The following is a 67,261-nucleotide window of genomic DNA, read 5'->3' as shown; positions in this document are numbered from 1 at the left end:
CGGTACATTACCGCCACTAAATTGGTTTTCGTCTAATGGAACAACCTCATTTTAAAAGTTTTAAATGGTTTTTCCCAACCGGTAATACATTGTGTGGGCGTTACGCAATCTGCATGACGCAGAACAAAATTGATATCATCTCGAATAATTCATGCAACAAAACCGCAATGAGCCTGCAACGTGTAGCAATACGCCAATTTTCCGCCATTTATTTGTCCTTAGAGACATTATACAACCATCTTTCATGAGAACAATGTTTAATTCTTGATAATTTAGGTGGAGGCTGTGGATACTCAATGCGGCTCTGTTCTAAAATTCACAACATAGGGCTTGGGGGAATATTCTGGTTCGATAGTAGCAATTATACAATTTAGGGGGCTTTGAGTGAACAATAAGAGGTGATTAATCAGAGACGTTTTTGGTCATTGAAACAGCAAGATTGGAGGTTGGTGAACCGCGTTTTTAATGAACTTTTCAAAATTTCAATATCAGATCATCAAGTTGACGATATGACCATTTGTGGAGCTTTTTATAGCAATGTAAACAAGCAAACGGTCGTTACGTATTTTGTTTCATTTGAGGGTAAATTGTTTGTTTATGCCGAACCACGGCAGCAAACTAGCCGTCAAAATAGATTGTGTTATAACTAATTCCGCATTTCATTTTTATTTACTGAGTTTCGTGCCCCATGTGTTCTTTTATTAAAAAAGTGTCAGTCTCCAGATGATGTAATCCAATTATGAAGAAGAAGATCTGTTACTTTTTGTCCGATTGCCTGCTCAACAACCCTTTAATGATCTCGAAAACTTGAGTTTTTTTCACGACAGAAGGGGATGCGTCGAGAAGCGCGGCATCATTGTCGTCACGCCACTGATTTCACGCAATATATCCAGCGGTAAAAGAAATGTATGAAATGAAATTGTAGCTCATCGGGGGTGAGAATCCATAAGTGCGGTGCGTGCTGGATCCACTTATTACATTTGTGTAATATAACAGGGGTTGAAATTTCGCTGTGGATTGGTATAATAAACATCACGCGACAACTGAACTTAGTGTTATTGAAAGTGAATTTAAGGTTGGTTCAATTTACGTGATTAGCAATTAAATTAAACATACCAAGTTTGAAACTGTGAAGCGAGTAGACCAAACGAATATAAAGTAGCTCGGATGTATCGTGCATATTTCAGGAAAACCTAGCGCTATTTGTCTAGCTGTTTGAACTCACGCTGTGTTGCTCTAAATGCCTTCGGATCTGTTCCTTCTAACCGCATATGAATTCTTTATTATTCCTCTCTGGCAATGCCATGAAAGCTGCTTATACACACAAAAGTGGAAAAATGCGATTCTCTCTTGACTCTTATCAACAAGTCATTTACATCTCGAAAGGAGGTGTTGAAAAAGGACAAAGTTAATAAGCTTGTATTGTACAACAACTATGTTAAAACTAAATGTTAATTAAACTCTTCTCGTTATAATGAAGCAGTTTGGTAAATGTTAAAACTTTAAACATGGCTACCCCGAAGCCAAGCTACCATCACCAACGAATTTAAACGACGTAATTATAAAGTTAAAATAAGCCAAACTATCATGTGTACAAAATCTCTCCGATTTAAAATTCCTGTAAAAACAATCGAATCTGTTTCAAGTACCCAGCAGGAAAAACCAATCAAGTAAAATGTTATTGGATGCTGATTATTACGTATTCAGAAATATTCAGGAATCCGGGAATATTTGTCCTTAAAATTATTATTAACGGTGCGCATTCAACTTTCGATGAAGAGAAATTTTAATTAGAAAATTTCAAAATTTAATTTACGCTTTGTAATTAATTTCTAAAACAATTGTTATGTCGAAAAAAGAACATAATCAGCGCGTGTGCTAAAACTGAAAATATAAATATCGATGTGAAATTGTTTACACACAAATAAAAACTTAATTATGCAAATGAGACCTTTCATAAAATCAATAATTGAGTGCGTATACATTAATGATTTATTTAATTCACTGTCACATCAATTTGCTCTCAATTTTAATGGTGATAAAGTGGTTAAAAAACAACTGTAATTTTAATTTAGCATAAAAATCCTCTCCCTGACCGCAGCTCTAATTAAGTAGTGCTTGCTTAACTCCTTAAATACACATTTCTAATCCTATTTGGTAAATTAGCAAAACGGCTCATGTGCGACCATCCGAACTTAATACCCGACGATATAGTAAAACCTTTTTGGCGCCGAGACACTAAAAGGTGTTTTACTTTTTTGAAATTACGTATAATCGAATAAATCAGGATATTCAGTCGCTTTCGTATGCAGGAATTCCATATTTTGCTCCCATAAATATACATAGAAGAGCCAATATAATCTTTCCATTGTTATATTGGCCACTTTATGGCTGCGGTTCCGAAATTGCCCGACTTTCATGTAATATTATCGTTAAACACAATCTAACGTTCCTACATTTATTGACAATAGCTTGAGAATCGCCCAGTTTGTCAATTAAAATTTCATTACTTCTGCCCGATGCTAAAATCGTAGTTTGCACGCACAGTCAGAATTTAAATCGATTAGGGCTTTGTTGGATGTGGTTTTATTAAACTGGAATAATAGCGATGTAAAAACAGCAAACCTAATTAACGCATTATGAAATAAGACCAGGCAGCATGTGAAGGGAGTTAATTAAAATGAACAAAACGAGGAACGGTTTCATCAAGCATAACTGCGCACAGCTCGAATTTCAGGCTTTTTCTTTCACAGATCATTTATTGTTGTGATTGATTGATCCAGTTATATTGCAAAGAACTGAAATCTAAATCAATTGAGTTTAAAATTGAACTTAAAGTTGAGAGTCTTCACGAAAATATGAAAGAAACTCCGGCTGAGTCACGCACTAGAGCTAATCAAATTTTAAATAGTATTCCCCTTTGCGTGTAAGTGAGTTTTTGGAACTTAAACAGTCGGAAAGCACGAGTAAAAGGTGGATAATACATTTTAAAGAGCTCACTCAAGATATCAGGACATGAAGTGAAACTTCACAAACTTGCGTACCTTGCAAGCATGTCTTTATAAAATTAAAATTGCTTTTAAAGCAACTCCCAGGAAGACAAACATACTTAAACAAACGGATTAGCTCGGAAATCTTTTGCAATCGCTCTTAAGTTTGTGGAATATTAAATTTAAGTCGGTTTAATTTGACTTGCAGGTATTAAATGACTGGCGGTGTCACAGTGATATATTAAGCTGAGTTACACGAACTGCATCGTAAATCCATACTTATGCATTCTACACTCTAATTGCACTAAAACTCAATATATCGGGTGCAATCTCATAAGTACACTCAACCGTATGAAAACACATTAACTCTGTTGATACCGAGTTGAATTTAACGTTAATTTGACAAAAAACGGTGTTCTTGCAAGTTTTAATTTCTCGCAATTTTGGTATTAAAACGTCAGGACTTTTAATGAAATAAATCCTAACCGCAAAGCTGAAAGAAAAATTATCCCTGATTGTCCACAATGCAAGTTGAGAAATTTCTTAAAACCTCAGCAAAGTTTGCCAGAACTCAAGCGTTCAAAGCTCGGTTAATTAATCACGTGTTAACAACTTGCAGCTTCTGGGATAAAGTTAATATCTGATGTAATTGATAAAAGACATTACAGAAATGAAAGATTATTAGAAAAGTTTTGTAGCAAGACACAGCATGATTCCAAAAAATCAATTAAGTCGATTGTTTGATCAGAATTCGTCTAACAGACATAAATCCGCATGTCGTGGTATTTTGTAGAGATTAGAAGGGAAGCACTAAACTTCGATTACTTACACGAAATCAGATCAGTGAAGACGTCGAGTAAAATTGGAAAGAGGATATTATTAATACAGGACGGGTTCACACTGAATTTAATATGTAGAGCCAAGAAATTGACTGAACAAATTTATAATAAGTTGAAGCCTGCTGTTATTACGGCCCGCCAACAGCTCTTTGAATATTATTTAATATTAAACTGATTTTAGGGAGAGGCTCGCCAATCAATAGTACCTCCCGAAGATCGTTGACATTGTATTAAAACAGATGGGAGTAGAGGCCGAATATGGCCGTCATTAAGACTTTAATGTGCGCACTTCGTAGATGAGTTTGGCAGAATAGGGCTCGAAGAACGTGAATGGACTTGAGTACAGCTCCCTTGACTTGGGATAGCTACAACTGAATCCGATCAGATTTATTGCATTTTTGGAGATTTTAACTAAATAAAAATGTCCAACTGTGAACATCCGATACTGAAAACTACTTTTGCTTCTTTGTTGCGCATGACAAAGTCCGACTGAACGTCGCAAAATCGTGGAATTAAATGCGCTCTTCCGATTTCTTTACAAGAAACTCCGGATTTTCAAGTTAGTAACAAGAGAAGGTAAAGAAAAATTGCTTCTGATGGGTTTTCTATAACTTTTAATGGCATCCGATGTAATCACAATAGATTGAGATCCAATTTATTTGTGTTGCTTGTAACAACGTTATTTCATATTTGTTTGAGTCGAACTGCTTTAAAAATAAATTGCCATTAATAAAATGCGCACGTAGCAAATAATCAAGCAGCCCACATTTTAAGTTTTCGAACGAATCAAAATGCTGTCAGTGACGAACATAGAAAAGGTTTCATCCCGACATATCTGACGTGGAAAAACGTTACTAAAGAAGACATAAACCTTACATATACTGCAGACCTTCGATTGTTGGTTTTTGATCAAGCGGGAACAGCTGTCAGTTAGAAAATTGGGAAAAATTTATGAATGTTTCTAAAATTTTATTTAGAATAATTTCGTTGCAGGTATATCACAAGTGGAAATAAAATTTTATATCCCATTTCTCGAAACGAAATTTTAAGCTCGAGTTTAAATTTGGCACTAGAATCACCTGTTTTCAATGAAAGGACAGAAAAAATTCAGTTTATCGCGCATTGTAAAGTTCACTGATGTAAAAACGAATACATTTAGAAGAGTAACAAACACAAAGCTGATGCTGATAATACTCTGCAAGTAACTTTTATACGGCGGACAGTAAAAACTCGAATTTTGTAACGGTACATTTAGCTTATAAACCGGGCTCTCCGAATAATCTGCGATCACAATAAACTAACAGTTATTTATTTTTGCAAATCAGCCTGACGTGAAGTTTTATTTTTCGTAGCCTAGGAAATTACAAGTCATGACAATTCTGTCTGTAAACGAAAAATGAAAATTTTTCTATTACTTGCAACTGTTCAAGATGTGCTCGCGGATATACACGATCCGTCATTTCCTCCTTACGTCGATCTAACTTTTCTTGCCTCCGTATTATTTGTCGCCACAATTGTTCGAGTGATCATAGCGGTAAGTGTTGATCCTGTCGTCCAGTCGTTCAATCTCTTTTAGAAACTGAACTTTCCGATTCCTTGTGAAGCGATAGTGATTTTTCTTAGCATGGCTTTTGGTGCTCTAACGTATTATGATCCATATTATATTGGTACAATATCTAAAATAGTTCACTTAAATCCTTACAAAATTTTCTATTTATACGTGCCTGGCGTCGTCTTTTGCATGACATTTTGTTTGGACAAGGTATTATTCATGAAGACTCTTCCATTGATTATGCCCATCGTGATTCCAGGTATTAATGTGGTAATGTAATTTTTTGTAACAAAGTATTTTAGTAACGATTCTGAGTGGAATAATTTTTGGCAGCATAATGTCCACAACATTTTCGACATGGACCATGCGAGAAGGCATAATATTTGGCTTAATTTTTACTCCTGTTTGTCCTCCAAGAATCATTTATTTATTGAACGACCAATCACCTAAAATCAAGCAAATTTGCATTCTTTTAGAAGGCGAAGCACTTTTCAGTATCATTTGTCTTTATGTGTCTCAATCTTTAATTCTGAGCAATGTGCAAGAATATGTCGTATATTGGTACCAATTTCTGGCTATTGTTATTCGGATTTTATTGCTCGGTAAGTGAAACGTTTGCATCCACCATTTTCAATTCAAAAATAATTATAACATTGTTTGTAGGTACATTGATAGGCTACCTCTTTGGCCTTTTAAGCCGATACCTAATCCTGAAAATGTACACAAACCAACTCAGCGTCTCAATTTTATTATTCAGTCTCCCATTCTTGACATACCTGGTTTGCGATATGTACTTTTCCGGTTGTGGTATTCTTTCAGTGGCCGTATTAGGCGTAATGATGAGTACTGAGCGTGCAACACTATCAAAAGAACTTGATAAATTCATACAGATCTCGTCGCATGCCGCCATCTTCATTTTCGAAATTTTATTTATTTGCACTTGTGCAATTTTCATTGAGCTTGAAGTTGCAGTAGAAGTCAGATGGAAAAAATATGTTTTTCTCGTAATTACTTATCTCATGTATTATATCGTCCGTTTTGCTTGTTATGTGATATCTACAATCATAGTACGAAATTTTGGGTACCGTTTTGATGCCAAAAGCGTCTTCGTTTGCGTTTTAAGTGGTATAAAATGCCCCTTTAGTGTGGTTTTAGCTAGAACGGTCACAGCTGATACTTATATTAAAGACGATATAGCTGTAAGATTCTTGTTTTACACCGGGGGATGCTACCTTCTTTCGATTCTCATCAATGGTTCACTGATAAGTCTCATCATAAAATTTCTGGGTATGAATCAGATCTCCATCGCAAAGAAAATAAATATGAACATTTGCATGCGAGACATTCTGACAAGAAGAGAGAAAATTATTGCCATCCTCAAAACGGATCGGTTTCTGGTAGACACGAATTGGCCGATGGTTATTGAAGCCACCACCCTTCAACATCCTTACAAAGCCGATATGGAAACTGAAGAAGAAGTCAATTTCTTAACGTACCACTCCACGAACTGTCCAGAGTGTAACAAAGAAATTCAACCGGAACCAACACCGAATCAAATGATAGAACTCAAAAGGTTACCACGAGTTTAACACTGCCATCTTTAACATTCGTTTTAGAGACGCGACGCTGAGAGTGTTGAAGGCAAAGAAGATGTCTTATGCGAGACAGTATACAAACGGAATGATCTCTAGAGAAGGAATTCAGAGTATAACTTTTGCTGTTGATTTAGCCATCGATTCGAACAAGGGAGATATCCAACTTGAAGATCTGGAAAGAAAATTCGCCACGGAAGTAAAAATATTATTGAACTCTGACGTTTTTGCTGTCATTTTCGCGGCCCCAATAACACTGTTTGCGTCTCTGACATAAAAGAAAAACAAATTTACGAGCAAACCCTTTTCTTTTAAGCAAAAGTTGCATCGGTGTCAGCGAAATAAATTAATTATGATAAAAATCACAACCATTTCTAGGACTGGATTCACCGATGTATCCGCAAACGCCTCCAACTTCCTAAGAAAGGCAGAGGTACTTCTGTGAGACCTCCTCGCAGTTTTATCAGACGCTGGTGTTACACATTCGTGTTAGGACAAGCTTGGGAAATGCATATGTTGTGGCCGATTTTGTGCTACACAATTTTGTGTGTGGTCGATCAGATATACTTTGATTCCGAATATAAGAAAAAAAGACCAAACTATTTCCACAACAACGCGCAGTATTCAATTTTGTTCGGGAAAATGTGTTTCATTCTATTATTTTTCACCGAATGTGTGATGAAAATTCTAGCGTATTCTTGGTACTACATTTGGAAGCATGGCGTCCACACGTACTTCAAGTAAAGATAGAAAATTTAAACAACAGTTATCAATGAAAGAATTTTAGATCTTTGTGGAACATCGCTGACTTTGTGGTACTACTTTTTCTTATAAACGACTTCACGTTTGAGATGGTTTTCACAATGAACGGAGATACGGAAAACTTTTTTTATTACCGCCCCAAGATAGCATTTTTAAAATGGTTGCGCGTTCTGCGGCTTTTCCGGATGATCGAAATCAGTTACCCAAAATTCCTCCAGTATCTGGATAAGAAATTCGATGAGAAACTGGCGTTTAGTTACGAACTCGGTAAAAGCTACGTCACGGGAGAGCGCGAAATTCTGGAACTCCTTCCTTACATGATTGACAACAACGAGATAAGAACCGAAATTAGAAGTAAAATCGAAGATAACAGAATTTATATCACAAAACTGTTAGGTACCGTCCAGAAAGAAAAACCGTGGGTTGCCATCACTGTCAAGACAAAACAAGCAATTCGAACGATTCTCAAAAGCATGAATGAGACCATCAACAAACTGAGGACAGCCGGATGGGTTGACCCTTTTGAACAAATATTATTAGAAGGTGCCATGTTTGAACTGTACCGAAAAGTGAACGCTATAAAAACAGTACTGCCGAGCTCCCCGAAGGTTATTTTTAGAGAAATTTCTTGGATGGCAGAAGAAGAGTCTTTAATAAATTTTCTCTTCGAACGGGTCATCGTGAAGAAGTTTGAGCCCGGTGATGTGGTTTTTGGAGACGGAATTCCCGCTGATGGAATCTACGTTGTGGTCACTGGTGAGACAAAATCCGGAGTTGTGTCAAATTTAAATTGTTGATCGACAGGACTGTTTTCGTTGTATTACAACCCGGAAAAGAGTGTTCTTCTTCATCGTCAAAAATATGGAGAGTTGCCTATTGTTGATTATCTCAACACCACGAAATGTGAGGAACCATTTATTGATTATATAGTTTCCGGGAACTGTATTGGTGAACAAAGTATTTTGACCAGAAGACCTTATAATTGCACGATAACAGCGGATGCCCACAGCCAAGTTTACTTTTTAAGTTATCAAGTGTTGAAGGAAGCTATGAATATAAGTAGTGACGCTGTTACTGGGTTTAGATCTTTAGACTTATTTAACAGTGTTCAATAACCACCACTTGCAGATTGGAGTGTCGAATTTGGAAGGCGGTCGGGATACGAATAGCTATACCGGTTCTCCGCTCAGTTCCTTCGTACCAAAATTTCACGCAAGACGAAATAAAATACATCCTCGAACAAGCTTTCGTACCAAACTTAAACAGATTCGAAACTTTTTCCATAACTGAAGTAATCCACGATGTTATTTTGATTGAGGGTGTAGTTAACGACTTCCACAATAAAGATCACTTTGTGGCGCCGTGTTACATTCCAAGGTTTGCGCAAAATGCATCTTATTTGAGCGACACTCTTTTTTAGAACTATACAGAAACTAGTCTTGACGCCAAAACATGCAAGAACTTTTACAAAGCTTCTCATCATTCCCGGAAGAGATTTAGATGAATACGACGTTATGGCAACCACCAAAGAAACCGGAGAATTGGTAAAATTTCACTTATTAAGTGTACAAAATAACATGTCTCGTTAGGTCGCCGCGGGATCAAAAGTTCAGTGCTTACAACACGCTGCTAGGTCTCGTATCCGAAGGAGACGAAAAAGGGCAGCGAGTACAGACAACAGACATATCAGAAAATTAATGCTATCGGTAAAATTAGATGTAGTCAACGCTGTAGATAACAAAAAATTTCTAGCATTTTGAGAATAAATTGCCGGAAACGAAAGTTGCCATTGAAGAGGACGAACCAAAATAAAACTTTAAATAGATTTGTTCGTTTTTTGTATTTTCGTGTTAGATTGGGGTTACAAGCACAATTAAGATATGAAGATCAGGCCAAACTGAGACATTACGTGAAAGTTGTGCGAAATAAAAATCGTGATTTGACTAATCAAATTCCAGTGACGTATCCGCTTGTATTTTCCGACCTTCTCAACAATGATCGATGCCGGTTGCGTGTTGATGTAATTTCTTATAATTTCTATCTCCAATAAGCGTAACCTGCAAACTGGCTGTTAGCATTCTGAAAACGTTGCTCAATACACTTCGGCTTATTCCAGTTGTGTACAATTATTTTTATTGTACTCGTTATTGAAAGTACGTTGCAAGTTATACAATCATGGTCTGTCGTCTTAGAATTCTAACAATAAGTAGCAAACATTTCCAGCTCCCTACAATTGCGTTTTATTATTTTATTTCTTTGCAAACTTCTAGAGGAGCGAGCGTAATTTATAAAGAAGCCATCCAAGCCGCGTTTTAAAGTCTACCGTGTATGTTCAGGAAAGTCGTCTACATATTGCATTTTTATGAATATACAAAAACGCCGTTTTCCGGAAATGCATTTCAGCTTGGCATTACCAGTCGGACGATAAATAATTTTATTGCGATGCGTTGAAGCGAGGTAAGAAACTCCATTAGGTTAAATCGAAAAAGTCGGAAGTTGATGAAATTGTCATCACTACTTTTTATGAGGTTTTTGACCCATAAATTTTTTACGGCTTCTGGGCAAAGATTGCCTGCCGAAATCGTCATTGTGATGCTTTAAGGATAAAAATTTCCCAACACGTCAACGTTTAAGCTTTCCTGTGGCTTTTATTGTCCGGGAAATTGCAGATGACAGATAATTTTAAATATAAAACAAATTAAGAAAGAGGGTTAAAATGCCCTCAAGAACTTTCTCGAAGCACCTGTTAGAATGTAAGTTTGGAATCAACATAAGCGATGTTATTATGCACATTACTTTAAGTATATTGTAAGAACATCACGGGAAATTGGATATCCGCTTCTAGACACACAATTTCTGGAAGCGTGTAGTCTCAATTATACTGCTGTGATGCGAAATTTCCCGCCCAATACCCAGGCATAAATAATGGAGGAGCATTGCTTCCATTGTAAACAGTTTGGAGTTGCATGCGACTACTGTCGTTTAAGTTAACTGAAAAAATATTGTCTAAATTTGTACTCTGAGTAAAAACAAACCTGACCGACATATCTTCAACGCTCTGCCAAAAGTTTCAGGAAATGCCAAGTGGAAAACAAAACGACTGTTTTAAGAGAATTTGAAATCTAGGTTAAAAGGAGTCAATTCTTATCTTTAAACGTTCATAAAAAATTGAATTTGAGAACTTTTGTGTAGTTTTTCACTTCGCCCTCAAATCCGCTTAGAAATCTGACACCACTAATGTAAATTAATACCTGTTGCCGATTCTGATTAAATGAAACTACCTATCGGACACTGATAACATCAACCCTAACAACCATCTCTAATAGTAGCTAGAGGTTCCAATTGAAACTCCGAGGTTGAATAGAGATATTATAATTAACGAAATTCAATAATTGATTTCAAGACTTCAGTTTTTACGCAGACTGAAACAACAGAACAGTTTCCTTCGTTTTTGAATTAGTTGGATGATTTTGCAAACTCGATTAATGAGATTGATGTTTACATGATCAAAACTAAACTAATTAATTGCTTACAAATCGATTACTACATTTAATAAGATACGTTCTGCGAATTATTTCAGAAGTAACCTCTATGTTTATCATGTTTACACGAAAGCCATCCAGTCAGTAATTTAAACCAGGTACTATTTTATTAATAACAGAAATACAATTTTGCGGAATATATGAACTGAAAATTTGAGAGTCTGAGAAAACTTCTAGTTATGTCCCTGTGCCAAGGTTGTCAGCTTTTCAGCTTTCCAAACCCGAGACGTTCACATGCAAATTTTCGAAAGCCATGTAATTACATCTTCCATTTAACATACCGAAATACAAGTTTGACCTAAAAATTTTATATAACAACCCCAAGAGAATTATGCGGTGGAAAGAGAATGCAAACAAAGTCAGTTTATTTTATCTTTTTTTCAAATCAGAAAAAACGAACCGAAAGAGCCGCAACAAAAAACATAATTCAACCTGAATTTCATTTTTTGCGCTGGAATTATACACTTTGAGAATCACATTTTGGGCGCCCTGCTGAACCTGATCAATTAGAAGTGCGAACTTGTTTATGAAAAGTATTAAAAAGAGTTCAAAAAGTGACAGGGCCTCTTCTTAAAACCTGATCCTCTTTAGACTAACGAACAAGGCAATCTACTGTCGGCTAATTGAGGGTAACCTTACTTTCTCATTAATTTTCAGTTAAATTTATAGCGAATATCTTTCAGTTGAGAATTTACGAAGGTCGTCCGTTTTTTGTGTCATTAAAATCTCCAATTTGACAGAAAAAAACAATCTGCGTCGCGTCGCTTTAAACTACACAGCTTTTCAATGGATTTTATCTAGGTTAATTATGCATTCAAGCCACTAGACTTCCAATTTTACACATTGCGAATATCTGTGGCGGTAATAATTAAATGTAATTTGAGTTTATTGCAGCATTAAGTGCTCGTGAAACCTATGCTTATTTTATATCAAGATCAAATTTTATACGCTGCTGAAATTTATCACCTTCATCAAGTTCATTTAGAAAACAAACAGTAAAGGAATCACTGGCGAATAATGCTCTGCTGGTAATTTAACGTTAATTTAGAGAGGCGCTGAATCGGATTGTATTAATAGTTAATGGCGAATTCGATTAATCTTAGGCATTTCGCAGTAGCAGACGTGGAATTCCATGCATCACTTTCACGAAGGAATTTACTTACGTTAACAATCCATGTGGAAATTGCATCAAACAACTTTATCATAATTAATTCACTAGATTACTAATCAAAAACCTTCAACCTAAAGCTTATCTCAAACGATGTTTCAGTGTTTTCATTTCTGCCTTGTGCCACAAGAGAATTGCGTGAAATATGAGACAATCTTGTGGTTGGCTGACCGCTTTTATTCGGCAACTAACTTTGTAACTAAACGCCGAAAAAAATAGTTTCCGTTCTGCATAATCGTTCGTCTAACAAAACTCCCAAGAAGTTTTTCAGTAAATGGAGATAAATCACGGATTATCAGCGACAACGGCAACAAACTTCAGGTCGTTTAATTTATTACTATTCCGCAAATCTCTTTATGTTATTTAACGCAACCACTGCCAAATTTTCCCCCGCTTTTCGCTAATAACCCTGAAAGCGGAACCGGGGGCAAAAACCAACGAAGCGCCCAATCGCATCAGTCCCTTTTTGCTGCAAATGGCGAAATTATCAGGCTTTTTGAAATATTTTGCTAAATTCGCAATAAAAATTATATGCAGTACTGCACAAAAATGCAATAAAAAAATCGGCCGGCGCATCCACTAATGTTGCACTACCAAAAATGTATTATTCCATTTGCATCAATAACCTGTGTGTAATTCATGTAAGCAACATTGAGCTGAAGTCGAGAGCCCTTGTCGGAATTAGTTTACCAAGACAATTGTCCTTTTACAACAAATAAAAAATCGATATTTTCCTTGAAAGCTATGCATTTTTCAGCACACAAAAGCTCAGCAAATTTGTAAAACAATGTCTCTTACAACCGTTGCACCTTGTGAAAAAAAGAGAATAGAGAATCAACGTACTCAGTTTCATCCAAGTCAGTCTCCTGCGAATCCTTTATTCATCCGATAAACAGGATAAAACGTTAAAAGTATCATTAGAAAATTCCCATTTCAGTCACTCAATGGAGATAATGGAAACATACTTTTTATAGCATTGTTAATTTATGGTAGCAACGGCGTTAATTCGCTAATTGTGAAAAAGACCGCCTCATGTTAAATTATCAGGAGACAAATTCGTGTTTTTGTATTTTTAACAATTTACGTAACACAATTGAAGCGTTAATCCTTTTATCGCGCAACCATTGGTTTGAAAATTGAGCTGAAAATATAACACCGCCGATAAAAGAAGTACAAATTGATCGAGGCATCTTCATTATACTTTATTACAAATTATCCCTCTTGTTAAGATGATAAAAATACGCAACGGAGGCAAATAAGTTTTGATCTTCTTAACGGTTCAAGTAACAATCCCTTCATAATACCCTGTTGGAATTTGTGCTTTATTATGTTGGCACGAAACGCAGTAAAAAGAAAATTTTCCTGGTTCTGATCTGTACGTTAAAAAGATTAACACAAGGAAATTAATTAATTTAGAACGGGAATTTGACAGTTTTCGTGGATTTAAAATCACACAAATTAAGTGCAACCCTCTTTTGAATTCTATGTTTAAACAGAATATTTGAGTTTGAGCAAAAACGGAAGTTAAGCCGAAAAATGACGCGCCAACAAACTTCAACTAAATACACAACTTGAGATTAACGAGAACAAGTATTGGTAAACTCTTGTCCCTTTTGGCTTTAAAAACTTAATAAGATCCAACCGGAAATGAAAAACTAATGAAACTATTATGTAGTTAGCTCATTTTCGCTGAAAAGATTTTAATTTTCTCGTATTTTTCAGGTCGGGAATTTAATGCAAATTTGTGTCATTCTTTCGCCAGCGTTCATTACAAGCGCAACAGTGTTGCAATAACAAAGCGTTTTATGTAACGTCAAGTGGAGCAATTAAAGAACGTTTCGGCGTCCTGAATTCCTGAAATATTTCACATGTAAGAGCACAAGAAAACGTATTGTCGTCTTACGAAAACATAAACTTTTAATGGATCAACTTAGATTTGAAAATAGTTTTCAGTTAAAAATTGAAATTTCATGGTGCTCAAACGAAAACAAGGTCTTCAAAAACCTGAAAATGCATTAATGTAATATTAGATCATTTTCAAAAGTATTAAACATCGTGTTCGATTTAATGCCTTCATAAACTCAAACGCTGTATTGAAAAAAAGTGCATATATTTCGAATTATTACAACATGCACTTTATCTAAAATAATTGGCCGTTAAATTCCAAAATTAGTACATGTATCAATTCTCGCTCGTATATCTTATATTATAGTGGTACTTCATATAAGAGTTTGCAGTTGCAGTAAATTATGCATTTGAACAGAGCTTACAACTCTGCGACAACACAATTTATTTTGCATGTTTACGTCAGAATATTGTGATATTCAAGAAACTAATAACATTTTAAAATGTAGAGAAATAAGATAAATAGAAATGGAAGAAAGGAATCCGATTCAACTGTAACAACTTTGTTCTGCTCCCGCCCATGTAAACTTTCAGATGAAACAAAACGAGGATAACAGATCAATTTCTGTTTTAATCCCCGAACAAAAATTTCATCGGTGCTTAAATTTTGCCCATAATCCTGCAACGTTGCAATGATGCAATCGCGTTTTACGATAACTGCGCTTGGAAAGTTTGCAATTGTAAAAACCTAAAATGGTCATTTTTCAGATTACCTGAACACGAATCAATATGGCGCCTTTATGTTTCGTCCCACAAGCTTTTAATTAATTTCCAAGTTTCAACTAAAAAGTTTATAAATTTCATACCAGAACCGCTTCAAGAAACTAAATATACGGGAACGAAATTAGAGCGACGAAACGATTAACCCGAGAAAACCTTTGACGTTCCTTTTGTTAAAAAATTAGAAAGGTGCTAAAAGCAATGTTGGCGTGTTATCGATCGTTTGAATTTAATTTAAGTAAACGTGTTTTTAATCGACAGTCGTAAACAATCACGCGTGTTTTTTACAGAATAACATGACTTTACGAGCGGATAAAAAGATGGGGCGGTTTAACCCTGAAGAAACGTGACGTGAGTGTTATTTATCTCTTGTCATTTTACCGCAATCCACTCATGAGATCGTGGAAATAAAACGTAACTCGATGACAAAAACTGTTTCATTTTCTACTTACCTGGATGTTAATCACATTTTAGAAGTCGCCTCTTCGTATTTTTACGAACAGATTGTTGCAGCTCTGATGTAAACTAATTATACAGCACTGCTATGTTACTGTAAAAGTTTTCCGGCGTTGCTGAAAAGCGGGGACCATTATTCATAAAATTCATGGAAAAAAGTTTCACTGGAACTAAACTGAAGAATTCTTTAATGTTGTTTCGAAAGAAGCCCAATTTTACTCACCTTTACTCTCACTGCCATAAAAAAATTATGAAAGGAAATTATTAATTAGAGGACGTGAGGGTACATTATAATTCCATTACCTTCTCTTTTTAACTGTAGCATATTCGAAATAAATTCAATTTACCACCTAATTAATTCATTAATGGCCTAATTAAATCGAGATCAGAACTCGATTACCATTATTACTTTGCAAAAAGATTTCTTTCACAGTACAGTATGCCTAACATAGAAAAAAAGGACTGACCATGACCACAAAGCAAAATAAATTTTTATTTGCGCATAAATGGCCGCATAAATCTTCTTTACATAAAAGCAAAGATAAGGACTTTATATAGAGTGATTTTTCAAGTAACAATAACATATTTATCATGAAATACCGCGATACAAACTGTCTATCGCAGAAGCAAATCCTGGAATATGACTGCGACTTCTTGGAGAAAGGTGACATTTTTTAAATTGCCTTGTAATGATGCGCTTCTGTAGGAGAAATGGCAATTTAAACTCTGCCTTTCCAAAGAAGATGAAATTTATTTTCTCTAATAAATTATTAACTCAACTCCCAAGTTGAAATTAAAAATTTTCAAATAGCGTTTCAAATATTTGGAAAAAACAAAATCACCCGGCGCCTCCTCCATTTTTAACCGCTATTTATTTAATGTTATTAATTTAACATTGCATGAGATTAAATTTATTAAATTTAAAGCAAAACCGAGCCAGGAAAGTAAAAATTTAATGAAACTCCAGATGTCATAATATTTGGAGAACTGCAAATTCCCTTCATTTAGCCCACCGCATAAAAGCCTGAAAAAATAATGTGTAAACAAAACTTTTTAAGCCTGTTTTGCATGCGAGATAAACAGGTTTTTACGATCGTTTCGGATTCCAACATTTTTAAATAATATCGGAAAAGTTTTTATGCGTGATGACATAATGAAATTCATGGTAATAAAACAAGAAAATGTGTATAAAATTGTGAAAAATGACCTATTTTCTAATCACGACAGCAGTACAGTGGCGTGTACCAAGAGAAAATAAATTTCACTCTAAAATTGAGCTTCATAACGTTATTTTAATTCGGTCTGCCATTTTAAATTATATGGACAGTCGGCCACAGGAATAAACATTCGGTTTAATTGACGAGTTTACAATGGGCTTTATTAAATTTGCGCCGGCTAAATTCCCCTCGCTAGTTTGTTCAATATTACAAACGTAAAAAGCAATTCCGGGCACCTCTTCCGTTTTTGATTTACTAATTTACTTCTAGACACAATTTTCATTTGCACCCTTTAATTAGTGATAACGGAATTATATATATTTAAGGGTTTTTAAGTGGCTTCTCTACCTAATTACGTCAGAAACCTGTCATGAAAGCACCGAATTCGATGCAAACTTCGACGAAAGATTTTAATAATTGAAACAAGTTGAAACGTTCCCTTCATAATTAATTCTAAAGTAGCATACGGGTGACTCCGGATGATGGATAGAAGGAAAGATAGTAAAAAAACCGGATCGTAGGCGTATAACGAAACTTTTTTGATGGAATTAGCGTGTACGGTTTTTCGGATTGCGCCTGGAATGCGTTGTGGCGATCGCTACTCTGGCAAGTGTTCGCTGACCCGGAACCTGAATTCTCGCCGACTCCGGTGCCGGAGAAGGCCTGTTAGCGGTGCGGTCGACACGAATTTATTTGTGGCTTCGACCAATCTATCTTTATTTGTTTGCTTTTGTGCTGCATTCTGTTTTAATTCGCTTTGAACAAGCTGCGGCCTTCTAAACCTACAAAGGTACAGACGCAATGCGTATTCTAGGGTGTAAAAGACGGCGCTTTATTGATTTTCGACTTTTTACGTTGCCACTTCTTCAAAAAGTTCTAATTGCATGTAGTAACAGTTGAATAGATAACAACGTTGCATAATTATGCAAAAACGAGGGATTTTGCCGCAGCCGCAGTTCCATTACACTTACGTACATCGAGCTTGATACGTTATCCCCCAAAACTGAAACGTTGACTGTCAGAAACCTCTGTGAAATGCCGGCTATCGTAGCAGAAGTTGGCCGCATCACATGTCAAACTGATATAATCATGGCAATGGATCCACTCAGATTAGCATAATTACCCTTCCCGAGTGTTCTAAGTCGATAACGAATTTTCACTCCTATCAGGATTAGACACGACGCATTAATAAGGAGAGCTTTCCATTAAGCTCGTCGGTCTGACGCCCCGGTATAGAAAAATCCAGCCCCGATGACACCCGAATTTTAAAATAAAAACATTAAAGTTTACGAGCGATCGTTAGCAGAGATAAGGACACACTTGGTGCCATATCTAACCCTGTTGATACCTGAAGAGGATTACTAGGCTAACGCACGCAGAGACTAAGCAGGTTGTTTGAATTCCGCACGTTTCTAGCCCGGAATATCTATGCGGAGAGACAGCAAGAGAAATACGCCGACAAGATCGACAAAAGATGTCGCAGGATTTGAGTGTCCGGATACATTCGAGAGACTCTCGCAGGATTCTGTTCATTATCTCAGACCGTATCAGTCATTTTCCGGGGATAACAATGGTCACCGGAAACGACACAACATTGGAGGCAATGTCGAAGCTATTTTTGTACAGGCTCACACTATTTCCGAAGAGATTGCCAAGAACGAATATCGAATTTGAATGCGATATAAGCGGCTGAATAGATAGAATAGGATTTTTCTATTCACGCCTCCAAGACTCAAGATATCGCATTTAATTGTAAGGAGATGCAATTCGAAAATTGAACTTCAGTCAAATGCTGCTGCTCTTAAATAACATTTACATTTAATTGTATATTTACAGGAAATAATTTAATGGAAATATTAATTCCGTATCGAATGACGTAACTGAATTTCACAAAAAAAATCGTACAAAATTTGTTGAACTAAATTAATTTACCATCATATTTATTTTCCTCACATTAAAAATCGATCGTTTTTGGTTTGGATGCTTATATTTCCATGGCAACAATTTCCACCGAATGTGTGCCTGTTTCAAAGTCACAAATTATATTCCAGGAAAAGCCGCCGTTCAGTTTGTGACACACTATCAAATTAGAAAGCTTAGTTGAGACGCAATTTTAGCTGAAACTCATTATAAAAAAACCTCTTCCCACATTGATATAACTGCTACTCACATCAGGTGTTTCATTTAAAAATAAAAAGACTTCAATTTAGCTCCGCTCGTGTTAACAGTACATCAAGTTGTTGCATATTAAAATAGTATTGCCCTCTATAGAGATGCCCGAAATGCAAACAGGATAAAGTAAAATTTTTGTATTTTTTGCCGGAAAGGTTATTATGGCCGGCAAAGAAGTTCCGGAGTTAAGTTTTCGGGTTGGCAAAAAGTAGTTCCGGAGTTTTAGTGTTTCTGTACTTTTGACGATTAATTATGTCGGTAATTAGCGTGAGATCGGACCGTCACAAAACAACTCGCTTCCAGAACGGGAAGTTATGATCAGTTAATTTCGCAGGAAGTGCCGCCTGCTGGACAGAGCCAATTTATTGTTCGCGCTTCTAATTAAGCATACTGTACAACGTGCATTTAGTTAAATTTTCATGACATGATGGGCGAGAGAGAGAATGATGGCACGTAAAGTAAACAAATCTGTTAATTACAAAGATTAATTTATTTAATTTATCTAACAGATCAACAATACGCAAATAACAAAAGATTAATGTTAATTAAAATGTATACGGTCAAAAGTCTTGTTCTCGTGTGGGCATCAGAATGAGAGCGACGTCGGTTAGACAGATATATCTCTAAAAGGTTTTGTATACACATGTTCGACAAACAGTTATAAGAAGTGTGGAATATGGAATACACACTGAAACAACATACAAACAGAATCGAACAGACATAACGGTAGTCGTAGACATAAATGAGTGTGTTGATGTGAGCAAAGGCACTAATTGAAGATCAACCACAAGGAGGTTAGGTTAAAGAGAGACGAACTCGGGGGTGAGCTGGGGAGCGCAGCTGGGAGGCGGCGGAGGCGGGGGCGGCATCGGCAATTCCACAGCTGCCGAGCCGGGTAGCGAAAGTGTGGAGCTACCGCCGGCGGTGACACGGGGACCCATGTTGTCGTAGTGGGGTATGGCGCAGGGCCTCCGTGGCAGAGTCGCCATTCCGTGGTACACCGGCTTGGCCCTGTGGGGCAAGTCCAACAAGTCAGGACACCTGGAAGCATCGATCGTGGGGTCTCGACTCACTGACACTGAGATGAAGATGTTGCCGTAAGCCGCCGCTGGCAGGACGTTGCCGGAGAACTCCGGTGGCGGCGGATAGACGGCCAAGGGCAGCGGCTCGCTCTCGATGGTGATGTGAACTGGCGGCTCCACCAACTCCAGATCGGGACCCAGCGCCTCGCAGCTTCCGGTGCCTCGATCCGTTGTCGTTGCTATGCTTACGTCCAAAAGCTTCTTTTCCTGATCGGTGAAGCTAACGCTCGCTTTCAAGTTCCTGCGATGGTGGCGGTTACGATTTCGAACACAGCACACTGCGATAGTCGTAATCACAGCAGCACAACCGAACGTGACACTCACTATCACCAGGCCCCACCACACTATGCCACCCTCCGATTTACTGACTGTTGTTGCCGTTACGACTTCGGGAAGCACGAGAGTCACGTTGAGAGAAACCGTGTCTAGAATATTTCTAGCTATACAAGTATATACACCGGTGTCTGCATCACTCACGTTATACACGCTTATATTGACCCACTTGTCTAACAGTCCCTCTTCGGCTTCGATGACTAACCACGTATGATTGATGGGGTAGCCTTCGTAAAGCCACGAAACTTGGGGTTCCGGGTCGCCAGTGACATGACAACCAAAACTGACGTTTCCACCCGCCTCAGCCTGAACTTGAGCTTGAGGTGACACGTACACTCTAGGTGGACAAGCGAATTCTTCAGACGGCACATTCTCCCACAACCGATCTGCAAGTCTTTCGGGTTCCGAACACGTTAGCGAAACGGAATGTAATTTACTCAAAAGTAACCAATCTCGAAAACCGCGCAATTCACAGTCACAACGCCACGGATTACCTTCCACCACCAGAGTTTTTAAATGAGCAAAGTTCATGAAAACCTCTTCGGACAAGTTCCGCAACAAGTTCTGTTTCAAACTAAGCGTTTCCAACGCACCCAAGTGAATAAACGCATTTCTGTTCACGTACTCGAGTTGACAACCATCAAGTTCCAGAATTCGCAGGTGAGGAAGTGGCGGAAATTGCTCCTGAACCAAACGTCGTAAAGGATTGCCATTAAGGTACAGCACACGCAATCTCTCGCTACCACGAAAAGTCTCCGGGTGCAAACTCGTAATTTGATTATGAGACAAATCAACTTCGACGAGTATTATCAAATCTCGAAACGCATCTCGATGTATCTCTTGCAAAGCGGCATTCGACATGAAAATGCGTTGCAGATTCAAAAGACCAACGCTTTTGAAAGCGTCTTTTCCCAACCTGGAGATGTAATTACCCGACAAATCCAGCACTTGCATTTCTCCGTCGAGATTGTCGGGTACCGTGGAAAATCCACCACTCTTGCACACCGCCGTCTTCTTGCCCGACGACCACTTGCAGCGGCAAGGTGTCGGACAGTCCATCCAGTCGGGGGCCGCAAAGGCCAAAGCCGTCATCAGCATCAGCAAAGAAACCACCGCCATAACATCTGTTCATCTTGCCGAACGACCCCTTCCTCGCCGCATACTTTCAACAAACACCAACAATTCGGTCTGACCCAAAAACTCCACAAATCACTTTAAAACGTCAAATAAAAAAACCATTTTCTTGTTTACTCTCGAACGCTCGATCGACAAACATCCATCGCCACAACAGTTCCGTGCACTTTTGTTCTTGTACTGGAGCGTCGACTCACTTCTGGTGTTATTTTTAAATCGCCGACCAAAAATAGAACTGCAGCAATGTATCGTGTATTGTAAATCGCGACGTCGCGTACGAGCGTCCTCTCGGAAACTTCGTTCACCGCACTATGATGTTAGTCCGCAGCTTTATGGGTCGCGGCGCCCGTATTTGTTGCGTCGGCGTCGTCCAACTTGGGATGCGCCGCCCAACCCTATGCAGCAAGAACCTGCTGTTGTTGCTGCTGCTGCTACTTCTCTGCCAACCATCACCAAAAAATTAATTTAAACCCATCATTTATTATCTTCATTTGGAGCTCCGACACTACGTGACAATATCTCCCAATTGATCGTCCACATATCGCGGAAATCACCTCCATATGCCTTCATCTCCTACATTTATACCCGAGAAAAGCTCAATCCGATAATGGTGACAATACCTATCAAAAGGAATCACCTCTTCTCTTCAGCGATTCCACATTTTCAAACTGCTCGAGCTGCGTTATTTTTATCTCACACCTTTTGATGTTAACACAGATTATTAGATCTGCGAATTGACCTGTCTACGCCGAGGTCAAGCGCTTTATCTAATAAAATGAAAAACGATGAGGAAACTTCCACGGTATACTGACCACACTCATGAATATTAGTTACTTTTACTTTACGTTGACAAACTTAAAATGCGTTTAATATATTGGGGTAGAGCCCAAATACAAACACTAGGGACACTTCAAGGGAGAAAATAGTCGAGTTTAGCATACGATCCGTGTTTGTTTAACACCGACTATTCAAAGGATTCAGAAACAACATGCGATACTCAAACTTTTGAACAATTGCCCGTAATTTCAGTATCACTAACTGAGATATTTGCTGTTTCTCTCCACCATAAAAGCTTTTGCGCATAAACTTGGGTGATTTATATGTTACGTACTATTTTAAGCACTCCACGCTTATGATCTACTTACTCAGTTCCAGAACTATTTGCATTCAACTTCTCTTTCCTCGCTTAATCGTAATGAGTATCCTTTTCATTTTTTATCCAACTATTCTTTCAAAACCACATCTCGAGTCGCTTCATCGGCGAAACTTTCACGTTCCGTGATAACCGAGTCACCGAAGAAATCAATATGCAAATGCAGAAACTTACTGTAACTCATTTGCTTTAACAAAGTTAAAATTCGGTGAGGTTCTTTTGTTTTCTTCTCCAAGTTTTATACCGCCAATTTGATTTGTCATTCAATGCGAAACTCAAAAGTAAATGCAGACTAAAAGCATGAAATTATTAAAACCACTTACTTTAACTACGTTTTGATTATGATTTATATTGCTGAAATCAAGATCATTACTCGTCTAGTCGTAACAACAACAAACTACTTTTGTTGATAGATTTACATTATTTTAGCTCCAGTTACATTAAAGTTTGTTAATTACATTCCGGCAACCAACATTTCCGTTGCAACTGTATTAACAAGTATTCTGGATATACACTGAAATTCAAGTGTGTACATTAATTAATGATGTTCTTGAACCTCCGTATGAAAGCATAATAAATAGAATTTCAAGAGCGAAATCTGTAGATAAATAAACCGAGAAACGCATTGCAAATGCATCTCATATACCAAATCTTTCATCTTCTGTATTTATTTACAGATCCACTATTTTTCAGCCTTGAATAATGACTTTCTCTTGAAAAAATTCGAGATTGTCCACTGAACACAGACTGAGCAAAACAAGCTATATTTGGATATAAACAAGCCGTCAAGTAGAATAAATTTTATTCTCGAACGATACAGAAATAAATGTTGGGCAATTTTATCTGAACGTTTTTTCAGCGCAGTTTTCATCATCTTCAAAATGTTATGTTTACATGATAAAGTAAAAGCTGTAATGCGAAAAAACGCGGCTTTTTATGGGCAACGTATTGGAATAAAAAGTTATCGGTTTTGAACGAAACGGATATTTGCGAGTGACCGCGAAATACTGCGCTAGTTGATATGATAAATTTGATAATTGTGAATATAAACTAGCTGAAATATTCGATTTTTCCGGCACCTCCACCATTTTTGTTGTTAACTAAATTAAATTATTGCCTAAAGTACGATCGTATCTATTCAGGAGCCAACGTTTCCTGCAACCAACAAATCATTCTTAATATGTTTGTTTTTATTATTATTTAATACCCAGAATTGGAAATGTGCCATAAAGAAGCCTTCCAACGTAAATTGCGATGATAGATGCTGTCCGTTAACACAATAAAATGATTTGGTTATTTTATTAACACTCTGTATAGAGCTTGCGGCAAGTTTCAGTAGTTGGCCAAGCCCTGCAGTAAGACAAATACACAAAACTGCATTAAGCCAACTTCAAAAGCCATAATTTACTAATGCAGTTTGTAAATACAACAAAATTAATCGGAACATAAACAGGTATGTGTACAAAAGGTAATAATTTTAATCACATAAACCAACAAGGCCTTGTAAACTGTAAAGTAAAATCTAATTTTAGTTTAGGTGAAAATATGAATCTAATATGAAGTAACGGGTATTAGGAGGCTTAGTGCTTTTTCACAAGTTATCAGGGTTGTTCTCCATCGACTGCGACAGTGCAGGCCACACAATTTTTACGTTCCTGGCCAATTTTTGATGCAGATGAAAATAAAAAAAAAACAAATAACTAAGAATGTTTCCAAAAAACAACGCAGAAATTAAAACGAAATAATTCATACTGCATTAGTTTTTTTATTAATTGATGAGATTTCTTGTCTTTACAGGATTTTTTTAATCTTTATCAATTTTATTGACTGATGGTGGCGTCATCTCTGCACACTTTCTCAAATTCCTGATTACATCAAATTCAAGATATCTGCAATATCTGATAAAATATATTAATTATTCTAATAACAATAATGAGATTAATTGGTATTTTCTTTAATTTCGTGTTTACTTACATTGGTTTAATGCACGGAAAGGAAAACACTGACAGGCATTTATCAAAGACGCACGCAAGATGGCACTGACTCACTTGTCATTTTTAGAAAGTCTGATGTGAATGTAGGGTTCAAAACTAACATCCATTATCCCACAGTTCATAAAAGCTTGAATTACACCAAGAAAACTTGCAGGTATAATAATTTAATAACACTGAAAAAATTATTTCTAAGTTGAGAAATTAAAGACCTCACTATGTTTTATAATAACGTAGCGCAGATTTAAGAAAAAACAAAACTTTGACAAGAAAAGTTAACCTTAAATTCACTGTGGCATTCATACATACAAAATGTATGTAAAGTGAACGCATTAAATAGCTTCTAAACACTTAAATTGGTTCGTTTATTAAGCAAGCAATTGTGTTAAAAAATAATTTTTCTAGTGTGTAACGAGCAATTGATTTTGAAAACTCTACATTCGTGAGCTAACTTCACAAGTTTGAACCATGAGTCCATGACTTTATTGTGTTAATATAATTCTATGGAAAATAGTGTAAAACTCGTATTGTTAACGTTAATTAATTCCTGTGCACACTTCATTTTGTTTCACATTTCCCTATAACGCATAAAAAATTTGCATTCTATTTGTCATCACAAATTGGCATTTGCCCAATTTAGAAGATACGGAAGTTCACGGGTCAGAAAGTGTTATTTTTTCGACGAAAATACGTTAAAAGAAGAGTTAATTTTGAAATCAAGCAGTGATCTACCGAAATTTGCAGTGCCACGAACTCCTGAAAACCTTCGAAAAGTGTCGTATGTTCAAGGGCTTAACCTTGATTGCAACTCTGATGAAAGGTAATTGCGTTTCTTTGTGTTAATAATACTCGTCATCTATTTTAAATTTGATTGTGGTCAGGTTTTGGCAATTCACTTTCACGTGAAAGTTGAACGTGAAGTGTATCTGCTTGGTTGCTTTTACTTGAGTTTCCAAAAAGTGGCTTTTTCTGGCCTTATCAACAACAAATTGCACGACGTAGTAAGTTTATTATCTTACGTAAAATGTGCTGATTATTGTTGTTCTTTTTCGCTTTTAAAATTGAGGTTATGACAGGATTACTGAACTTGTTTTATTTTAGCTGGTATGACATCATGGAAATAGGCGATGAGGAAATGTACAGCAACGACCCCGCAGTCTCTGGGGAGGAGATCGTCGAAGAATGGCTGTCTTTGTTCTCCAAAGACACTCTGACCACAACCCACTTTAAGCAACACTGGAAGGTATGGGTCCCCAAGATCTACAGCCCCCCTCTGAACGAAAGCTGCTTAAATTGGCGATTTGACGAGCAGCGCGGCCAGAAAATCCTGTTTAAAACGTTAGAAGAGTTCATTTGTAATGGAAATCCAGCTTCTGTTTTATCAAGACTGAGTGAAATGGACAAGCCCCCTTCAGTTTGTGGGAGAGTCTTCAAATTAGGTGAACCAACTTACAGCTGTCGAGAATGTGGGATGGACAACACGTGTGTTCTTTGTGTTGATTGTTTCAAACACTCTGAACACCGTTTCCACAAGTATAAAATGGGGACGTCGCAAGGGGGCGGTTGTTGCGACTGCGGCGATGTCGAGGCTTGGAAAAAAGCGCCGTTTTGCGAGATCCATATTGCAGGTACTCAAGAAAACACCGAATCCAACCGGAGCTTACCTGAAGACTTGAAAAAACGTACTCGCCTGGTTTTTGAAGCCGTCTTATGGTACGCTTATAACTTACTCAACACGGGACAAGTCTCGGATATTCGCTTGGGAGATATTTCTGATAGTTTTTTCGACGAAGATATGTACTGTACCATTCTGTATAACGACGAAATTCACACTTTTGAGCAAGTTATTGGGACTCTGACCCGCGTCTTGAAATGCAGTCAAAGAAATGCCATAGAGTTCGTTACTAACATCGACAGAGAAGGAAGAGCCGTTGTCAAATGTGCCTCGTTCCAACATTGTAGCGATTTGAAATTAGACATTGAAAAATACACATCGAGGCACGGAAATAAACCATTGAAAGTTTTAGTCAATCACGCTTATGTCATCGCTCATCAAGTCTACGCGACGAAACTGTTAACATGGCTGCAAACTTTCTTAGGCCATGGTGCTGGCTTTCGTGCCATTTTCGCCGAAGCTGCGCTCGAATCACCTCAGAATGAAAACTCGATCATCAAGGGAATTCTGCTCAAAGACTCGACTCTTTGGAAGAGCGCCAGATCGCAATGGCAACGCCTCCTCATTTCTGGGATGCTCCTCGAGTACGAGAACAAGAAAGAACTAGCAAAGATCTTCACGAAGAACTATGGTCCCGTCATGAAAGACTTCATCAAAGACGATCATGATCATTCCTTTTCGATTTCTTCGCTTTCGGTGCAATTATTCACAGTCCCTACTTTGGCCCACCATTTAATCGCCTGCGACGACGTTTTGTACATTCTTCTAAATACTTTCATGTCTGAATGTTCAGGCAAATGCAACAAAGCTGGTAAACTCGAATTCGAAAGAAGTCCATCGAGTCACACTTTTAAACGCGCACATTTTATGCTCTACGATTTGCGATATCTCCTCAGCTCAGTCCCAGAGAACTGGATCGATGACTTACGGAAGAACTTTCTTCACGGGCTCTTCATTATGTTAAATTTATTCACGAAAATGCAAGGAATGGATGCAGTGACTAGACAAGTGGGTCAGCACATGGAATACGAACCCGAATGGGAATCAGCCTTCAATTTGCACATCCGCCTCGCATACTGCATTTCTTTAGCCATCAAATGGTGCAGTAACGACCGTGTGGTCCTTGTCAAAAGTTACAAGGCCGTTCTGAAGAAACTTGACGAAAATCCTTGCTACGATCCGCATGATCGATGGGAGGCCATCGAGCTCGTCGATCACAGCGCTTCTTGTATCATGTACGATGTTGCTTCAAAACCGGTTTCTATCCATTTGCCCCTGTCTCGTTTTCTTGCGGGGCTCCACTTGTACCTCGACAAATTCGATCTTCACTTCAATGAGATGTCGGCGCCCAAACCAACGCCCGTTGAGATCATGGAACCAGTTTTGCGTGCTCAAGTTATGATTGCCCAAGTCCATGCAGGGATGTGGAGAAGAAACGGATACGCCCTTCTCAACCAACTCTACTTCTACCACAACGTGAAATGCAGAACTGAGATGTTAGACCGAGATATAACTCTCCTCCAAATGTGCGCTTCGTTGATAGAAAGCAACGAGTACCTCATCCACGTTTTGCACAAATTCAACCTCATCAACTGGGCTTCGGCTGACTACGAAGTCACCAGTTTAAAGTCACCTGAAGAAGACAGCATGAGACAAACCATAAGTTTAGTTGAAGAGTTTTTACAACTTTTGATTGTGGTCGTCGGGGAGAGATACATGCCGGGGATTAGCAACGTCACCACTGAAGACAGAATAAAAAAAGAGATTATCCAACATCTGTGTATCAAGCCGATGCCTCATTCCGAACTCAATAAAATAATCACCGATGATATTGGCCACGAAACGGCCTTAGATGACGTCATAGACGAACTCGCAGTTTTTAAGAAACCGACTCAGACCTCCGGAAAAGGAGTTTACGAGCTCAAAGACGAATACTTCGACTACTACAACGTGTTCTTCTACCATTACACTCGTGAAGAACTCTCAAAATCCGAAGAAGCGCAAAGAAAACGCCGGAAAACTTTGGGCGACCTGGAATGCTGTCCACCTCCAAAACTCTTGAAACTCAACGAATCGTTCCATATGTTGGTCAACTTGCTACAATGTGACGTCATGCTCCACACCATGCAAATCGTCCTCGAACGTTGCATTAACCTTCGAGCACGAAGCTACTCAGAGCTACAACTCCACAAAGTGCTACATTTAATTGGTTACGCCTTACAAGAAGAAGAATCTAAGAATTACCCGTTCTTTAAATTCATTCACAACTCTGCAAAATTCAACATCTTCAACTTGGTTACCGAACTTCTGGATTGCCCGAGAGTAGACGCCCACAAAGGCTTAGTCAAGTGGGTGTTACGAAAATACAAGGACGTAGCAAACCAGAAAGACCATGAAGATAACACTGAAAAACCCGAGACGTCCACGTCTGCTAACGTCGACAACGAAAAGGAACGACGCGCTAAACTCGCAGCTGAAAGAAGAGCGAAGATCATGGCACAAATCACCGCCATGCAGAAGACATTCATGAAAGAAAACGCGGAGCTTTTCGAAGAAACTAACATTGAACAACCGTCGACAAAATTACAGAGTGACTTGATGGATGTCAGTGAGAGTTGTGAAGAGCAGCCGGTGGCGTTGGGTCCTAAACAAACCACGCGGGTTGGAGTTGAAAAGACCTACGTTTGTATTCTGTGTCAAGAAGAAGAGAAGGTGACGAATAACGGACCGACTTTGGTTTTGGCCGCTTTTGTCCAACAAAGCACTGTTTTGTGCCAACACAAGAATAACGAGCTTCTGGCGAACTTGCAGAATCCTTTATACTTGAGCTCGAATCTCGGGCCAGCACCGCATACCAGTACTTGTGGGCACGTTATGCACGGTGACTGTTGGAGGAAGTACTTTGATAATGTGATGATAAGAGAACACAGAAGACCGTATAGATTACGACATCCTGCAAGCTTCGATGTCGATAAACAAGAATTCCTGTGCCCCCTTTGCGAGTGTCTTAGTAATACTGTATTGCCTTTGGTACCTCCTTTGAGTATCCTCCAACCAAGCTATCCAGCGAACCACACGAGTTACGATGAATACTTAGACTGTGTCGACGTCATCTTAAAGAAGAAAGTCAAAGTTTGTCACGGCATCCTCAAATGCAGCCCGGCGGACTGCTCGAACCTTCACTGCAGCGCTTGTTTAAACGGATCCAATGGTACTAATCTAGACTCGGAGTCCATGGCCATTTGTGACGCGAACTGTTTACTACAACCATACCAAGTTTTTTACTCTTGCGTCTTTGACAACGTGCAGGAAGATTTTGGAGACTTGAAACACAAATTCGAGTCTTTGTTTCCAACGGGTTATCCAGAGTTGGAGGTCAATTTAAGAGAGATGGTTCAGGTGTTTGCTCAAGTCACATATACCAGAGGCCTGAATGTAAATCCGCATCCGTCAGATAAGAGATTAGCACCGATGGCGTGGAAGTCGTTATCGTACACCACTCACGCTATTGAGGTTTTACTAAGAGACCTAAATAAACCACTTCTGGGACACTTATCGAGTAGACAACGCGACTGCATCGAGAATTTAGTCCGTATCGTGGGGGTACTAGGAACCACGTGGCAGAACAGTGTCGTCATCAACAACCACGCTTTGAATTTATTATCGATCTTACACGAGCACCCTTATGAAAGTCCTTCCATCTTACAATGGGATTCCTTTGGATTTTTGATACCATTGACGTTCGCTTTGCCGAGTTTGGCAGATAAAGAGGCACCAACGCCCATTCCAACGGGTAGTACCTTAGAACTACACACTCTTCGTACTGTGTTTATCGCTCACATTTCAAAAATTCTCGTTTTGATGGATTTGGACCAACTCCACGACTCAATGGACACCGGCTTAACCGAAGACGATGAAGTCTTACAAGTTCTGAAACTCATGAAGAAGCACAAGGATGGTTTAAGTGGGCACTCGGTCTGGAAGTACGTCCAAGACGCGTGTATTCCATTCTTACGGTGTTGCTGTTTATTCTACCATTACTTGACTGATGTACCTGCACCATCAGTATTACTGGAAGTCGGGGGCGACACCTTCGCCAACATGTGTACATATTTAGATTTGCCACAAACTCCCAAAGCCTTGTTTACTTCAGAACGAGTCCTTAGGATGGTCAACAAGTGGTGTCAGCACGAAGAAGTACGACAATACCTTGGAGGTACCGCGCTTCAAGTGGTTCATGAACCTTTGCCGGTCAATCGTTTGATTGATCTACCGAGCGACTACAGCGAATTGATCAACACTGTTTCGACGTTCACTTGCCCGAATAGCGATGAAGACGCCAGAACACCCAGCATGTGTCTCGTCTGTGGTGAAATCCTTTGCTCACAAAGTTACTGCTGTCAAATGGAACTCAACAATATGCACGTGGGGGCTTGCAATTACCACGCTCAGATGTGTGGAGCCGGTGTTGGAATCTTTCTGAGAGTCAGAGAGTGTGAAATTTTATTCTTAGCTACTCCGCTCAGGGGAAGTTTCGTTTCTCCCCCATATTTAGATGATTATGGAGAGACTGATATGGGATTAAGAAGAGGGAATCCTTTACGGTTGTGTACAGATAGATACAAGAAGTTACAGACGCTCTGGTTGAGTCATAGCATTCATGAAGAGATTGCTAGAGCAATAGAGTCAAATAATCACGTGATTACAACGCAATGGCATCATCTATAGATTTTTATCAAATTGTGATTTTTAATACTAACTATATAGAGATTTGTTGACATTTTGTGTACCAGTACTAATTTATTTGTTATCGCAGCCGATTACAATGTTTTAAGGAAATTTTCATTTTAGGAGTACTTACTGTACATTTTTTTCACTCTCCCACCATTGTTGTATAATTTAGTAGATGAAATTACTATTTATTCTAGCAGAGAAATGAAAAGTTGTATTATATTAAATGTAACAATACAAAAATCCTAATTAGACTCCATTTTCTTAAAAAAAAACTGTCATTACCCATTGACATTAACAGCATCTCCATGATTTTGTCGTTGGTTCTGGAGCATCCACTCTTATATTGTCGGTAATCGGTAAGAAAGGTTTGTGATTTTTCAACTTATGTGCTAAAGTTAAGAAAATAGCTTCAATATTATCACATTGGGAATCCAACCTTGCTGAAGTTTCAAACAACTGAAATTAGAAAGTTTTTGAGTGAACACAAAAAAACTGATGACTCACAGGCATGTTGTACTGATCAGCAAATCTCTGTGCTACATTTGTAGTTACTGCTGCCACTCCATCACATTTGTTACCAACCATAATTCTTGGGACATCGTGAAGACAATTTCTGTTGCACTCTTCTACCCACTTTTTCAAAGAATCAAAACTTGCTGCATTTGTTACATCATAGACTAAGACTATAGCGTGTGTGTTCCTGTAATAGTGTTTTACCATGGAGGTACGAAATCGCTCTTGTCCTGCTGTATCCCATAGTTGCAGCTTAAATTGAACTTTGTAAAAAATATATTTGACTGGTTAGAACTTACAGTGATTTCTTCTCCATCAAGATCTAAGTTACGACTTCTAAAATCTACGCCGATTGTCGCTTCCGCGTGCTCCAAAAAGCCCCCTTCACAAAACCTATACGTTAATGAGGTTTTCCCAACGTTAGAGTCGCCTATTACAATTATTTTGAAGATCTTCTTATAGGGCTTCGGTATGTCGACATGGGGAACAACAGCCCCACTAGATGTGGGGTTTTCTAGGGGCTCCATTAATTCAAGTACGTAAAGAAATTTCACTGGAGCTTCTTACTAAATAACTGCGCAATTAATTTTCTGTTTCTGGATAGATCTCTAAAAATACCTTTATCACTTTATCACATTTGGTGCATAGTTGCTGGTCATGGGGGCACGAACATTAATTAAAATTAAAATTCAAAAGAAGGAAAATATTGAGAGGAACAACAGCTGACGCATTTGACAGCTATCATCTGTTTGTTTTGACACTTCAAAATCAAGGTCACGGGATAAAAATCAAATTAGCCTTATTTAAAAGTTTAAATACTCACACTTGCGTCTTTTCGGCATTAAATTAAGACATTTCCCAAAAACTTATTCGATTCAACGCCCCACGAATTTAAAAATCGTAGAATAAGTATTTTGACAGCTGACAGATGACAGAAACCTAACCACAACTTTTTGAAAACAACGTGGTGTTTCAACTTCTCAAAATGGTTCGAAAAAAGATCGACAATAGAATCCGTGTTTTAATTGAAAATGGGGTGAAATTAGGCCACCGAACCCTGTTTGCCATCGTAGGTGACAAGGGTCGAGACCAGGTACTTTCCACTTATTTTTTATTTAAATATTAATTGACTACTTCAGGTCGTGATTCTCCATCACATGCTCGCAAAAGCTGAAGTCAAGGCAAGACCGTCGGTTTTGTGGTGCTACAAAAAAGAACTAGGCTTTAGTAGCCACCGTAAAAAGCGTATGAAACATCTCCAGCATAAAATCCAAGCTGGGAAACTCAACGTGAACGAGGACGATCCTTTTGAACTCTTTCTTTCGTCGACTAAAATCAGATACTGTTACTATTCAGAGACTCATAAAATTTTAGGGAACACCTATGGGATGTGTGTCCTTCAAGATTTTGAAGCTCTTACTCCAAATTTGTTGGCTAGAACTATAGAAACTGTGGAAGGAGGAGGTTTGGTTGTTATTTTATTACGTTCACTTACATCGCTGAAACAGTTGTATACCATGACTATGGATGTGCATCAAAGGTTTAGAACTGAAGCCCACCAAGATGTAGTTTGTCGATTTAATGAGCGATTTTTGCTATCATTAGCGTCATGTAAACGCTGCTTAGTTGTGGATGACCAGTTATCAGTTTTACCAGTGTCCTCACATAACTTACACGTAGCCCCCGTGGAATCAAGTCAAGAACCAACAACCAATCACATGGAATTAGAAGACCTTAAAACTCAGTTAAGAGACACGCAGCCTGTTGGCAACTTGGTCAATTGTTGCAAAACATTAGATCAAGCAAAGGCTGTTCTTAAATTCATTGAAGCCATTTCTGAGAAAACTTTAAGATCTACAGTCTCTCTGACTGCTGCTAGAGGCAGAGGCAAATCCGCTGCTCTAGGACTATCAGTAGCAGCAGCTGTAGCTTTTGGGTACTCTAACATTTTTGTGACCAGTCCGAGTCCTGAAAACTTGAACACATTTTTCGAATTCGTTTTCAAAGGATTTGACGCACTTGAATACCAGGAACATATTGATTACAGTTTGGTACAAAGCACAAATCCAGAGTTCAACAAGGCGATTGTTAGAGTTAACATCTTCCGGGATCACAGACAGACTATCCAGTATATTCACCCCACAGACAGTCAAAAACTCTCCCAAGCCGAGCTATTAGTGATAGACGAGGCGGCTGCTATTCCTCTTCCGTACGTTAAGTCTATGTTGGGGCCTTACTTAGTTTTCCTAGCGTCTACTATAAATGGCTACGAAGGCACGGGGCGCTCCCTTTCTTTAAAGTTGTTGCAACAGTTACGAATTCAAGCGGTTCCAGTGGGGGCCAATACAAACGCAATTAATAAGAAAGATTCAGGTGCTGCCACAGGTCGCACCTTACATGAGGTACTTAATTTATTTGTTGATTCATGTCTTCATGAAGATATTTCAGGTTACTTTAGATGAATCAATTCGGTACAAGCCCGGCGATGATGTCGAGACATGGCTAACAAAACTTTTATGCCTGGACGCAACTTCCGTGGCCCCAATTCTGTCCGGATGCCCCTCGCCTGACAACTGCGATCTCTATTATATCAACAGAGATACTCTGTTTTGTTACCACAAGGCTTCAGAGGAGTTCCTACAAAGACTAGTGGCTCTATATGTAGCCTCGCATTATAAAGTATGGATCGGGCGCTCTAAAACTATAATTATAATTTTTTTCAAATTTAGAACACCCCAAATGATTTGCAAATGATGTCGGACGCTCCCGCCCACCACTTGTTTTGTCTCCTAGGACCTGTAGATCCCAACAGAAAGACTCTCCCTGAAGTTCTTGTAATAGTACAAGTGTGTCTTGAGGGAGAAATCTCAAAAAGTTCAGTCGTTGAAGGACTATCAAGAGGCAAACGAGCGTCTGGAGACTTGATCCCGTGGACTGTGAGTCAGCAGTATCAAGATCCAGACTTCCCAAGACTCTCAGGTGCGAGGATTGTCAGAATTGCTACCCATCCAGACTACCAAGGCATGGGTTACGGTGCCAAAGCCTTGGACATCCTCAAGCAGTACTATGAATTCAAAATACTAAGTACCGACGAAAATGAAACCATTGAAGAAATCAGTAACGTGACCGAAGAAGAAGTTGGTTTGTTAGAAGAGACGATTGAACCAAGAAAGAATCTCCCTCCTCTACTGTTAAAACTGAGTGACAGGCCCCCGGAAAAATTAGATTACTTGGGAGTTTCTTTTGGTTTAACTGAGCAATTACTCAAGTTCTGGAAACGAGCGGGGTACGTCCCCGTGTATTTGAGACAAACCACGAATGACTTGACTGGAGAACACTCTTGTATTATGTTAAACGTTTTGAATAATGAAGACGCTAATCCCGACGACTGGCTCTCGGCGTATTGGACTGACTTTCGACGACGCTTCATTAATCTATTGTCATTCCAATTCAACAAGTTTTCTCCAGGTTTGGCCCTCAGCGTGCTCAATAACAAAGCGCGGACAATCACTCCAAGCAGTAAGTCGAAATACCGGTGATTAACTAATTAACTAAAACGTCTTTTTAGAGTTGACTAGAACGGAACTGGAGATTCAAGTGACGAGCTACGATATTAAACGTTTGGAAATGTACAGCAACAACTTGGTTGATTACCACCTCATTATTGACTTGGTACCGATCCTATCAAAATTGTACTTTTTGAATAAAATGGGAGATGTCCACTTATCCGCAGTCCAGTCGGCGATTTTGCTTGGAATTGGTCTTCAACACAAAACCGTCGACACTATAGCCACAGAGTTAGACCTCCCGTCTTCTCAACTTCTCGGTTTATTTAATAGACTGATCCGGAGGTGCGTTCAGTACCTGAATTCGGTTCTTGAAGAAGATATTGAGAAGAGTTTGGTGCCTAGAAAGGATGTCCATTTGACACCAGTCGCCAAGTCGATGCAACAAGAATTAGACGAGGCGGCCCAAGAGTTACAGAAGTTACAAAAGAAAGAGTTGCAGAAGTTGAAAAACGAGTCTTTGACGCAGTTTGCGATAAAAGGCTCGGAGGAGGAATGGGGGAAAGTGTTGACAGGGAAAGGAAAGAAAAGCATAATTAGCGTTAAAAGGTGACTAAGAAAGTTACAATTTAATAAATATTTTTAGCGAATGATTGTTTTGCAGTGGGGAAAAAAGAATGCACGAGAATAAAGAAGAGGCAGTTCAGGAGGAATCCAAGAGGAAGAAGAAAGGCGACAAAAAAAGAAAATAACTAGAAGTCTAAAATATTATGTAATTTTATACTTGTTTCACCGTAACGTCGGTGATATCTGTGTCGTAAAAAACAAAATAAATAGTATAACACGACAAAAACTGTCCACTTTGTGTTATTGTAACTGATCCTTTATACGTCCCTGATAATATCGAAGTTTCTTTTTCCACATCAAATGAGAAAGACGGTGAAATTGTGTAGTTTCCCTAAAATTACACCATTTTATTCATGCCATGATTAAAAGTACCAACCTTGTTGATGGGACACCTGCATGGCACGTTATTCGTTTTAAAGTCTTTAGGGCAAGTTTCATTAGCTGGATATCCATAGTCACATAAGTTACTGCAAGTACAAGACCCTACATCTTCTGTGCATGGTACTGGAAGCCATACTCCCCAAATCCGTCGTTTTAAGTACACAGAGGCCTAGAAATACGTTACAAAAGCTCAATCTCTTCTTAATTTACCTTAATGGGCCCAATTAGATCAACAGCAGTACTTAAAGTACCACTAATCTTAACACTTTTTTTAGTACCAAGTTGTACTGTAACGTTACTGACTGTAACGGGATAGTTTTGATTTGTACATTTAGCAATGTGTAAGTTTTCAATTCTTCGAGAATTCTGGAATTAGAGTCTTTATTAAATAAAAAACGTTGGAGGCGGAGACGTACGTAAATTTCCACCAACAGGACCAGTTGAAGCAAAATTATAACAATGTACTTTTTCATGATTATATTAAAATAAAAAATCAACGATCATTATCTTGACCACACTGCATTGTGCGGACAGGAAACCAAATAAAGATTAGCACAATGCTTCTAATAAAAAGAATCACGTGATTTAAGTTAAGTCACTGGTGTTAAGTCTCAGTTTATCGTATTTTGATTGGTCAGAAATCAAGTGGTACCGACCGTATTGTTTACACAGTACCAAGGTGAACTGGAAGGGATTTGCTTTACTTACTGTGCGCATTAGAACGAGTCGTACCCTAAATAGTTTCCACGTGTTTATAGCCCGGCATTAATAGTTTCAACACGTGGTTTTAATTTAATTAATTGGTTTTAATTAATTCAAAATGAGCCAGTTTGAAGAAAAACTCAAGTCCTTTGCTGTAGAACTGCACAAGATAAACGCAGTCAAATTCGGCGAGTACAAGACGAAAGTGGGGCTTATAACCCCCGTGTATTGTGATCTGAGGGTCATTGTAAGCTACCCTCAAGTTTTGGTATGTTAATTAGCTATCAACCCCTCTTGTTTACGTTTCTTTTGTAGGAGACTTTAGCTGAGCTGATTGTAGAGTACTTGAAACGTTTGGAAAAATTTAATATCATCTGCGGGGTTCCTTACACTGCGTTACCTATTGCAACGGCCGTGTCTGTTAAAAATAGAATTCCCATGGTAATGAGAAGAAAAGAAGTTAAAGATTATGGAACAAAGAAATTAATTGAAGGAGAGTTCCATGAAGGAGACAACTGTTTAATTATTGAAGATGTAGTAACGTCAGGGAGCAGTATTTTAGAAACTGTAACGGATCTCAAATCTTCAGGGATCACATGCACTGATGCCATAGTCCTCCTAAACCGAGAGCAAGGAGGAGCTGAATTACTCAGCAAAAATGGAATAAAAATGCATGCACTGCTAACACTAACACAGCTCATGAGTTTGCTCAAGGAAGCCAACTGTGTGAGTGATAATATGGTGGAAAAAGTCAAAGTTTATCTCAAGAATACCCAAGTGGACCCTAGCGTCCTCATAAAAGAAAGTGAGTCTCTGTCTGTATAAACAAATATAAGATTTATTTCTTTTTCTTTGTAGATAGACTGAAATTATCATTTCTAGACAGAGTCAAACATGCAAAAAATACAGTCGCTAAAAATCTCCTTCAGATTATGGCCTCTAAGAAGACGACGTTATGTGTAGCTGCTGATTTAACTTCCGCCACGGACCTCCTCAACTTGGCAGAACAAGTGGGCCCCCACATTTGTCTCTTTAAAACACACATAGACATAGTGGAGGACTTTCATTTAAACTTTATCAAACATCTCCAAGAAATCGCAAAGCGCCATAACTTCATCTTGTTTGAAGACAGAAAGTTCGCGGATATTGGTAACACCGTTCAGTTACAATACAGCAAGAGCATGTACCAAATCTCATCATGGGCGAGTCTAGTAACTGCTCATTCTGTCATGGGCAAGGGAATTCTAGAAGGTCTTCAACAAAGCGAAGGGTTAAAAGAAAGAGGAGTTTTTCTCCTAGCTGAAGCCAGCTCTGCGGGAAGTTTAACCGACCAGAACTACGTCCAAGCGACGTTGAAGCTGGCGAAACAATTTGGAGACTTGATAACTGGAATTGTTGCACAAAACGCGCAGTTAATTGAAGAACCGGGTTTAATTCAATTGACCCCAGGGTGTCATTTAGAGTCTGTGGGAGACAGACTATCGCAACAGTACAATAGTCCTGAAGCTGTGATGTTACAAAAAGGAGCAGATGTTGCAGTGGTAGGGCGAGGAATCACCAAATCCGCAGATCCTGCAGCTGAAGCGCAGAAGTATAAGGAGGTCTTGTGGGCTGCTTACGAAAAGAGAATCCATTCTTAATTGTAATAATTTCGTCATTTTTGAGAACAGAATTTAATAAAATGTTATTTTTTATTGACTCCAAAGTGGGTGTGGCCTATTGAAGTTTGAATTTCGCGGCCGTGCCAACCACGGAAACGCCCGAACGATTTTTTTATTTTCATTTCAAATGTAAATAACAAATTGAATTTTTAAGAGGATAGAGGAAGCGTCATCTTCCACTTCGCCTAAAGAACTGAAGATAAATCCTTTTTTTGTGCTGAAACCGCACGCGTTTTTCCCTTTTTGTTGACGACGTTTCTCGGAGCAGCCAAAAGTCAAGGTAATTTGAGGTTATATCCACTAACCGTTTTCATTTATTTAGTTGGAAAATTTTCCTTTTTTTTGTGTGTTTTTAGTATGGAAGGTGGTCAAGACACGCAACCCAAAAAGACCAGAGTGGACTTGGGTTCTCTACCAACTCGACAATACTTGGATCAAACTGTTGTGCCAATTTTGATGCAAGCACTGTCTCATCTTGCTAAAGAACGTCCTCCAGAGCCGATTTCGGCACTAGCAGCATATTTACTCAAACACAAAGCGACGTATGAACAAGGTCCTGAAAACTCCCCGCCACCAGAGCCCGAGCCCAAAAATTAGGAAGTTTATATGGTATTTATGTTGTATAATATTTTTTTAAATAAATTACGTGTGCCACTTTTTGGTGGTGAATAATAGAATGTTTTGATGCGGAAACGATTTATTGAAACGTATTGTTCATGATTGTATTTATTTAAAAACGATAAATAGCTCAAATAAAAATCTAAGTACATTCTAAAACAGGGAAATATGAAATATTTGGTAAAATATAAAGTAAATAACGTACAACAATGAAAACAAAGTGTAAACAGTGTCAAATGTAATAAAATTCAGTGGATGGAAGAATATATCAGTGAAGATTATAATATTCAAACATTCTTTGGCATTGACGCTCTGAAGCAAATTTATTTACACCTACACATATTTTTGAATTCAAACTTTACATATAAATATTTACACTTATTCAACCAATCATATAAGTATAACAAACTAATAGTATCAAAATATACTTCACAGCTCAAGAAATGTTAGTCTAAGAACTGAAAGAAATATCAGTTTTATATTACAACTTATTGCAACGATTTTGCACTTAATTTGCACCACGTGAGTAAACATTACAGGTCGTAATTATGGCATATATTTAATATCCAAATAAAGTAGAGTATTTAGTTCAAACTGTGCCAAAAACAAGTTTGAATAGATATCCATTGCCATGAAAACACCAATCATATTCCATTTGAATGAAGCCTTACACAACTTTTTTAAACAAGCGCTAAAGAATAGCGAAATGGCTACTTTTCCACATATAAACTGCGACTACTTGAGTAATCAAAGACTGACTAAACTACCACTATGTCTTTTTAACATTAGAGCAGCAGTTTGTACAGTCAAAACAGCATTGCTATCTCTTACTTATCCATGGTCTGTTAGTAGAGCTTACTTGGCTCTTCAGCTGCTTTATTTCTTCAAGTAGTTTCTTTTTTTCCTCCAAAAGTCGCGACACTTCATCCTGCGCGGATGCTAAACACGACCGCAGAACTGTAGTCTCCTCTTCTGATTTTCTCAGCGAACGATTCTCCTCAGAGACTCTTTCAAACGCCGTGAGCCGCCTGCGTAACTCTTCGTTGTCTGAAGTCAATTGCCGATTTAACCTCGAGGTGCTCTGATCTTGATCTGAAGCAATCGACGATGTTGATGACATCAGAACCGGCTTTGTTGGTAAAATATTAAAAACGCCATCATCTGATCGAGTTATATACAACTGCGTTATGTTCAAATCAATTGGTATGGGGCCTGGAGATGTTATGTTAACAGGAGGCCGATCTTCATTTAAATGTACTTGGAGATTGTCTACAGAAATCTGCATGGGCATGGGCACTGGGATTATCTCATCCTCAGCGAGGTCAGCTAAACCCGTCACAGTACTCATGGATAAATCCAAGTACAAATCAGCGACTTTGATGGTGAGAAGGTCCCGGAAAAGCTTTTTCAAGTTCTCTCTGTCCCGGAAATCCAACTGCATCATTGATTTTGAGCTTGGTAACGTTAAAGTGTGGTCTAATCGCAGTTTGACTTTAGGCGACGTCGTGTTACTTGAAGGATTTTCAGTCCACGCTCTTGCTCGGGAACTAAACTTGCTCTAAATGAACAAAAAAGTTTGTCAGTTTGGGGGAGGGTAAACCAACTTACAGAAACTACAGGCTACTTAGTCTACTTGGTAGTGCTGATAGTACCCACTAAAGGTCGGGTACAAGTGATGAGTGGATGATGACAAAACAAAAGACTGAGGTGTTGGGATTAGTCTTACCGATCGCACACGGATTTTATGACAGGCTGGTAGCAACAAGAGGAGAAACACTATACTAGTAATCTACGACTATTCTAGAACAAATCACGTGCACGACAAGATGCGAAATGACTGTAAATGTTCCAATACCTTCATCTTAGCCTGTGCCACACACAACATTCAGATGCATGCAAAAAGAAAATATAAGAACTTTCATGTGATCAAAGAGTCCTTATGTATGTACAAGTGTATGACTGATAATCCTATCAGTAGTAACGTGTTATAAAATTCGCAATATTTACCAAATTTTACAATAGTCGTATTATTAAAACATTCAAAATGAGAAGTAGCCATGAAAAGAAAAACCAAAAACTTGACTACCTGAAATTCGTCCCACGGAATGGAAGAACAGTCGTCACAGCTGACGTTGCCGACTTGTATTTTAATGGAAGACGAATACCCCATGGACTGTTGCAAAAACTCGACTTTGTTCAACTTGAACGTAGAAACTGAAATCTTAAAAAACGGCATTTGGAACCCACTGCATCACCACTCTTACTAAATCTTTCCGCCGGCAACTACTTGTCAGAGAGTGGTCACTAGTCGTGGTGATCGTGCTCTCCTCTTCCAAAACTTCACTGGCTACTTCAACCGGTCCGGAGTTTTCCGTGGAAAACTCCTTCACAATGAACATGAGGTCAGAATTCGCAGCCTCCGACGCTTCCATGCTTATCATGACATAATTCTCCGAGTCACTAGAAGCGTCGCTTCTTATAGACGCCGTATCACTCGCGTCGTCCGGACTGGGTTTTAAAGCACTATCAAATGAGGATATGAAATTGGAAAAACCTTTCTTCATTGTTGAAAACCCTGAAAATGAGTCAGTGGAAACGAGAAGTTCAGTTGACTGTCTTACCAGCATTGAAGTTGTTTTGGATGTTCATGTTGGTGAATGGTTGCTGCGCGCTCTTCGCCATCGACTTGATTTCTGGTGTGCTCTGTGTGAAATCCATGGAGTGACTCGTCGATAATTCAAGATTTCCTGATCCATTAGCCAGCGTCTTTCTTAAGTTATCTTGCTGGGTAATCGACAGAGTGCTTGTCTGCCAGACTGTCGCGCTCGACCCAACAACTATGTCATCAGCAATGCTTGAAGAATCAGGGACAAAAGATTCGACGTCTCCCCCGGAAGACTCTTTTCCTGGACACTGGGACGGCATCACGAAAGTTATTTCCAACTGAGGTAGAAGAGCCCCCACTACCAACGACCCGCTGCTCTCAACCTAAAATCTGGGGTCATAAAATGATTTGGTACGAGTGTGACGTTACTTTTAAGATCCTGCTGGAGTCCATGGACAAAAACGTGACCATCTCCGACGCGTCTTCAGCCAGACGCAATAAGAACAGGTACTGGTAATGATTCAACTGAACACTGACGAGGTTGGAAATGTGAGCTAGTGCATGGATGTCGGCATTCACATTGGACTCTTTAATTGTGGAGTTTGGATCCATGTGAGTGTGCAGCCACACCGTCACGGGTACGGCATCCAAAAACGGCACTGGTTTCCCAGTTCCTACTGCTCTAGCTCCGAGGAAGTCGCCCCAAACTGGATCCAAACTAACGCACCACACGTCTTTAGCATCAGTCCATAGCAACTCTCTGCTTAACTGCTCCACCAGAGCTTCCAGCGACGAACAATTCAACTCGTTAGGCACACTTCGGATATTATCACTCGCTGATATGTGATCAAGAAACTTCTGAGTGACTACATAAAAATCAGTCATCCTCGACGGAAACTCCGATCCAAAGAACAAAGACCCCATGTGAAACGAATCGACACATTTCGCCAAATCCGCACGTGAGGACTGTTCAAGACTTCTAACATTCGTTATGGTAACTCGAGTAACTTGGAAGTTGAGAGACTTCGGACGATCTCTTTGGGTCGGGTACTCAACGGTGCTCTCAAAACTCACTCTGGGAAGAATCGCCTCGATTTTCACGTCAATGTATGTGTAGTTTGACGCTGCAGTTTGTTGTTTTGATGCCATCAAGGACTGGTATAGGTTTAGACCGAAGGAGTTGAGCCAGAGGCAGCTGTCGACGTCGAAGACGATTTGGACGGGATTTAAATGAACGTAGAACTTGGGAGGGGGCACTGAAGAAGAAAAAATGAGGTGAAACGAGCCACAAAATGCATTTTTATTTCCGGGAAATTGTTTTTCCGACGGATTCCTTTAAAAGCAAATGTTTAACTTGATAACACAAATACAAACAAAATGTTTTTTGGTTTTTTATTAATAGTTTATCAAGCATTACGTAACTTATAATGACTTTAATTAATTTTATATTCATGTAATAGTTTCAAAAAATCGCAAAAAAATTGAAAAAACATGTTTTCAGCGTAATAAAGAAAGTACCGAATTAATTAATTTATAGCCTTGAAACAGTATCGCTACAAGTGTGCTAATAGTTGTAAAAATAATAATCTCTAGCAAATATTGAAAGACAACAAAACGGCTCCTCAATTTAATCGTACGCCTTTATTGCGTCATAAACTAGAAATTTAGTAACCCAAGTTCTACTAAATTTCATAATCATAACACATTGCATGATAAAACTGTTTAACCTACTTACAAGGAAATGGAATATCACTCGGGTAGTAATAATATATGAACTCCGCATGGACAATGCTTGCGTCTTTGGGCAAAGACATGTGATCCCGATCTCCTAGAAGAGAAAACATTGCATGAAAAAACAAATCAATCTAAATTCAAACTAAACTCGTCTACACAAAAAACTACAATTCAGTACCTGTTGGAGCATTTTTATCTTTCCTTTTATGTTGCGCTAATGAAGAAAATGCAGTTTATTTCAAGGGCCTTATTATTCTACAGACTTACCGGCGATGAACTCTTTCAAAGCTTGTTTTTTCCCTGATGTGGTAACTTTGTAGAGGGTGAAATCTTCGATTCGCATGATGACGCACGTCGTCATCAGTTTGTTAAGTTGGGCTTCAATTCGTCTTTTGACTTCCTTTTGCTGGGGACTTACTGGAGGTTTCTTCTGGTCAGGCTGTTGGGACATATGGGGCGATTCTCTCTGATGAGGACTTACTGGTTTTCTTTCAAGATGGGGAATGATGATAGGATCCGCCATCTGCCAAAACAACGTTTATTGAGAAAAACTCGTCATCACACTTACCTCAGTACGGATCAGATCGTCCTCATAAGTAAACACCTGCAACGAGAAATTTAGTCCAGAATCAAAGACAATCGATAACTTACTTTAGAAGATCTTGCTAGAGGGGTGTGTTGAACTTTACTGCGATCAACCAAGTCTAGAAACTTAGTTTTGAAGTTAAGTAGCGCCTGTTCTTGCCACATTGTATGAGGGACAGCAACGTCGTTATATTTGGGCCAGTGTTTCCTGTTACCTTTTGCCAAATGGTAAGGGTAAAAATCAATCTGGAATCTCCTCACTGCGATTTGTAGAGCACCACCGTCTTTTAAATTGGGATGAGTGGACCTGCCGTTACCCGGATCGTCGCATAAGTGCAAAACAATCTGATTTGAAAGGAAATGATAGGAAGTTTCCACAAGATCATAGAAGGAAAAGATGTTAGGTTTATGGTCGGTTTTGGATCGGGCTTCTTGAGCCAACTGTGCTTGGTACTCCGGGAATTCTTCGAGTTTCCGAGCTGCTTTCGCTTTCCGCGTGATTTGAGTGGCTTTTTGTACTAGACCAGCTAAGGAATCAAGGAAGTGTAAGGCTGCTTTTAGTTGCGAGTCAGTAAGGACCCACAGGAGGTCATCCAGGATTATTACCAAACGGGATCCCATGATGAAACAATCTAAAAATCTTGTTATAGTTTGTGGGGAGTCAAACTAGGCGGTACCTGATAGTCGCTTTTTTATGACGATGCGACATCTCGCTTGGTTTGTCAATAATCTTAGTGGTGTTAAGTTCTTGTCCACCGTCGACTTTGCTTCAATTCTCACAGTCTGCCATTCAAGCTCTTTGAAAATTAGTAACTGCCCTTTTTCTGCATCTTTGAGCCTTGTCATTCTGAGATCAGATTTGCACCATTTTGGAGTCCTTGATTCTACTACTATTCTAGACAGCTGAAGAGGAAATCATGATTTTGGTAGCAAAGAGTTGAGGACAAACCTGAACACTCGCTGTAAATGCAGGGCTATTAAAAAGAATGTTCACAGTGTTCACTGTGACAGTGATGCCATCAATAACTTTGTGGATAAAACTATATTTCCCTGGTATGGCATATGATGATAGCCCCCCCTGAGCAGACATTGATCTCAATTCCTCGCATGTTTCTACAGTTATGTTGACTTCATCCAGACTCTAGAATTATACAGTCAGATTTTGTTTAAGTTAAGAGAGCATTTACCAGGTGAATAGGAACGCTTTTTAGCTTCGTCCAAGGTATTCTAAAGGAGACTTTATTGCACCATGCTTTCGTTAAACGCAACCACGAAGGGAGCTCCAATAAATCAGTCAAAACAATTTCATTCAGTTCCAAGTTTGAGAGCTCTCCCTCTCCTTTAAACGTGCTCAAATTGATTTTGTCAGCCGATAAATTTTTCGTAAACCTAATATTCAAGTCAAGGATGACAAATTAAGGGCGATTATTAAACATTTACCTAGATAGATGCTTCAACAGTTGGTTTTTTATTATAGACACCATCTTTTCTCACTTTATTTTATTACTACAACTACTAGGACACAACGTTTCCACGAGTTTGTTACATGACTAGAATAAATTAAGGAAATTAAACTTTAATTGGAAATTAATTTAATTAGAAAAACACAACCGAACCCCACAGTCCGAAAAATCTGGGATTTTGACATTTTTAACATTCATTGACAAAGGACGCGCATGCGCACGTGACACGGCGTAAGGGTGGGGATTTTTTTTGAAAATTCAAAAAGAGGAAACTTTATTTTATTCAAAAAAAATACCAGAAGAGAAGCTGTGAAGACCAGCAAACCAAAATTTGTCACAAAAAACTACCACTTTAGTTGGTTACGTTTGAAGTTCAGTTCGTACAATTTTTTTGTACTTATTCAATCGTTTTATTGTTTTTGATTAGATAAGGATCAAAAGGTCAGTTGGCGGCTGATTGATCTTTTATATTTATAGCAACACATTAAGCATTAATTATTCCATAAATAGGAGCGATTTCTAGACAACTGGAACTTGGATAAAATCGATTTTTCAAGTACTACAATTAAAATTTAATAGACTCTTTACTTTTGGTGACATTTATGGCCGTAATAAATCAAACAATAGTCTCCTGTAAATAACAAAATTTATTAAAACTGAACAATCTTCACACCCAGTGCTGAGGGCTTAAAATAAGCTCAATATTATGTGTATATAGCATCAAATAAAAAAATAAATAATTCAAAATATTCATTGTAACAACTGTTTACTCCGCTGTCTCTGTAGAATTGACTAGTATATCATAACAAGGCTTACATACCGCAACATTGCTCTGATCCGAATGCCCTGGAAGAATAGTTTTTTTCGTTATACACCGCATACAAAAAATATTCCCACATCTCCGACAATGCGTCTTCTTACTCAACTGATCAAAATACGAGGAACAAATACACTCGTGCGTGTTACGCAAAGACTTCCAATCAAGAGCAACGGAATCCAAATCTTTGGACAGGTTCTGTGAGCCAAGTGATGGTGTCAAATCCTCAGCTTTACTGGTCGTGGAGTCTTTCAAAGGGTGATCGTGGTCGGAAGCTTCCTTGTTCTTTTCATAGTAATATCTATTATCCGTTGGTGTGGTTCTACTGCGAGAGTCGTTCATTTTGTTGAATTTGTTTTCAACAGCTTTTGCAATGAAGGATTTCATGGAAGATATCCGCTGGAACCGCTATATTAGTACAAAATCTAATCAAAATAATATGAGACTACTTTGGACAGGTACTTGATGTGATCATCAAGGGAATGTGTGTGATTCACAGTGGCGAGAAGAAGATCGGTTTGGGGCTCTCTGGGGTGGACGCCCGATTCGAATCTACAGTACATGCCGCGCCAAAAACTGAATAAAAGTTAGAATTTATACCAAAATCTCGCAGTTATAATTACGTGATGTTTTGTGGGGCCAAAACTGGTACTAAAACTCCTGCAACGTCGCTTGCACTGTACAGCGGATTTTCGTACTCGTTCAAACAATTAGCCATGTACCCCCATAGTGAGTACGTTCGTTGAGACAATTTTAAGTCAGTTTTCTCTTTTTCGCTGTTCCCAATAAAAGTTCCAAATTGGCACGAATGAACGTGATCATGCAAAGTCACAAGGAATTTCTCGTTAAACTGGAAAGCTGAAGGAAATTGCTGCATCAACTGCCAGGTACAATCCAAGAGTTGGGTAAAAACTGGAGAAATCTCTTTACTATCACCTTGAATGTGGCCACAACGTTCTGAGAACTTGTGACCAAAAGCCAACCAGTCTTTTTCAATTAAAGCCTTAAAAACAAGAGTTATTTTCAAAGGCGACAAAGATGAAAATCATACTTGAAAACCGTTTATAGTTCTGTAATACGGATCTAATAAAAGTGAAGCCAAGAAACAAACTTGTGCTGTTCTGTCCCAACCGTCTGAGCAATGAACGACGACGTTAATTCCGTCGTCAACTGCTTGAGCAATGAACCATGAAGTGTCTAAGATTGATTTTATGTGGCGTAACCAGCCACTGGATTCCAGACCGCTTAAAAAGCTGTTCATTGTCGGATTTTTCTGTTCACAAGCTAAAAAAAAAGTTGTATAACTAATCGCGGATATGAGTCACGTACTTTCAATGACTTTGGTTAAACTATTTCGCATCACGTGGATGTTTTCAACGCCTAGGAACTGGAATTTAATGTTTTCATAAAATGCCTCGTTTTCATAGCCTTTTCCAGCAGCTCTATTTGCCATTGCGTTGATCTAAATTGAAATGTTTTTTTAATGTTTAACATTTTTTTGCCGTACCTTTGGTCTAGTATCCACAACATACATGAAATTGGAGTTGGGATTAGTTCTCAAAACATGATTTAGCATCTTCTCGTCCTCTAAACATCTTGCGCTGAATCCTGATAGAGGTTGGCTGCATCTACTAATGCTAGCCTTGTTTTTATGTAGATATGATAAAACGGGCAAGCGTCCTTTTGAGCGGAATTTGGAACTCCCCATTAGAGTTGTGATGTTGGCAGATGCAGGTACAATCAGATACTTGGGGTAAGTTTCACACAACTATACAATCAAAATCAGTTAAACTAAACAAACTAAAAGTTAGACTTACATCATAGTCTGAATTTAACTTGGTTAAACACCACTGTTCATTAGGAACTCCTTGTCTTTCAAACTCAGCTTGGAGGCTGAAGAATTCCCACCCTGCAGACTTGGGAACTTCTTCAACTGGTGATGTATATGTAAAGCAGTACAGATCTTCAACATTGCTAGGTTGTGACAGTTGTTGCAAAGACACATAAATATCATGACAGTCTCTTTCTTTGGGGATGACAAAAGTTACAGAGAGGAATGTCTTAGTGCGAATTAAAAGAGGCGACCCAGTTGTAGTCAGTGTCAACTTTTCTACATTAGCAATGTGCATGTGGAGAATCTAAGTGAAAAATCGGTCATTCAAAAACACTGTTTTTATTGATGTTATATTACCCATGTTTCTTTCTTAGCATCTGGATCAACAAAGATAAGATGTGTTGCTGTGAGATAAAGTGTCCCCAATGATGGTGTTTTGGAAAATCGGTCCAACATTCGAACATTTTCAACCTACAATTAGTGTGGGTGTAATGAAATTTGTATCTCAGTATTTACCTTTGGAGTTTTGATCAGTTCCATTGTTCTTATCAATAGAACTTCCAATTGTTTTTATCTGGGGCCCTATTAAGTGTTTGTTGACACGTTTTATCTGATTGAGACTCCTCCGGACACAACTGTGGACTGTCAAGTTTTGACGTTTGCTGTCTTCAATGACAGGTGACTTTGACAGGTAAACATTAAGGCTGGTTTAGATGGGTGGGGGACGAAGAGCAACGTTTACAGTTGCCAGTGTATTATTGGTTGCATAACAAATATAGTTGTATAATGAGTTGACTAAATGGTATTTTTTTAATTTGTTATTTATTTTAATCGGTCCCTGTGGATGAAATTTTAAAAAAGAATTTAATTTTTGGTTATTTACATTATTTACAAAACAAAAAACAAATTACATATGTACAAAATGTACTTTTTATGTAAAGTAAAGAATTAGGTTTATGGCTTGAACTATTTTCTAACTGACTCGTTTCATTAGCAATGCTATCATCATCAGACCGATGATTAAACCTTTAATCATCGCTCTGATGATGATAGCATTGCTATCGAAACGCGCGTCAGCATTTTTTGTTAAAATTTGGTGTTTGGGAATAAATTGTAATTTTAATAATTTGTCAACACCAAGAATTGATCCAATAAATTTTCTTTGATTACATATTTAAATTACACAAATTCAACACTTATAAATTAAAAAAAAAAGATGTTCTACATTCATTTGGGCGTACCTACAAAAGCAAAAACAACTTTAAACTTTATTAAATTAACATTTTATTAATGTAGAATAAATTTTTAGACTAAACAGAAGTCTTTTCTTTAGTCATATAATTTTTTTAAGCACTCAGTAATAGAAATTTAGCATCTAGAACTAATTGCACTTTTCAAATTCTGAAGAAATCAAAGCGAGAAGTTTTCAGACTTCTAGGATTAGACAGTACCACAAAATTTGCGTCATAAACTTTCTTTATATTCCTAGAGCTTGATTTTCCAAAATTTTTTAAATTCTGATAATATAATCCAACTCAATTATTTTAAGTAAAAAATATTACACATTAAAATCTGCTTAATAGTGAGTTTTAACTTTAATTAAGTTGTTATTATGATTATGACTGCGATTGTCGTACGACGAAAACTTAAATTTAGAACAGTGTTTTTTTTTTGACTACCTATTTTCAGTTAGTTGAACTTTCGGTTAGATCTTCATCTTTGTAATTATAATACTATTGTTACTATATTCGAGTCTTGAAACAAAACTCAAAGCAAAACAGTTTTTTTTTAACGAAGATCTGAACTCAAGATATTAATAAGAGGGGACCATCATTTTAAACACCAAACTCTATTTTTGCCGCGACCGATTTTTCATATTCTCGGAGCTTTCAGCTTCAGGTCAAAGAACTGAAATCTGCGAGCTTTTACCTTTATAAAATCCCGCTGCTCTCTGCCATTGGCAGGAATTGTGTTGTGATTCAGAACAGTTATTTGTAGGTGAAGTGCCATGGACCAAGTTTCTGTTGTTGGATTGTGGTAAAAATTTGTTTAGCATCATCAAAATCCCTCAATTTCAATTTTAAAGAACTGCTAAAAGATTACTTCAATATTCTCTATAGTTCGTGCGAAATTAGACTTGTAAATTCCCCGTTTTGAGGTTAAGTTGTTGGTTTGTTGTTAATGAGTTTTATCATAGATTTTGCTACAGGCTGTCTTGTTTGATTTATGAATTCATAAAGGAAATTAATGTTAATATGTACACAAGTCTAATTTATGTCTTTTGAGGTAAAATAAAAGAGAATTTTTGATAAGACATCTTTAGCATGAAAAGTAATTTTCTTGTTCAAATCAGGTGTTAACTGTGCTGGAATTCCCTTAGATAAAAGCTTGATAACACTTTTTAGTTCATACCAAAAGACCACTGTGTCAGGCCCCAAACAAACACTGTCTTTATTATAAACACTTCTTTAAAACTAGGCACTGCCTTAAGACATTGGTGTGCTAAACCATCAGAGCATTGTCTCCACTCTTTAATTTGTTTCTTTTGGCCCTCCAGAACCAAATTTTTACAATGAACGAAAATGAGAATCATGAAATCCCCAATTGTAAAGACTTTCTTGCCCAAATGGGCCCTATTGAGACACTGCTGGGCTCCCTGTCTTACAACGACGTTGACAATGCAGATGGTAAAACACAACAACTTCGCACGAGTGCTCGTGTCTTCAAAAAAATGAAATTTGATCTCAGTAACAATGCCGCTCTTGAAAAGAAAGGTAAGTTTTCGAGTGTTGTCTCCCTCGGTCTTACCCTATCTTAGCCGCAGAAAAAAAGGAAGAAGTGAAGCCTGAAGAAGTCAAACAAGAAGTGAAGAAACCGGTTAACCCACTATGGACTTTTGAAGAGAAGAAGATGTTCTTTGATGCTTTGAATGAGTTTGGAAAAGACTTTGAGAGTATTCACATGTATATCTGCACAAGGTTGAGAAAGAAAGGAATTCTTGATGACCAACTCAAAACCAAACACCAAATAAGACATTTCTACTATAAGACTTTCCACATGTTGTGTGGAAGCATAAAGTTCCACGAGAGTACGTAACCATCTCTGAATACCTCCACCTTATTTAGAATGTTCCAGAAATTCCAAAGAACGTTCAAGAACTGTACACCCTCATCAACTACGGTGAAATGAGGAAAAAAGTTGGATCTGTACCCAAAAAGAACATGTCTAAAATCAGTGAGCTTGTCAACAACGGTTTTGTTACTGTAAGACTCAAAGGTAAAACAATTAAAGTGAAGACACCAATGTGCAGAGCTTTGCGACGACTGAATCAATTAGATGGTAAGTCCTGGAGGAGTCACTTCTGTGTTTAATATTCTGCGTTTAGAAAAATACGACGATTTGAAGTTACCCACACGAGTTTTGGTCGAGTTACGACCCAAGGACATGGTTACTTTTTTGAAAATTCAAAGCATGGCGCAGAATCCACGGATTAAAGTCGCTCTACCGCTGCAGAAGAGGGTGATATCTCTCATTACATGCATCAATACGAGGTGGAAGAATACAGAAGCCGTTGTGGTATCCTTACTTGATAAATATGTATTTATATGAGGCCGTTTTAAATTTTTTCCTTAATTCCACGTTAGTACGACAAAGCTGTGATTTCTGTCAACCCTGTTACAAAGGACTGTGTACCTGATCAAAAGACTATTGAGGAAAATTCTTCACTGTTTACTCCTATGTTAAGACTGTCACCACCCGCTGATGCACACGTGGAATTGCCTTCAATAGACATAAGCGAATATTTTTCCGGACAAAGTATATCAATACGAGCCTTTGAAATGCGAAAAGGAGTGCGATCACCAGGTTTGTTACATGCGGTACTTTAATTTTTTAATCGTTTCTTTTTAGAAGAAATAAAGAAAGAAGAAGCTGAAGCCAATATCAAGACGGAGAAGTCACCAACCAAACAAGTCAGTGACGACAGCGCGAATAGTGTTTCAGTTAACAAAGTTAACGACGAGGCAGTAAACACAATTTTATCATTAAAAGCGCAAGATTCGCACAAATGTGATAATAAAACTGATGTGAAGACAAAACAAGAAGTGTCTCTTGAAGAGAAACAGAACAGAATCGCGCAGATTCGAGAGGGATGGACTGTAGAAAATTCCGGGAGTCTTACAGTTGGCGAACTTTACTTAATGGTAACTACCGAAATATTATAATTAACGACTGATTTTCTGCTTTTTAGTTTGGTGTTGATTCCAAGTTGGTGCTTGAGTACAGCTGGGATCCTCTGAAGATAAAATCTCCAGCAGACGAGGAAACCTGTAAAGAAAACGAACTCACAGATTCATTAAAAAAGTTATTGTCTCTTGCAAAACTACACTCTAATAAACCTGTGATCAAATGTACTTGCGGTCATGTCTGTGGTACCCCTTCTAATAAAAGTACTCCACAATTTAAGAAGCCTCTCACCACGAAAGTCGTGAGAAAAACCCACGTAAATCATGAAGAGAAACCGCCGGTTGAAGAAAAAACCGAAGAAACCGGTGGGAATCAACGCGCTGTCCAAGAACCAAAAACTGAGGAACCGAAAAATGGTGAACAGTTCATGAATTCAAGCACCTCTATGGTTCAACTGATTAATCAAAGAGATGTAAGGAAGAACTACCTGTTGGTCACGACTTATTGTTTTTTTTAGACCATTCAGAGGTTAAATCCGCGTGTACGAACCAGAGGACGAGGTAGATGCAGGCAGCTAGTGGTCGAGCGGAAATTAGTTCCTAACAAATTAGAAACTGAACATGAGATCGTAACCATGAATATTGTGTCTCAGGAAAATACGCCAAGCGAAGTGGTTAAAACTACGAATTCTAATAATTTATTGAACAATACCGGGCTTCCATCAATGTTACTAAGTAACAGTAGTAGTAAAATGAACGAGGATACTTGTTTCTCAAATAAAAGTTTTAGTGGTAATATTGTTAGTTTTGTGTGCTTTACTGGTTTAATTGTGGGATTTGCAGGGTTGTTAGAAGACAGTCCGAGTTCAAACATGTCGACAGGGATTTCAAAAATTCTAAATGAGACTGAAAACCAATGGATGAGTTCTGATGTCGCGGATTATTCACTTAGTAGTTTGCTGGGACATTTAGATTGTACTACAAAGACGAACGATGATACGCAGATGTCACAACTATCTCAGGATGTAAGTATGTTCTTTAAAAAAGAGCCAATGAAATCTACAGGGTGTTAAGAATTTCGCTGTCAAACAGAATTTATCTTGACTTATTGGAGGGAGGATTCTCTTGTCTATTAAAACTTGTCTGTTATCGTTAGAGATTAGCATAACGACGTTCTCAGGGGCACCAGAGGTCCTGTTTCTAGAAGCTGTTGATGTATTGCAACAAATAACCCTTGAGAAGAAACTCGCCGATTAAGGAAACAGTTTTAGTAAAAATCAAATGCCAACTTACCAGTTTGGGCACAGAAAAACATCACTAAAATCAGACAATAATTCCTGGACAACAAACTGCAATTAACTGAACTGAACTCAAGAACTGATGGTTGAGTTGCGTAAGGTCGGAAAACACAGCGCAAAAAACAATTTGAAGGCAAAGGCTTTTTTGTGCAACGTTGGTAAAATTTGAAACGACTATTTATTTCTCCCAATTTATGACTCATGACGAGTGATAACAAAGACTCGCTCCAAACGGTGGGCATGAAAACAAACCCAAAGCTTCATAAGGTCCTTTTGTTAGTAAAATCAAGATTTATGTTTAAAGTTGACAACGAAAATCGCAAACACTCTGTACATTATTCATAATGTATACATATAATAGGGGTTTGTCGTCCCGGAGAGCTCCCTGGAACCTTGTCCATTTTACAGATCTTTTACGCAATTTACTCTTTGCTATTTCAATCACAGCTTATTTTCTTCACATTTTTTTGTTTTTCTGTCAACTTATCATTTTTATTAATTTTTTTATACTTGTGTTTTCTTGTCCTCGTACCATTATAACTAATTCTTTCATGATCGAATTTGTCTCTTCATTCAACACAAAAGCCAAAGAATTAAAATTAAACGATAACATTACTGCAACAGTATGATCGCACCAAATTACTCGTTTATTTTACTTGGCGGTAACTCCACCGAACAAAGCGACAAGTCTTTTGTGAAAACGTCAGAAAGTGTACACATTTTGCGGCAAAAAGAAAATCAAACAATGCCGCGTGACGTTACTTCTTAATATTTTTGAAACATTTTCATTTCAGGTTGATGCCCAGTTGAGCACTCTGCTAATAGAAACCAGTGTCGATTTCACCGCCAAATTCGCAGACTTAGCAGCTCAAGTCATTGATAATAAGAAATAATCGGCCAATTGCGCACTTTATCAACTTTAATTTACTACATTTTACTATTTTATTTGTAAAAACTATTTTGTCATTGGATAGACTTTATATTTGGTAATACTGTATACGGTTTGCAATAATTCTGATGTATTTTGAGATTGTGATAGAGATGTGTACTATATGTATAATAATAATTTTTTTTTTAATTTTAGTGTTTTAATTAACGCACCCTTCATTTCGGGTTCAATGTGACCACAAAAATAGCTCGATTTAGTTTAATAGAAAACGGCGCGACTTCGTTTTCATTGGCTTAAAGCAATCAATAAATCAAGCTAGAACTTAATGTTTGTAACGGGGTTGGTTGCTATAACCGAGGAAAACGTGACGGTCTCGCAATCTTCACACTGCCACGATGTCAGTGACTTAGTGCAGAATTGTGATTTGTGCAAAATGATTGACTACAAAAGCACTTCAGGCAGCGATTCCCTCATTGAAAGGGTTTCATCAGCGAATCTTGATGGCCCGATTTCGCTCACGTGGCTGTGGGAGGTTATCGTACGCACCAAGCGTCTACCAGGTAAAACGCGTTTGTAAACAACTCGTAATTAATAATAAATTACTAGATGATTTAGACCGGAAAGTTTTATTCATTGTCCTGCGAGATCGGTTAAGAAACCCGGAACGTGAAGTCCGACAACATGCTCTCCGAGTTCTTGCAGATCTTATTCCGGTGATAGACCGTAATAATTTAGATAAACACATGGAGTTTCTTCTTTATGATTTGATTATTAATTTATCACATGTGGCTCCTTCCGTACGTAAAGGTTCAATTGATGTTCTTCGGATTTACCTGAAGAACACTCTACATCCTGATGAAGTTCTAACGAAACTCATGATGGCAGTCCCGGAGGATAATCATCTCATGCAAGGGCTCGTCATGGCAGTTCCTTACTTTTCCAGCCACGAAATAAGCGAAAGCACTTTACTTTTTTTGGTGCGGCGGTTGTTTTCCGGTACCCAACAAGAATTCCTACGGGAAACTTCCATTTGTTCCTTGGTCAAAACTAGGAGTAAGCTCGGCGCAGAGCGTTTTAATATTTTAATAGGTTCAGAAAAGGTGCAAGAGTTCCAAGAGCTTTGTAAGGAGTACAATATCCACTTAGAAGCTGACAATGTGATTCTAGAAACTGAAATTACTTTAGAGACTGGCCCAGCAATAACCATGAAGATCCACGAAGAGGACGATAGTCCACTGTATGCTTCCAATAGGTAAGTCCTCACAACTCAACCCCACGTATTACAATTGTTGCGTATAGACAAGACGACTCGGAGTCTGAATTGATAACTCGAAGTCCTCGCAAGGTTCACTTCGGAGGTGAAGTCGTGAAAATGCGCACTCCGGAAAGTGACAGCAACAATCAGTCCAGTGATGATAACGATGTGCAAACTTCTGTGATTATAGACCGTCCAACTAGTATAAAAATCACAGTGAGTGATAATATAGCCGCGATTAAAACACGTCATCGAAGTCTCATTCCCGTGAGAATAACAACAGGTTCGAATCCTCCCACGCCACGTAAGAAAATCAAACCGAAGAGACTCCACAAATCAGCACCGGATTTAGGGAGACTCCAAGTATCAAAAATTCCACTACCAAACAGTGGTAAGAGTCCTGAAGCTAAACCTGCGAAAACCACAGAAGTAATACGTGGCATTTAATTGTGTATCGATCTTAAAAATATAATTATAGAATGAAAATAAAGATGGGAGAGGAAGGAAACCCGGTCGAAGCGAAGAACCACGTAGCCCCGTTACAATTCACAATCAAATCGAGATGTTCCACAACTTGACCCGAAGTCCTGAGAGGGAACATGAAGAGACGAAAATTGAACCCGCTGAAGGAGCAGTGAAAGAGTCTGAAAAAAATACTTATACTAGTTTCCAGTTGTACAACGAAGCAAAAGAAGAAAAGGAAAGTAGTTTGTCCCCTTTGCAAACTATAGTGCGTGATCTTACTCATAAGGTGAGCAGCGTGTCAAGAGGGTAAACTGTTAAACTAGGTCAAATGAAATACGACAGAGTGAATAAATTAACATTTACCGTGGAGACTCCCAAATATTTGCATCTGACGGGGGTGTAGCGTGCCGGACATAATTATTTAAATTCATGAATTAAATAAGTTATTTTGAGGATAGAATATACCGGCGCCTCCACCATTCTCAAAGTGCAAATCGTGTCAATATTCATCGATTATGCCATTAGGGTTTCGTTCTATTTATTTTTTTTTTGATGCAGTCCGATAATGATATGAAACCAGGGCGTTGACTCGTCATAATAATTCAACTTTTTTTAGGACACTTGGACTAGAACGCGGGCCCTAGACGACCTCGTTACTATTTTACGTAAAAACTCGGTAACTTTCGATACTATCACACTTCCTCAATTATTGCAAACGGTATTTTCATGCGAAAAGCAACCACGTCTACAGAGCAGGGCACAGGTAACCACGCGACTTTGCTAGTTCTTTTTTAACTTTGGTTGTAGGAAGCTCTTGCTGTGATTATAACGACAATTAGTCCTCAAGCTCTGAACGAAGTGTACAGTCAGTTGTGTTGTGACGTTATTAAAGTTTTACCGCCTCCTGGAGTCCGTTTGGCTCTTTTGCTCATGAAGAGAAGCTCTCCGAAGAGGTTCTTTGAGACTCTAAAAATGGAAGCTGGGGATCGGGAAGCTACTCTTCAGGCGTTGATCGCAGCAACTCGGACTTTTCCTAGTCCTGAAATCGATCTAAATAGAGGAATTCAATTGGCGTTTGATGCAATGAAAGACAACAAGCGAGCGGTGAGGCAAGCGGCTCTTGAAGCTCTGGCGAGTTTAGCTCAGGTTGCTGGTAATTCCATGATTTTACAAGCAGTAAATGAACTATCTAAAGGAGAAGAATCTGAGCACTTGATGACCATTATTAGAACCAGGTGGGTATACTTACTGTGATTTCGTTTATTGACACGAAAATCTTAGGTTGTCCAGAAGACAGTTACCAACTGTGGACTTGGACGGCAGTATTCGGTACTCAAGTCCTCGCGAACAAGAAGAGTTTGATTGGCTTTGTGGAGGCACGCCAAGTCTCCACAAGACGTCTTCGTTGAACTCTATTAGAGTTCCAAGCAACAATTACTGGAGGCATAATTTACGCCACGAAATGGATCTTCCAGTTATCAAAAGTCCTTCGTTCTACGATTCGAATGTAAGTGTGATTTTTAGTAATTAGACGTAATAAAAGAAGCGTTTTTACTTTATTATTGATGACGTCAAACTCTGTAAATCATGCAATGTCACGAACAGCAACGGCCAAACAAAGTATCGTGTACAGTTGGTGCCGGCTATTGATCTAAAGTCTTTACCGCAGACACTAGTCTCCATTTTTCTGTTCTTTTTCCTAGTTACAGTATGTTTTTGTGTCGATTATATGCACTCCGCCCTCTTTCTTTAAACGGGTTTCTTGTGGTTTGTGCATTAATAATTCAAGAATCAGGTAATTAAAAAATCAATTTTTGCAGGAGGATTCGAATAACGCAAATAGAGAACAACTATGGGCAATCGATGCTTCTTCTTTTCCGAAAATTGAAAATGGATCTATCGAAAAAAGTACAACTTTTGAGTTTTTTTTTTCGAAATTATCAATTCTTTGTAGCCACCCTCTGCCCAGTGTACGTTCTTCATCGCGACGCCTCGCAAGTAAACGGCCGCACCTACCGGAACTACGACCGAGGAAGGTCTAATTCTCCTCCCAGAAGACAACAGGAGCCAGAAAATTTCACTGACGTGAATGGAAACAAAGCCAAACGATTTTATAGACAAACTGAGCAGTTTCGAAAAAGTTTTTCTTCCGAGCAACTCTATCCTTCTAATGCAAAGAGTTTTGAGCCAACTTCGTTTTCACTTTCTAGTAGATCATCAACAACATCCACAGGTGGTATACGAGACCTTGATGGGGTTTGTACTTATTTATGTATTCAGGTTCTTCGACTAGAAGTGGGATTTGGTTGAGGGAATTTCGGTCAGGAATTCCGGTTCCAATTAATCCAGACACGAAATTAAGGTTTCGATCACACAGACTATCTGCGGATGCGTATACAGGGCCGCTGATCGCTCAGGAGCCTATTAGGTAGGTTATTATAGTCATGAGATGAATTGAAATTATTCATATTGGGTTTACCCCTTCGATCAAATGTTAGGTAATTGATGGCTATCAGTTTGACCTTGATATTTGTTTGTCTATAAAACGTGGCATTTATCAACATCACATGCAATAATTTGAATACGAAGATTGATATTTCACGCATATAACGTATTGTTAAATATTTATGACAGCTTTTGACATGCTATAACTAAATAAAGAATGGTATTAGTGTTGTTCAATACAAGTTCTAACAACAGTTTTTATTTAAATTTAAACATTTTTTTACAGTTGTAAACTAACAAAGTGAATTTCACCATTAAAGTTTCTCAACATTTTCTATTGTTTGAGTTTGTTGTAATCTCAATAATTTGTTTAAATTGTGGTTACTGAATAATTTACATTTGTGTACTGTATTCGATTCGGTAACAGATAGGGCGGTAAAACGTTAACTTTTATATGCTTTTGTTGTTTATTTGGGTCAAACATTTTTATGGGCTGATTAATCTTGACAGCTCTATATCGATCTCTATTAATGTCTTCTATTAAGGCCTTATAAAAAACTTTGAAACTTAGTTTTTTACCACAGTTGAGGAAAAGTGGTTTTGTTTTTTGATTATTTATTACTGAAAGGTCTAAAGATTAACGAGAATAAGACTATTATACATAATTAGAAAATAAAAACAGCTATAGTATAACGCATAATTTTAATTAATAGCGTATAATATAAGTGGGTACCTACATAATTAGTATTAATTAATTTTGAACTTTTATAAAACTGAGCGGACAGGCATTGTTGTCATATCGTCGGTTTAAGTCGTTAAGTTGCTATGTTCATTTTTGGATAAAATGCGTTTTCAACTTTATAAAATCAAAAACAAAAATGTTTAGCCTTGGATTCTTTTATGTATTACTATTTCAGAATTAGGAAACATTTTATTATCAGTTCCTAGGAAAAAAGTTAAAAATTTCTCGATCTCCGTTAAAAAAAAACAAAATTAACTCAACTTAACGACTTAAACCGGCGATATTTGGGATTCCATTGGCAGCTTATAAAATATTAATTTGTGCTGTTGAAGTTGTTTCTGATTAGGACTAAAATCTCAGTTGGGAATTAGTTCAGACAAAATTACTTGCCTCCCCAAATTATACTGATATAACACTGAAACTACTAAAGTTGCAAGCACTAATAAAAAATGATGAAAGGGTTTCTGTATTTTTTTTAAATGCAGTTTTATAAAATTTATTTCAGTTTTTTTCACAATTTTCAAATATCTTCAATAAATTAGTAAATAGTAAAAACTTAGAGCTGTAAACATAAAATAATGTACCTTTCGATATTATGTTCGTCTTTTACATTTTTCTTTTTATGGGAGATGATAATACCTCTTTCTTTTATGATGGATTCGCTTCTGATAATGCCTATTCGCGAGAAGTTATCACAATGCATGATCACTAGCTTTATTATTCTCTATCAAAAGATCAAAATGTTATTACGACCTAACTTTGTTAAGAAGCACATGCAAGGTGTAATCTACACAATACAAACTAAATGTCAGATATTGCATGCTTTCAAATTGGCTAGATGTATTGATTTTATCATTATAACGTCTTTCAAAAGTCTTTCTTTTTACCTTTGTAAACAATTTAATTAGAGAGTTTTCCTGTTATGCACATGCACTTTTTATTACAGTGTCTTGTATTTTATTTATAATTTAATGTTTTTATTTATTTACAACGAAAGCCTTGTTTATTTATTGATTAACGACTATCGTCATTATTGGTAATGCTGCTCATACCCAAAAAACTTGTGGTTGTGGGACATGGATTTATTGCCCAAACTCTGAAGTCTTGGTAATAAAAAACGTATTATTTCCAACCACACTATAATTTTAACATATTATTTAGGTACATTTGCTTTATTTTTTATAAAAACAAAGGTTCTTCTGTTTTCTCCATTACTTTAACGTGCTCCTACAAACATGCTTTTCCATGTCTAAATTATAGACTATTAACTAATAATCGATGATGGCCTATAACTGTAGTTTACTTTAGCATGATTATAATGATAATGAAAGATAATGAACCGTCTTAAAGAATCTTGATGTGAAATCAATATTTCTTCTGAGTCATAATGCGTCATTTATTCTAAAAATGTTATGTAAGGCACCTTTAAGCCTTTTCACTGAAACATAGAATGTTTAAAATCTTAGAAGTGCATCCATGGTATAAAAATAGAAAGAATGAAACTTTCATGAATGAACGAAACCCCGGCATAAAGCACGTGTAGACTCAGCCATGTGAACGTTTCTGCTTGAACATTTATCAACGCATCGACGCGAAACTCCACAGCATAAAACTGGCGAAAGAATCGATTTTCCAACACGGTTACCTATGTGGGAGAATTAATTATGGTAATTATCGATCGCCTTTGTGTGAATTTAAAAATGGCCATAGTAAAACGGTAGCGAAAATCATTTTCCTGGAATTTACCCGCTTGCAAGAAATTATCCTTATCGCGCTAACTCAATAAAAACGGTCAATCCTTCCATTATTTACCATAAAACACACCGTTCCCAGTCGATATTAGTAACGACGCATTCTGCCATCGACCTATGACCGTCTCTACTTGTAAGGACGATATTTGAGGCCAACTCGCGGAGGGGTGGAGGTGGCGGTCAGCGCAATCAATGCGACCATACAAGAGTGTAAAATTAGTTTGAAACAAGCTAGCGGAAATTCGCACCGTTAGAGGAATGTTGTGTGCGAACTCGGCGTTCTTTGGAAGTCACAACGAAAAAAAGGACAACCTGTGGGGATTACAAGAGGAAAAGTGGTCGTTATGGACGTGTTGCGGTTGTTTTAGGAAAGGACATGTCGCGCCTGTTGAATCGCCGAAAAGTGACGCGCCGGAAGTGCCGGTTAAAATCGCGTTTGAAAACGATGATGAGTGAGTGCGCGATTTCTATTAACACGTTATAATCCGGAATTTTGTTCCAGAACGAAATTAGAGAGTCCTCAAACTACACCAGTAATACGAAGATCTTCAGCTCAACAGTTCACTCAGCCGCTGCCGCCACCTTCTTCAGGATCCGAATCTTCGGGATACTTTACACCACCGGCAGAGCACCCTATGAAGGATCAAGCAATTGAGCGGTTTATCCCAGATGAGTCTTTTGAAGAGAATAACAATTTTACTTTAGTAGCGGAACCTAACTTCCAAGTAGTTGAATCAGAGACTTCTGAAACTCACGAGCTTGAAGTGGAGGTAAGAAGTTTTCTTCGATTTGAAACTTGACCTCGTTTCTAATGACCAGTGCAATTCATTTTCATTTGGATCAATACCGCGTAATAATTTTAAACTCTTTCAGCAACGACAATCTTCTGCAAGTTCCGCTGGAACAACCAGCAGAATTGAAGATGTGCCGTTCGAAGATCCTGAGCAACCCAAAGAAGAACCCAAAAGATACAGTCCGTTGGACGAGGTGGACTTTACGGAAAATCGAAGTTTTGCAGAGCATCGCAGCAAATCACGATCGGAAGGAAACATTAAATCGACCCTCCCTGAAATTACCGAAAGGAAAAATATTAACTCAGCTCCTCCTCTCAACGATATCCTTAATACCGTGCCTTACAGTTTTGCCGAGCCTCCAGAAATTAACCCCGTAAAAATGTCTTTGCCCGGTTCAGTGGCCTCTAGTGATAGCACGCCAACGAAGACAAACTCGGTAGGTTAACAAAGTTGAACTTTTCGATTTTTCTTCAATGAAAATTTGATTAGGGTCAATCACCAAAACGCTTGATGAGAAGGAGTATCAGCGTCAAAACGCCATCTGTGAAAAGCTCTGGAAAGTCGATAAAAAGCGTCGACGCACGCTCTACCGCCCGCCCAAAAGAAATGTTAAGTCAAGGATTAGCACAAATGGAAAATAGTGATTGGGAAACGGTAATCAAAGGTCTAAACACTTTAATCCGTCTCGCTCGCAGTCATCCCGAAGTCTTGGAACTTCAAATGCACTCAGTTTGTTCGGTTCTTGGAAAAAACATCCGCAACTTACGCTCACAAGTTGCCAGAATTGCTTGTCATGCTTCAAGTGAACTGTTTTCCACCTGCAAACGAGGCCTTGAAATGGTAATCCCCGCATTCTCTCAAACTTAAATAATTACACTTCTTTACAGGAACTGGAGGACCTCGCCGCTCCTCTTCTCCAACGAACTGCAGACACAAACAAATTTCTGCGAAGCGACGCTAATGGAGCCTTAGATGCCATGAGTCTTAATCTATCCGTACCTCGAGTAGTTGCTGTAGTTACAAGCAAAGGATCTACTCATCAGAATTGCGTGGTGCGCGCGGCAGCAACTCGATTATTGAGCGATTTAGCGATGAGAATAGGGCCTGAAAAAGTTTTTCAATTACCGAAAGAAACGAGAGATAAGTTTTTATTTGTTGGTGCCAATGGTTTGACTGAAGGAAGTCTTGAAACAAGACAACATGCCAAAGCTTTGATGGGGACGCTGGCTGGGCACCATCAGTTCCAGAAAGCTCTTTTGGAGGCTGTGCCTCACCATACAATGAGGCATATTGCTAAAACCATCAGCTCCTTAAAGTAGGAGGTTATTTTAAACCGTGCAGGCACAAATAAATTATGACTTCACCTCTATTTTGTTATGGTGATATTTTTTGCACTTATACTTGCATCTTCCATTTCGTTTTTGTTATATTTGTTTATATATATTTATTTTGAAATTTAAATTGTAACTGATATTGATATATACGTTAGATTTAGGCAATAAAGTATTTCTATTTACGTCTTTCTGTTAATTAACTCAAACTAAACAAAATGATTAAATTCTGAAGATTCTGGAGCAATAATTGGTACCACGTTTAGACAAAGGAAGTCATTCTATTGCATAATTTTTATAGAGACATATTTATAAACAGTCATTGATTTTTATCGATCCCTGACCTGGGCCAATCAATTCTAGCTGCATGCAGTACTGAAATATTCAATAAAAACTTGGATTCTCTATGAACGGTTGTTTGTAAATTTTACCTGTTTTTTTAATTAGTAGCTAGCTAAATAAAAAAATAGGTCAGAGGAAGCGGTCCCAATTTTTTCTTGAAATTTTTCAAGTTCAATTCCAGTGGATTTTATAATCTCGTGCATATTTGCAGAATAAGAACAAGTACAGCCACCGGATATGTTTTTATGAAGATTTAACCATTTCACTAAAAAAATCTTATCCCGGTTTATACAATTTCAGCTAAAAATTTGGACTGATTAGATTTGGATTTTTAGGGTTTTGCTTGTGCTTTCAAATTCTACACATATCAATTGGCATATAATTTTAAAATCACAAGCCTGATCTTGAGTCTATAGTAAAAATATTTTTGAAATTTCCAGATTTCGTGATTTCTTTTCCCCTGAATTAAAACAATACTGGAAATCGAAACGTCTGCTATTTTCGGTTCAGTTTGGCCAAATAAGTGTCGTTTTGCTCAAATCTGCAGCTCTAAAAATTGGATCCTATTTCGATTTCTAAACTTGCAAATTTCATAAGAAAATATTAGATTTGTGTGTAACGGAAGCGTTTTTTGAATCCGAGCTAAAACTCTCCTTTCGTATCTTCATTTAGACGAGAGTTAATAAACATGAATTAATTACTTCGAGATTTATATAGAAGATGCCTAATTATTCATCATGTTTCTTTGGTTCTAAATAATCGTTACATTTCCTCGAACACCTGTAGTCAGCACCACTCTCTAGGGTCAATGCATTTCTACAATTCTGTAGAATTGTAACAGATGGCGACTCCTTCCCACACAGCCCACTGTAACACAGCCCCAACATAAAATATTGGTGACCTGTAAAGATAAATAACAATCTTGATCACGACGCTTTACATCGATCTTTCTGAACGGTCTTTCTGTATAAATAGTTAATTTGAGTTTGCTGGAAACTTACTAAAATATGAAAGTCTTTCTTTAGGTAACATATCGCAGCAACAATGCCATTGTATTATTACCGGGGCAAGAACATAACATGCAAACAAATTAACCCCATGAAGGAGGCGGTAGAGGCCGTGGGAGACCTCCAGGTGGAAGAGTGGAGTTTGCCCTAGGATATTTTATTCATATCTGTTATTACAGTAGGCTTTAGTTGGTGCCACTCTCATTTGTTGTTATGCATGCATTTTAACTTAACAGTTTGGTGTAAATATTAATGGATAAGTGATACTGTTAGACGGAGGTAATTGGAGTGAATTAATAGCAGACAGACACATAAATATGAGGCTTTTGCCGATAAAATGTTTCCCGCTTTGATATCCTGGTCGGTTTTTTTGATAATTAAAATTGTTGAAAACCACTTTGCATCTGAAGAAGCAAGAAATAAACTGCGCGAAATCTCCTTTTTTATAATACTATGACGTCCCGATTAAATGAAACCTCTTTCGGCGTTCCACCTGTATTATAATAAAATGGATTTAGGCGGTTCGCGTGATTAGAGGCCTCTTTGTCGTCTGTGGCACCGCTGCGAGTTCAGATTTCTGCCATAATGTGTGTACGACAATATTAACGCGGTCTGCCTTCAAAGCGTCTGAAAGGATTAAAACGTTTTCAAAATAAGAACTGATATGAATAGAAGCGGAACCATCAACAAAGACCTTCTGTAACTTGAGACATTCATTATTGGCGTAACCTTAGACGGCGTATAAATATTTTATTAGGACTGGATATATCCAATCATGCTTTCGCAAAAATTGGAATTAACCTGCCAACTTATCATTATTGGTATAATGAGAAGAAAGTGTTGTGATAATGAGTAGGTCCACTGGTAGCGCCGTATAATAAGACGTGTCAAAGATGTGATCCACCATTGTGAGCGCTCTGCAAAGTCATTGCTCACAATGGACATGTAAGGTGACTATGCTATCATTATGGCAACAGTATCACATGTGTTAACAAACACCCTCTTCTTTAATTATCAGTTCCGCCGGCTATTTTCGAGTGAGAAAAAATATGCCATTTTGGAGGAGCGGGCTTATAATGGAAAAAATGGGAAACAAATTATTAGTAATGACTCGATAAAGACGAAAAATTGCTGTTTCGAAGGCGCTAGTCTAAATAATATTAAAACTGCAACCAGCTCAAACTCAACACATTTTATTCACTCTCGTCGGGACAAAATCTCATGCAAATTGGACTACCCGTAATAAGAAGAGATGTTTAGGGCTCTGGTTTCTATTTCTGGCAGATTTTTCACTTGTTCACACGTGTTCAAACGCTTTTTCGTTCTTTTTCTTACAAATTAAATTCTTTAAGATTGTCTGTAATTTTCTAACATTTTTTTGTATTTTTTACTAATTTTTGACTTTCTCAGAACCTAAGGATCTATTAACTGTTAGGAAAATTAAGATAACAGTTTAAGAGCAAGAGAAATTTAGAAGAGTGTTAATTTCAGATCAACAAAATAGTAGACAAATTAGTGCATATTACAAAAAGAAAACTAAAGAAATAAAATTAAGGAAGCCTGTTCTGACAAAAGTGTACTTACAAAAAACACAAAAAGTGGAGAAAAGGGCAACAAATCCCAGTGAACAAAGAATATTAGAGAATCTCGGAGGAATCTAGACAATTCAAGAGAAATTTACAGGATTATAGGCAACCTGTAAGTGATATAGAAACGCAGAGCAACTTTTACAAGCCCAGAAAATTCTAGAGATGCTCAAAAAATATTAAAAATCGTGAATTCCACAGAATTTTGTAGAATCTTGGAAAATTCGGTAGAATTTTAAAGAAGGGTAAAGAATTCCAAAGAATCTTCCAGAAATTATCGTAGAATCCAGAAAATGTAATTCTCAGAGAATTCTCTAGATGATTAATGACTTACCCATAATGAAGAAAGCATTTCGTTAATTGTTTATCATCCCAATTGTGTTATTCCTGGGAGCAATAGCATCTGTGTTGAACACCGTTTTAAAATATAGGCCTGTAATTGCCTCATCTGCATTAATTAAATCACGCGAAAACACCTGTATAATTATTAATTTATCCTCTTTTAAAAGACAATAGCGTGGGCCGCATAGAAGTCTTCATTACCAAATCCGCGTAGGAAGATCCTCCGATGCATAATTGGTTTGAAAAACATATTTGCTAGTGTTTCATCTTTTGATTTATTGTTTCTTGATTAAGAGCTTAGTGATGTGAGTAGTCAATTAAAATTCAGTAGATTCAGCTGTTATGTAATTTATAAAGCATGTAATTAAAGTGGCAACAACCAGTAGAAGCTATTGCCACTACATTGGGCGTGCTTCTCGCAGTTTACGCCCAGTCATTTCACAACACCAACGGCTTGTGGGGATAATCTTCATCATTATTTAAATTTTCTGAGAAAATAAACATAACAACGAAAAAAGGAGCATTTTAGTGTTATTATCTAGAATAATAGAAAATCATCTAGTGGAACAGCGGTAACAACTTGATATTTTATCGATAGAACTATCTGATATTATCACATTAAAGAACATGAAATGATAATTACTAGAACAGTAAATGGGAGTCATTATCAGTAATTTAATTATCTTTCCTATAATGGGCGTGTGTCATGTTGAATGTTGAATGAGTTCACATGTTCTAATGTGCAAATATTTCCTCGCTTTAGTTGG

At 37.9% G+C, this 67,261-nt stretch overlaps 12 protein-coding genes across 18 annotated transcripts; 7 read left to right on the top strand and 5 right to left on the bottom strand.

Annotated features, from left to right (window-relative positions):
- The first annotated feature begins 5,225 nt into the window (after positions 1-5,225).
- On the top strand, positions 5,226-10,051 carry LOC148169867 (sperm-specific sodium:proton exchanger-like). Its single transcript, XM_088044237.1, has 16 exons — positions 5,226-5,363; positions 5,406-5,640; positions 5,684-5,983; positions 6,045-6,954; positions 6,998-7,231; positions 7,290-7,305; positions 7,352-7,713; positions 7,761-8,491; positions 8,540-8,813; positions 8,864-9,112; positions 9,156-9,279; positions 9,325-9,441; positions 9,488-9,543; positions 9,590-9,755; positions 9,811-9,888; positions 9,959-10,051. Exons 1-16 carry the CDS (start codon positions 5,226-5,228, stop codon positions 10,049-10,051), a joined length of 4,083 nt encoding a protein of 1,360 aa, XP_087900363.1.
- Positions 10,052-19,386: 9,335 nt separating this feature from the next.
- Positions 19,387-21,456, bottom strand: kek6 (kekkon 6). 2 transcript variants are annotated; one of them, XM_088043876.1, is made up of 2 exons: positions 19,989-21,456; positions 19,732-19,926 (listed from the first exon to the last, which is right to left on the bottom strand). In XM_088043876.1, exons 1-2 carry the CDS (start codon positions 21,447-21,449, stop codon positions 19,828-19,830), a joined length of 1,560 nt encoding a protein of 519 aa, XP_087900002.1. In that variant the 5' UTR covers positions 21,450-21,456; the 3' UTR covers positions 19,732-19,827. The 2 variants fall into 2 exon arrangements, with proteins under 2 accessions (XP_087900001.1, XP_087900002.1); XM_088043875.1 differs by having other exon boundaries at positions 19,387-21,456.
- Positions 21,457-25,050: 3,594 nt separating this feature from the next.
- Positions 25,051-31,268, top strand: Ubr1 (Ubr1 ubiquitin ligase). 2 transcript variants are annotated; one of them, XM_088043307.1, is made up of 2 exons: positions 25,051-25,428; positions 25,710-31,268. In XM_088043307.1, exon 2 carries the CDS (start codon positions 25,723-25,725, stop codon positions 31,009-31,011), a length of 5,289 nt encoding a protein of 1,762 aa, XP_087899433.1. In that variant the 5' UTR covers positions 25,051-25,428; positions 25,710-25,722; the 3' UTR covers positions 31,012-31,268. The 2 variants fall into 2 exon arrangements, with proteins under 2 accessions (XP_087899433.1, XP_087899434.1); XM_088043308.1 differs by lacking the exon at positions 25,051-25,428 and adding an exon at positions 25,483-25,609.
- On the bottom strand, positions 31,182-32,296 carry LOC148169864 (ras-related protein Rab-33B-like). The gene is made up of 4 exons (XM_088043315.1): positions 32,149-32,296; positions 31,830-32,096; positions 31,522-31,782; positions 31,182-31,473 (listed from the first exon to the last, which is right to left on the bottom strand). Exons 2-4 carry the CDS (start codon positions 32,055-32,057, stop codon positions 31,309-31,311), a joined length of 654 nt encoding a protein of 217 aa, XP_087899441.1. The 5' UTR covers positions 32,058-32,096; positions 32,149-32,296; the 3' UTR covers positions 31,182-31,308.
- A 16-nt stretch (positions 32,297-32,312) lies between these two features.
- l(1)G0020 (RNA cytidine acetyltransferase l(1)G0020) lies at positions 32,313-35,881 on the top strand. 2 transcript variants are annotated; one of them, XM_088043312.1, is made up of 6 exons: positions 32,313-32,623; positions 32,670-33,932; positions 33,979-34,209; positions 34,260-35,049; positions 35,099-35,645; positions 35,701-35,881. In XM_088043312.1, the coding sequence occupies exons 1-6, from the start codon at positions 32,516-32,518 to the stop codon at positions 35,786-35,788; spliced, it is 3,027 nt and encodes a 1,008-aa protein (XP_087899438.1). In that variant the 5' UTR covers positions 32,313-32,515; the 3' UTR covers positions 35,789-35,881. The 2 variants fall into 2 exon arrangements, with proteins under 2 accessions (XP_087899438.1, XP_087899439.1); XM_088043313.1 differs by having other exon boundaries at positions 35,683-35,806.
- Positions 35,790-36,552, bottom strand: LOC148169862 (ganglioside GM2 activator-like). The gene is made up of 4 exons (XM_088043317.1): positions 36,461-36,552; positions 36,255-36,410; positions 36,040-36,213; positions 35,790-35,994 (listed from the first exon to the last, which is right to left on the bottom strand). The coding sequence occupies exons 1-4, from the start codon at positions 36,515-36,517 to the stop codon at positions 35,815-35,817; spliced, it is 567 nt and encodes a 188-aa protein (XP_087899443.1). The 5' UTR covers positions 36,518-36,552; the 3' UTR covers positions 35,790-35,814.
- A 172-nt stretch (positions 36,553-36,724) lies between these two features.
- r-l (rudimentary-like) lies at positions 36,725-38,451 on the top strand. The gene is made up of 3 exons (XM_088043314.1): positions 36,725-37,014; positions 37,062-37,551; positions 37,605-38,451. The coding sequence occupies exons 1-3, from the start codon at positions 36,865-36,867 to the stop codon at positions 38,384-38,386; spliced, it is 1,422 nt and encodes a 473-aa protein (XP_087899440.1). The 5' UTR covers positions 36,725-36,864; the 3' UTR covers positions 38,387-38,451.
- Positions 38,452-38,513: 62 nt separating this feature from the next.
- LOC148169860 (protein dpy-30 homolog) lies at positions 38,514-39,084 on the top strand. The gene is made up of 2 exons (XM_088043318.1): positions 38,514-38,687; positions 38,764-39,084. Exon 2 carries the CDS (start codon positions 38,765-38,767, stop codon positions 39,002-39,004), a length of 240 nt encoding a protein of 79 aa, XP_087899444.1. The 5' UTR covers positions 38,514-38,687; position 38,764; the 3' UTR covers positions 39,005-39,084.
- Positions 39,085-39,117: 33 nt separating this feature from the next.
- LOC148169859 (bridge-like lipid transfer protein family member 3B) lies at positions 39,118-45,639 on the bottom strand. 3 transcript variants are annotated; one of them, XM_088043309.1, is made up of 15 exons: positions 45,390-45,639; positions 45,137-45,338; positions 44,899-45,090; positions 44,627-44,852; positions 44,016-44,581; positions 43,933-43,968; positions 43,632-43,887; positions 43,543-43,578; positions 43,366-43,458; positions 42,060-42,886; positions 41,647-42,013; positions 41,290-41,600; positions 41,112-41,246; positions 40,881-40,892; positions 39,118-40,583 (listed from the first exon to the last, which is right to left on the bottom strand). In XM_088043309.1, the coding sequence occupies exons 1-15, from the start codon at positions 45,431-45,433 to the stop codon at positions 39,846-39,848; spliced, it is 4,041 nt and encodes a 1,346-aa protein (XP_087899435.1). In that variant the 5' UTR covers positions 45,434-45,639; the 3' UTR covers positions 39,118-39,845. The 3 variants fall into 3 exon arrangements, with proteins under 3 accessions (XP_087899435.1, XP_087899436.1, XP_087899437.1); XM_088043310.1 differs by lacking the exon at positions 43,543-43,578 and having other exon boundaries at positions 45,390-45,638; XM_088043311.1 differs by lacking the exons at positions 40,881-40,892; positions 43,543-43,578 and having other exon boundaries at positions 45,390-45,637.
- A 402-nt stretch (positions 45,640-46,041) lies between these two features.
- Mtmr6 (Myotubularin related protein 6) lies at positions 46,042-48,698 on the bottom strand. The gene is made up of 9 exons (XM_088043836.1): positions 48,580-48,698; positions 48,421-48,534; positions 48,047-48,367; positions 47,737-47,997; positions 47,559-47,691; positions 47,281-47,513; positions 46,853-47,232; positions 46,679-46,805; positions 46,042-46,628 (listed from the first exon to the last, which is right to left on the bottom strand). The coding sequence occupies exons 1-9, from the start codon at positions 48,601-48,603 to the stop codon at positions 46,179-46,181; spliced, it is 2,043 nt and encodes a 680-aa protein (XP_087899962.1). The 5' UTR covers positions 48,604-48,698; the 3' UTR covers positions 46,042-46,178.
- A 1,317-nt stretch (positions 48,699-50,015) lies between these two features.
- Positions 50,016-54,624, top strand: crm (cramped chromatin regulator). The gene is made up of 11 exons (XM_088043764.1): positions 50,016-50,100; positions 50,621-50,837; positions 50,882-51,151; positions 51,199-51,402; positions 51,449-51,639; positions 51,708-51,927; positions 51,973-52,265; positions 52,313-52,720; positions 52,766-53,039; positions 53,091-53,272; positions 54,340-54,624. Exons 2-11 carry the CDS (start codon positions 50,636-50,638, stop codon positions 54,436-54,438), a joined length of 2,343 nt encoding a protein of 780 aa, XP_087899890.1. The 5' UTR covers positions 50,016-50,100; positions 50,621-50,635; the 3' UTR covers positions 54,439-54,624.
- Positions 54,625-54,783: 159 nt separating this feature from the next.
- On the top strand, positions 54,784-63,365 carry LOC148169856 (uncharacterized). Of its 2 annotated transcripts, none has more exons than XM_088043623.1 (14): positions 54,784-54,994; positions 55,041-55,686; positions 55,734-56,118; positions 56,168-56,440; positions 56,771-56,917; positions 56,962-57,389; positions 57,436-57,661; positions 57,975-58,062; positions 58,109-58,390; positions 58,435-58,582; positions 61,595-61,862; positions 61,966-62,322; positions 62,376-62,726; positions 62,774-63,365. In XM_088043623.1, the coding sequence occupies exons 1-14, from the start codon at positions 54,868-54,870 to the stop codon at positions 63,203-63,205; spliced, it is 4,158 nt and encodes a 1,385-aa protein (XP_087899749.1). In that variant the 5' UTR covers positions 54,784-54,867; the 3' UTR covers positions 63,206-63,365. The 2 variants fall into 2 exon arrangements, with proteins under 2 accessions (XP_087899749.1, XP_087899748.1); XM_088043622.1 differs by having other exon boundaries at positions 54,805-54,994; positions 58,109-58,387.
- Positions 63,366-67,261: the final 3,896 nt, after the last annotated feature.

This window comes from Gnatocerus cornutus, chromosome 8, assembly GCF_029298725.1.
Source record: "Gnatocerus cornutus isolate USDA-ARS CGAHR chromosome 8, icGnaCorn1.1, whole genome shotgun sequence".
Lineage (NCBI taxonomy): Eukaryota > Metazoa > Arthropoda > Insecta > Coleoptera > Tenebrionidae > Gnatocerus > Gnatocerus cornutus.
The sequence above is the reverse complement of the archived record's forward strand: the minus strand, read 5'-3'. Positions and strand labels throughout refer to the sequence as shown.

Bases quoted from the DNA above. Each gene is read 5' to 3' on its own strand.
- LOC148169867 (XM_088044237.1), top strand. From the start codon at position 5,226: ATGAAAATTTTTCTATTACTTGCAACTGTTCAAGATGTGCTCGCGGAT. The intron at 8,492-8,539 runs GTGAGACAAAAT...GTTGATCGACAG, and splicing joins AATCTACGTTGTGGTCACTG to GACTGTTTTCGTTGTATTAC. The intron at 9,442-9,487 runs GTAAAATTAGAT...AAAAATTTCTAG, and splicing joins TCAGAAAATTAATGCTATCG to CATTTTGAGAATAAATTGCC.
- kek6 (XM_088043875.1), bottom strand. From the start codon at position 21,449: ATGGCGGTGGTTTCTTTGCTGATGCTGATGACGGCTTTGGCCTTTGCG.
- Ubr1 (XM_088043307.1), top strand. From the start codon at position 25,723: ATGGAAATAGGCGATGAGGAAATGTACAGCAACGACCCCGCAGTCTCT.
- LOC148169864 (XM_088043315.1), bottom strand. From the start codon at position 32,057: ATGGAGCCCCTAGAAAACCCCACATCTAGTGGGGCTGTTGTTCCCCAT. The intron at 31,783-31,829 runs GTAAGTTCTAAC...GTTCAATTTAAG, and splicing joins TTGATGGAGAAGAAATCACT to CTGCAACTATGGGATACAGC. The intron at 31,474-31,521 runs GTGAGTCATCAG...TTCTAATTTCAG, and splicing joins CTGATCAGTACAACATGCCT to TTGTTTGAAACTTCAGCAAG.
- LOC148169862 (XM_088043317.1), bottom strand. From the start codon at position 36,517: ATGAAAAAGTACATTGTTATAATTTTGCTTCAACTGGTCCTGTTGGTG. The intron at 36,411-36,460 runs GTACGTCTCCGC...CTCTAATTCCAG, and splicing joins TCCTGTTGGTGGAAATTTAC to AATTCTCGAAGAATTGAAAA. The intron at 35,995-36,039 runs GTTGGTACTTTT...GTGTAATTTTAG, and splicing joins GCAGGTGTCCCATCAACAAG to GGAAACTACACAATTTCACC.
- r-l (XM_088043314.1), top strand. From the start codon at position 36,865: ATGAGCCAGTTTGAAGAAAAACTCAAGTCCTTTGCTGTAGAACTGCAC. The intron at 37,015-37,061 runs GTATGTTAATTA...TTTCTTTTGTAG, and splicing joins TAAGCTACCCTCAAGTTTTG to GAGACTTTAGCTGAGCTGAT. The intron at 37,552-37,604 runs GTGAGTCTCTGT...TTTTCTTTGTAG, and splicing joins TAGCGTCCTCATAAAAGAAA to ATAGACTGAAATTATCATTT.
- LOC148169860 (XM_088043318.1), top strand. From the start codon at position 38,765: ATGGAAGGTGGTCAAGACACGCAACCCAAAAAGACCAGAGTGGACTTG.
- LOC148169859 (XM_088043309.1), bottom strand. From the start codon at position 45,433: ATGGTGTCTATAATAAAAAACCAACTGTTGAAGCATCTATCTAG. The intron at 44,853-44,898 runs GTTTGTCCTCAA...TTTCCTCTTCAG, and splicing joins CATTTACAGCGAGTGTTCAG to CTGTCTAGAATAGTAGTAGA. The intron at 43,459-43,542 runs GTACTGAATTGT...TTTCTCTTCTAG, and splicing joins AGATAAAAATGCTCCAACAG to GAGATCGGGATCACATGTCT.
- Mtmr6 (XM_088043836.1), bottom strand. From the start codon at position 48,603: ATGGAACTGATCAAAACTCCAAAG. The intron at 47,233-47,280 runs GTATGATTTTCA...CTTGTTTTTAAG, and splicing joins GAACTATAAACGGTTTTCAA to GCTTTAATTGAAAAAGACTG. The intron at 46,629-46,678 runs GTAGTCTCATAT...TAGCGGTTCCAG, and splicing joins ACATCAAGTACCTGTCCAAA to CGGATATCTTCCATGAAATC.
- crm (XM_088043764.1), top strand. From the start codon at position 50,636: ATGAACGAAAATGAGAATCATGAAATCCCCAATTGTAAAGACTTTCTT. The intron at 50,838-50,881 runs GTAAGTTTTCGA...ACCCTATCTTAG, and splicing joins TGCCGCTCTTGAAAAGAAAG to CCGCAGAAAAAAAGGAAGAA. The intron at 51,640-51,707 runs GTATCCTTACTT...ATTCCACGTTAG, and splicing joins AGAATACAGAAGCCGTTGTG to TACGACAAAGCTGTGATTTC.
- LOC148169856 (XM_088043623.1), top strand. From the start codon at position 54,868: ATGATTGACTACAAAAGCACTTCAGGCAGCGATTCCCTCATTGAAAGG. The intron at 54,995-55,040 runs GTAAAACGCGTT...ATAAATTACTAG, and splicing joins ACGCACCAAGCGTCTACCAG to ATGATTTAGACCGGAAAGTT. The intron at 62,727-62,773 runs GTAATCCCCGCA...ACTTCTTTACAG, and splicing joins GCAAACGAGGCCTTGAAATG to GAACTGGAGGACCTCGCCGC.